Here is a 72,089-nt window from a genome sequence, read left to right as displayed (position 1 = left end):
GTACAGGTGTACACGCTGTATTTCTGTACGGTACAGGTGTACATCCTGTATTTCTGTACGGTACAGGTGTACATCCTGTATTTCTGTACGGTACAGGTGTACATGCTGTATTTCTGTACGGTACAGGTGTACATCCTGTATTTCTGTATCATACAGGTGTACATCCTGTATTTCTGTATGATACAGGTGTACATGCTGTATTTCTGTACGGGACATGTGTACATGCTGTATTGCTGTACGATACAGGTGTACATCATGTATTTCTGTACGATACAGGTGAACATGCTGTATTTCTGTACGGTACAGGTGTAAACGCTGCATTTCTGTATGATACAGGTGTACATGCTGTATTTCTGTATGATACAGGTGTACATCCTGTATTTCTGTATGATACAGGTGTACATCCTATATTTCTGTCCGGGACAGGTGTACCTCCTGTATTTCTGTACGGTACAGGTGTACATCCTGTAATTCTGTACGGTACAGGTGTACATCCTGTATTTCTGTACGGTACAGGTGTACATCCTGTATTTCTGTATGATACAGGTGCACATCCTGTAATTCTGTACGGTACAGGTGTACATCCTGTATTTCTGTACGATACAGGTGTACATCCTGTATTTCTGTACGATACAGGTGTACATCCTGTATTTCTGTACGATACAGGTGCACACGCTGTATTTCTGTATGATACAGGTGTACATGCTGTATTTCTGTACGATACAGGTGTACATCCTGTATTTCTGTATGATACAGGTGTACACGCTGTATTTCTGTACGATTCAGGTGCACACGCTTTATTTCTGTATGATACAGGTGTACATGCTGTATTTCTGTCCGGTACAGGTTTACATCCTGTATTTCTGTACGGGACAGGTGTACATCCTGTATTTCTGTATGATACAGGTGTACACGCTGTATTTCTGTACGGTAAAGGTGTACATGCTGTATTACTGTATGATACAGGTGTACATCCTGTATTTCTCTATGGTACAGGTGTACACGCTGTATTTCTGTACGGTACAGGTGTACATCCTGTATTTCTGTACGGTACAGGTGTACATTCTGTATTTCTGTACGAAACAGGTATACATGCTGTATTTCTGTACAGTACAGGTGTATATGCTGTATTTCTGTACGGTACAGGTGCACATCCTGTATTTCTGTACGGTACAGGTGTACATCCTGTATTTCTGTACGGTACAGGTGTACATCCTGTATTTCTGTATGATACAGGTGTACATCCTGTATTTCTGTACGATACAGGTGTACATCCTGTATTTCTGTATGATACAGGTGTACATGCTGTATTTCTGTACGGTACAGGTGTACATGCTGTATTTCTGTACGGTACAGGTGTACATCCTGTATTTCTGTACGGTACAGGTGTGCACACTGTATTTCTGTATGATACAGGTGTACACGCTGTATTTCTTTACGATACAGGTGTACATGCTGTATTTCTGTATGATACAGGTGTACATCCTGTATTTCTGTATGGTACAGGTGATCACGCTGTATTTCTGTACGGTACAGGTGTACATCCTGTATTTCTGTACGGTACAGGTGTACATCCTGTATTTCTGTACGATACAGGTGTACATGCTGTATTTCTGTACGGTACAGGTGACCACGCTGTATTTCAGTACGGTATAGGTGTACATCCTGTATTTCTGTGCGGTACAGGTGTACATCCTGTATTTCTGTACGATACAGGTGTACACGCTGTATTTCTGTATGATACAGGTGTACATGCTGTATTTCTGTATGATACAGGTGTGCACGCTGTATTTCTGTATGATAAAGGTGTACATCCTGTATTTCTGTATGATAAAGGTGTACATCCTGTATTTCTGTACGGAACAGGTGTACATGCTGTATTCTGTATGATACAGGTGTACATCCTGTATTTCTGTACGGTACAGGTGTACATGCTGTATTTCTGTATGAAACAGGTGTACACGCTGTATTTCTGTACGGTACAGGTGGATATCCTGTATTTCTGTATGATACAGGTGTACATCCTGTATTTCTGTATGATACAGGTGTACATCCTGTATTTCTGTACGATACAGGTGTACATGCTGTATTTCTGTATGATACAGGTGTACATGCTGTATTTCTCTATGATACAGGTGTACATCCTGTATTTCTGTACGGTACAGGTGTACATGCTGTATTTCTGTATGATACATGTGTGCATCCTGTATTTCTGTACGGTACAGGTGCACAAGCTGTATTTCTGTACGATACAGGTGGACATGCTGTATTTCTGTACGGTACAGGTGGATATCCTGTATTTCTGCACGGTACAGGTGTACATGCTGTATTTCTGTACGGTAGTTGTGTACATCCTGTATTTCTGTACGGTACAGGTGTACATCCTGTATTTCTGTACGGTACAGGTGTACATGCTGTATTTCTGTCCGGTAGTTGTGTACATCCTGTATTTCTGTACGGTACAGGTGTACATCCTGTATTTCTGTACGGTACAGGTGTACATGCTGTATTTCTGTAAGGTACAGTTGTACATCCTGTATTTCTGTACGATACAGGTGTACATCCTGTATTTCTGCACGGTACAGGTGTACATTCTGTATTTCTGTACGGTACAGTTGTACATCCTGTATTTCTCTACGATACAGGTGTACATGCTGTATTTCTGTACGATACAGGTGTACATCCTGTATTTCGGTATGATACATGTGTACACGCTGCATGTCTGTATGATACAGGTTTACATCCTGTATTTCTGTACGATACAGGTGTACATGCTGTATTTCTGTACGATACAGGTGCACATGCTGTATTTCTGTACGATACAGGTGTACATCCTGTATTTCTGTACGGTACAGGTGGATATCCTGTATTTCTGTACGATACAGGTGTACATTCTGTATTTCTGTACGACACAGGTGTAAATGCTATATTTCTGTACGGGACAGGTGTACATCCTGTATTTCTGTACGGTACAGGTGTACATGCTGTATTTCTGTACGGTAGTTGTGTACATCCTGTATTTCTGTACGATACAGGTGTACATCCTGTATTTCTGTACGGTACAGGTGTACATGCTGTATTTCTGTAAGGTACAGGTGTACATCCTGTATTTCTGTACGATACAGGTGCACTTGCTGTATTTCTGCACGGTACAGGTGTACATGCTGTATTTCTGTACGGTACAGGTGTACATCCTGTATTTCTGTACGATACAGGTGGACATGCTGTATTTCTGTACGATACAGGTGTACATCCTGTATTTCGGTATGATACATGTGTACATGCTGTATTTCGGTACGATACAGCTGTACACGCTGTATTTCTGTACGGGACAGGTGTACACGCTGTATTTCTGTACGATACAGGTGTACATCCTGTATTCCGGTACGATACAGGTGGACATCCTGTATTTCTGTACGGTACAGGTGTACAACCTGTATTTCTGTACGATACAGGTGTACATGCTGTATTTCTGTATGATACAGGTGTACAACCTTTATTTCTGTATGATACAGTTGTACATCCTGTATCTCTGTACGGTACAGGTGTACATGGTTTATTCTGTATGATACAGGTGTACATCCTGTATTTCTGTACGGTACAGGTGTACATCCTGTATTTCTGTATGATACAGGTGTACATCCTGTATTTCTGTACGGTACAGGTGTCCATGCTGTATTCTGTGTGATACAGGTGTACATGCTGTATTTCTGTATGGTACAGGTGCACATGCTGTATTTCTGTACGGTACAGGTGTACATCCTGTATTTCTGTACGATACAGGTTTGCATGCATTATTTCTGTACGATACAGGTGTACATGCTGTATTTCTGAATGATACAGGTGGACATGATGTATTTTTGGATGGTACAGGTGCACATCCTGTATTTCTGTACGGTACAGGTGCACATCCTGTATTTCTGTACGGTACAGGTGTACATGCTGTATTTCTGTACGGTACAAGTGTACATGCTGTATTTCTGTACGATACAGGTGTACATCATGTATTTCTGTACGATACAGGTGTACATCCTGTATTTATGTATGATACAGGTGTACATCCTGTATTTCTGTACGATACAGGTGTACACGCTGTATTTCTGTATGATACAGGTGTGCACGCTGTATTTCTGTACGGTACAGGTGTACATTCTGTATTTCTGTATGATACAGGTGTACATCCTGTATTTCTGTACGGTACAGGTGTGCATGCTGTATTTCTGTACGATACAGGTGTACATCATGTATTTCTGTACGATACAGGTGTACATCCTGTATTTCTGTATGATACAGGTGTACATCCTGTATTTCTGTACGATACAGGTGTACACGCTGTATTTCTGTATGATACAGGTGTACACGCTGTATTTCTGTACGGTACAGGTGTACATTCTGCATTTCTGTACGGTACAGGTGTACATCCTGTATTTCTGTATGATACAGGTGGACATGCTGTATTTCTGTACGGTACAGGTATACACGCTGTATTTCTGTATGATACAGGTGTACATGCTGTATTTCTGTATAATACAGGTGTACATCCTGTATTTCTGTACGATACTGGTGTACATCCTGTATTTCTGTACGGTACAGGTGTACATGCTGTATTTCTGTACGATACAGGTGTACATCCTGTATTTCTGTATGATACAGGTGTACATGCTGTATTTCTGTACGATACAGGTGTACATGCTGTATTTCTGTGTGATAAAGGTGTACATGCTGTATTTCTGTACGATACAGGTGTACATCCTGTATTTCTGTATGATACAGGTGTTCACGCTGTATTTCTGTAAGATACAGGTGTACACGCTGTATTTCTGTACTGTACAGGTGTATATGCTGTATTTCTGTACAGTACAGGTGTACATGCTGTATTTCAGTATGATACAGGTGTACATCCTGTATTTCTATAAGGTACAGGTGGACATGCTGTATTTCTGTCTGATACAGGTGTACATCCTGTATTTCTGTACGATACAGGTGTGCATGCTGTATTTCTGTACGATACAGGTGTTCATGCTGTATTTCTGTACGATACAGGTGTACATGCTGTATTTCTGTACGATACAGGTGTACATGCTGTATTTCTGTACGATACAGGTGTACATGCTGTATTTCTGTACGATACAGGTGTACACGCTGTATTTCTGTATGATACAGGTTTACATCCTGTATTTCTGTATGATACAGGTGTACATGCTGTATTTCTGTACGATACAGGTGAACACGCTGTATTTCTGTATGATACAGGTGTACATGCTGTATTTCTGTACGATACAGGTGTTCATGCTGTATTTCTGTACGATACAGGTGTTCATGCTGTATTTCTGTACGATACAGGTGTACATGCTGTATTTCTGTACGATACAGGTGTACATGCTGTATTTCTGTACGATACAGGTGTACACGCTGTATTTCTGTATGATACAGGTTTACATCCTGTATTTCTGTATGATACAGGTGTACATGCTGTATTTCTGTACGATACAGGTGAACACGCTGTATTTCTGTATGATACAGGTGTACATGCTGTATTTCTGTACGATACAGGTGTTCGTGCTGTATTTCTGTACGGTACAGGTGTGCACGCTGTATTTCTGTACGGTACAGGTTTACATGCTGTATTTCTGTATTATACAGTTGCACATCCTGTATTTCTGTACGATACAGGTGTTCATGCTGTATTTCTGTACGATACAGGTGTGCATGCTCTATTTCTGTACGATACAGGTGTACACGCTGTATTTCTGTATGATACAGGTGGACATCCTGTATTTCTGTACGATACAGGTGTACATCCTGTATTTCTGTACGATACAGGTGTGCATGCTGTATTTCTGTACGATACAGGTGTAAATCCTGTATTTCTGTACGATACAGGTGTTCATGCTGTATTTCTGTACGATACAGGTGTACATGCTGTATTTCTGTACGATACAGGTGTACATGCTGTATTTCTGTACGATACAGGTGTACACGCTGTATTTCTGTATGATACAGGTTTACATCCTGTATTTCTGTATGATACAGGTTTACATGCTGTATTTCTGTACGATACAGGTGAACACGCTGTATTTCTGTATGATACAGGTGTACATGCTGTATTTCTGTACGATACAGGTGTTCGTGCTGTATTTCTGTACGGTACAGGTGTGCACGCTGTATTTCTGTACGGTACAGGTTTACATGCTGTATTTCTGTATTATACAGGTGTACATCCTGTATTTCTGTACGATACAGGTGTTCATGCTGTATTTCTGTACGATACAGGTGTACACGCTGTATTTCTGTATGGTACAGGTGTACATGCTGTATTTCTGTACGATACAGCTGTACATCCTGTATTTCTGTGCGGTACATGTGTACATCCTGTATTTCTGTATGATACAGGTGTACATCCTGTATTTCTGTATGATACAGTTGTCCATGCTGTATTTCTGTACGATGCAGGTGTACACGCTGTATTTCTGTATGATACAGGTGTACATCCTGTATTTCTGTACGATACAGGTGTACATGCTGTATTTCTGTACGATACAGGTGTACATCCTGTATTTCTGTATGATACAGGTGTACATGCTGTATTTCTGTATGATACAGGTGTACACGCTGTATTTCTGTATGATTCAGGTGTACATCCTGTATTTCTGCACGATACAGGTGTACATGCTGTATTTCTGTATGATACAGGTGTACATCCTGTATTTCTGTATGATACAGGTGTACACGCTGTATTCTGTATGATACAGGTGTACATCCTGTATTTCTGTACGATACAGGTGTACATGCTGTATTTCTGTACAATACAGGTGTACATCCTGTATTTCTGTACGATACAGGTGTACATCCTGTATTTCTGTACAATACAGGTGTACATCCTGTATTTCTGTACGATACAGGTGTACATCCTGTATTTCTGTACGATACAGGTGTACATCCTGTATTTCTGTACGATACAGGTGTACATCCTGTATTTCTGTACGATACAGGTGTACATCCTGTATTTCTGTATGATACAGGTGTACACGCTGTATTTCTGTACGGTACAGGTGTACATACTGTATTTCTGTATGATACAGGTGTACATCCTGTATTTCTGTATGATACAGGTGTACACGCTGTATTTCTGTATGATACAGGTGTACACGCTGTATTTCTGTCTGATACAGGTGCACATCCTGTATTTCTGTACGATACAGGTATACACGCTGTATTTCTGTGTGATACAGGTGGACATCCTGTATTTCTGTATGATACAGGTGTACATGCTGTATTTCTGTACGATACAGGTGTCCACGCTGTATTTCTGTATGATACCGGTGTACATGCTGTATTTCTGTATGATTCAGGTGTACATCCTGTATTTCTGTACGATACAGGTGTACATGCTGTATTTCTGTATGATACAGGTGTACATCCTGTATTTCTGTATGATACAGGTGTACATCCTGTATTTCTGTACGATACAGGTGTACATCCTGTATTTCTGTATGATACAGGTGTACACGCTGTATTCTGTATGATACAGGTGTACATCCTGTATTTCTGTACGATACAGTTGTACATGCTGTGTTTCTGTACAATACAGGTGTACATCCTGTATTTCTGTACGATACAGGTGTACATCCTGTATTTCTGTATGATACAGGTGTACATCCTGTATTTCTGTATGATACAGGTGTACACGCTGTATTTCTGTACGGTACAGGTGTACATACTGTATTTCTGTATGATACAGGTGTACACGCTGTATTTCTGTACGGTACAGGTGTACATGCTGTATTTCTGTACGGTACAGGTGTGCATGCTGTATTTCTGTGCGTTACCGGTGTACATGCTGTATTTCTGTACGGTACAGGTGTACATCCTGTATTTCGGTATGATACAGTTGTACACGCTGTATTTCTGTACGGTACAGGTGTACATGCTGTATTTCTGTACAGTACAGGTGTATATGCTGTATTTCTGTACGGTACAGGTGCACATGCTGTATTTCTGTACGGTACAGGTGTACATCCTGTATTTCTGTACGGTACAGGTGTACATACTGTATTTCTGTATGATACAGGTGTACATCCTGTATTTCTGTACGATACAGGTGTACATCCTGTATTTCTGTATGATACAGGTGTACATGCTGTATTTCTGTACGGTACAGGTGTACATGCTGTATTTCTGTACGGTACAGGTGTACATCCTGTATTTCTGTACGGTACAGGTGTGCACGCTGTATTTCTGTATGATACAGGTGTACACGCTGTATTTCTTTACAATACAGGTGTGCATGCTGTATTTCTGTATGATACAGGTGTACATCCTGTATTTCTGTATGGTACAGGTGATCACGCTGTATTTCTGTACGGTACAGGTGTACATCCTGTATTTCTGTACGATACAGGTGTACATGCTGTATTTCTGTACGGTACAGGTGTACACGCTGTATTTCTGTACGGTACAGGTGTACATCCTGTATTTCTGTACGGTACAGGTGTACATCCTGTATTTCTGTATGATACAGGTGCACATCCTGTATTTCTGTACGATACAGGTGTACATCCTGTATTTCTGTACGATACAGGTGCACATCCTGTATTTCTGTACGGTACAGGTGTACATCCTGTATTTCTGTACGATACAGGTGTACATCCTGTATTTCTGTACGGTACAGGTGTCCATGCTGTATTTCTGTATGATACAGGTGCACATCCTGTATTTCTGTACGATACAGGTGTACATCCTGTATTTCTGTACGGTACAGGTGAGCATCCTGTATTTCAGGACGGTACAGGTGCACATCCTTTATTTCTGTGCGATACAGATGTACATCCTGTATTTCTGTACGATACAGGTGTACGCGCTGTCTTTCTGTATGATACAGGTGTACATCCTGTATTTCTGTATGATACAGGTGTACATCCTGTATTTCTGTACGGAACAGGTGTACATGCTGTATTCTGTATGATACAGGTGACATGCTGTATTTCTGTAAGGCACAGGTGTAATCCTGTATTTCTGTACTATACAGGTGTACATGCTGTATTTCTGCACGGTACAGGTGTACATGCTGTATTTCTGTACGATACAGGTGTACATGCTGTATTTCTGTACGGTACAGGTGTACATCCTGTATTTCTTTACGATACAGGTGTACATGCTGTATTTCTGTACGATACAGGTGTACATCCTGTATTTCGGTATGATACATGTGTACACGCTGTATGTCTGTATGATACAGCTGTACATCCTGTATTTCTGTACGGTACAGGGGTACATGCTGTATTTCTGTATGATACAGGTGTACATGCTGTATTTCGGTACGATACAGGTGTACATCCTGTATTTCTGTACGGTACAGGTGTGCATCCTGTATTTCTGCATGATACAGGTGTACATGCTGTATTTCTGTACGATACAGGTGTACACGCTGTATTTCTGTACGGGACAGATGTACACGCTGTATTTCTGTACGATACAGGTGTACATCCTGTATTTCTGTACGATACAGGTGTACATCCTGTATTTCTGTACGGTACAGGTGTACAACCTGTATTTCTGTACGATACAGGTGTACATGCTGTATTTCTGTATGATACAGGTGTACAACATTTATTTCTGTATGATACAGTTGTACACGCTGTATTTCTGTGCGGTACAGGTGTACATCCTGTATTTCTGTACGGTACAGGTGTACATGGTTTATTCTGTACGATACGGTTGTACATCCTGTATTTCTGTATGGTACAGGTGCACATGCTGTATTTCTCTACGATACAGGTGTGCATGCTGTATTTCTGAATGATACAGGTGGACATGATGTATTTCTGTACGATACAGGTGTACATCATGTATTTCTGTACGATACAGGTGTACATCCTGTATTTATGTATGATACAGGTGTACATCCTGTATTTCTGTACGATACAGGTGTACACGCTGTATTTCTGTATGATACAGGTGTACACGCTGTATTTCTGTACGGTACAGGTGTACATTCTGTATTTCTGTATGATACAGGTGTACATACTGTATTTCTGTACGGTACAGGTGTGCATGCTGTATTTCTGTACGGTACAGGTGTACATGCTGTAGTTCTGTATGATACAGGTGTACATCATGTATTTCTGTACGATACAGGTGTACATCCTGTATTTCTGTATGATACAGGTGTACATCCTGTATTTCTGTACGATACAGGTGTACACGCTGTATTTCTGTATGATACAGGTGTACACGCTGTATTTCTGTACGGTACAGGTGTACATTCTGCATTTCTGTACGATACAGGTGTACATCCTGTATTTCTGTATGATACAGGTGGACATGCTGTATTTCTGTACGGTACAGGTATACACGCTGTATTTCTGTATGATACAGGTGTACATGCTGTATTTCTGTATAATACAGGTGTCCATCCTGTATTTCTGTACGATACTGATGTACATCCTGTATTTCTGTACGGTACAGGTGTACATGCTGTATTTCTGTACGATACAGGTGTACATGCTGTATTTCAGTATGATACAGGTGTACATGCTGTATTTCTGTACGATACAGGTGTACATCCTGTATTTCTGTATGATACAGGTGTGCACGCTGTATTTCTGTAAGATACAGGTGTACACGCTGTATTTCTGTACTGTACAGGTGTACACGCTGTATTTCTGTACAGTACAGGTGTACATGCTGTATTTCAGTATGATACAGGTGTACATCCTGTATTTCTATACGGTACAGGTGTACATGCTGTATTTCTGTCTGATACAGGTGTCCACCCTGTATTTCTGTACGATACAGGTGTACATGCTGTATTTCTGTACGATACAGGTGTACATCCTGTATTTCTGTACGATAAAGGTGTTCATGCTGTATTTCTGTACGATACAGGTGTACATGCTGTATTTCTGTACGATACAGGTGTTCATGCTGTATTTCTGTATGATACAGGTGTACACGCTGTATTTCTGTCTGATACAGGTGTACATCCTGTATTTCTGTATGGTACAGGTGTACATGCTGTATTTCTGTACGATACAGGTGTACACGCTGTATTTCTGTACGATACAGCTGTACATCCTGTATTTCTGTGCGGTACATGTGTACATCCTGTATTTCTGTATGATACATGTGTACATCCTGTATTTATGTATGATACAGGTGTACACGCTGTATTTCTGTATGATGCAGGTGTACACGCTGTATTTCTGTATGATACAGGTGTACACGCTGTATTTCTGTAGGATACAGGTGTACATCCTGTATTTCTGTACGATACAGGTGTACATGCTGTATTTCTGTACGATACAGGTGTACATCCTGTATTTCTCTACGATACAGGTGTACATGCTGTATTTCTGTACGATACAGGTGTACACGCTGTATTTCTGTATGATACAGGTGTACATGCTGTATTTCTGTATGATACAGGTGTGCACGCTGTATTTCTGTAAGATACAGGAGTACACGCTGTATTTCTGTACTGTACAGGTGTACACGCTGTATTTCTGTACAGTACAGGTGTACATGCTGTATTTCAGTATGATACATGTGTACATGCTGTATTTCTGTACGATACAGGTGTACATCCTGTATTTCTGTATGATACAGGTGTACATGCTGTATTTCTGTACGATACAGGTGTACATGCTGTATTTCTGTATGATACAGGTGTACATGCTGTATTTCTGTACGATACAGGTGTACATCCTGTATTTCTGTATGATACAGGTGTGCACGCTGTATTTCTGTAAGATACAGGTGTACACGCTGTATTTCTGTACTGTACAGGTGTACACGCTGTATTTCTGTACAGTACAGGTGTACATGCTGTATTTCAGTATGATACAGGTGTACATCCTGTATTTCTATACGGTACAGGTGTACATGCTGTATTTCTGTCTGATACAGGTGTACATCCTGTATTTCTGTACGATACAGGTGCACATGCTGTATTTCTGTACGATACAGGTGTACATCCTGTATTTCTGTACGATAAAGGTGTTCATGCTGTATTTCTGTACGATACAGGTGTACATGCTGTATTTCTGTACGATACAGGTGTTCATGCTGTATTTCTGTACGATACAGGTGTACACGCTGTATTTCTGTATGATACAGGTTTACATCCTGTATTTCTGTATGATACAGGTGTACATGCTATTTTTCTGTACGATACAGGTTTACACACTGTATTTCTGTATGATACAGGTGTACATGCTGTATTTCTGTACGATACAGGTGTTCATGCTGTATTTCTGTACGGTACAGGTGTGCACGCTGTATTTCTGTACGGTACAGGTTTACATCCTGTATATCTGTATGATACAGGTGTACATTCTGTATTTCTGTACGATACAGGTGTTCATGCTGTATTTCTGTACGATACAGGTGTACATGCTGTATTTCTGTACGATACAGGTGTGCATGCTGTATTTCTGTACGATACAGGTGTGCACGCTGTATTTCTGTATGATACAGGTGTACATCCTGTATTTCTGTACGATACAGGTGTACACGCTGTATTTCTGTATGATACAGGTGTACATCCTGTTTTTCTGTATGGTACAGGTGTCCATGCTGTATTTCTGTACGATACAGGTGTACACGCTGTATTTCTGTACGATACAGCTGTACATCCTGTATTTCTGTGCGGTACATGTGTACATCCTGTATTTCTGTATGATACAGGTGTACATCCTGTATTTATGTATGATACAGGTGTCCATGCTGTATTTCTGTACGATGCAGGTGTACACGCTGTATTTCTGTATGATACAGGTGTACACGCTGTATTTCTGTAGGATACAGGTGTACATCCTGTATTTCTGTACGATACAGGTGTACATGCAGTATTTCTGCACGATACAGGTGTACATCCTGTATTTCTGTACGATACAGGTGTACATGCTGTATTTCTGTACGATACAGGTGTACATGCTGTATTTCTGTATGATACAGGTGTACATGCTGTATTTCTGTATGATACAGGTGTACACGCTGTATTTCTGTATGATACAGGTGTACATGCTGTATTTCTGTATGATACAGGTGTCCACGCTGTATTTCTGTATGATACAGGTGTACATGCTGTATTTCTGTATGATTCAGGTGTACATCCTGTATTTCTGTACGATACAGGTGTACATGCTGTATTTCTGTATGATACAGGTTTACATCCTGTATTTCTGTATGATACAGGTCTACATCCTGTATTTCTGTATGATACAGGTGTGCACGCTGTATTCTGTATGATACAGGTGTACATCCTGTATTTCTGTACGATACAGGTGTACATGCTGTATTTCTGTACGGTACAGGTGTACATCCTGTATTTCTGTACGGTACAGGTGTACATGCTGTATTTCTGTACAATACAGGTGCACATCCTGTATTTCTGTACGATACAGGTGTACATCCTGTATTTCTGTACGATACAGGTGTACATCCTGTATTTCTGTATGATACAGGTGTACATCCTGTATTTCTGTATGATACAGGTGTACATCCTGTATTTCTGTATGATACAGGTGTACATGCTGTATTTCTGTACGATACAGGTGTACATCCTGTATTTCTGTACGGTACAGGTGTACATGCTGTATTTCTGTACAATACAGGTGTACACGCTGTATTTCTGTACGGTACAGGTGTACATCCTGTATTTCTGTATGATACAGGTGTACATCCTGTATTTCTGTATGATACAGGTGTACACGCTGTATTTCTGTACGGTACAGGTGTACATGCTGTATTTCTGTACGGTACAGGTGTGCATGCTGTATTTCTGTACGTTACCGGTGTACATGCTGTATTTCTGTACGGTACAGGTGTACATCCTGTATTTCGGTATGATACAGTTGTACACGCTGTATTTCTGTATGATACAGGTGGACATGCTGTATTTCTGTACGGTACAGGTGTACATCCTGTATTTCTGTACGGTACAGGTGTACACGCTGTATTTCTGTACGATACAGGTGTACATCCTGTATTTCTCTACGGTACAGGTGTACATCCTGTATTTCTGTACGATACAGGTGTACATGCTGTATTTCTGTATGATACAGGTGTACATGCTGTATTTCTGTACGATACAGGTGTACACACTGTATTTCTGTATGATACAGGTGTACATCCTGTATTTCTGTACGATACAGGTATACACGCTGTATTTCTGTATGATACAGGTGTACATCCTGTATTTCTGTATGATACAGGTGTACATGCTGTATTTCCGTACGGTACAGGTGTACATCCTATATTTCTGTATGATACAGGTGTACATGCTGTATTTCTGTATGATACAGGTGTACATCCTGTATTTCTGTATGATACAGGTCTGCATCCTGTATTTCTGTATGATACAGGTGTACACACTGTATTCTGTATGATACAGGTGTACATCCTGTATTTCTGTACGATACAGGTGTACATGCTGTATTTCTGTACGATACAGGTGTACATGCTGTATTTCTGTACGATACAGGTGTACATGCTGTATTTCTGTACGATACAGGTGTACATCCTGTATTTCTGTATGATACAGGTGTACATCCTGTATTTCTGTACGATACAGGTGTCCATCCTGTATTTCTGTATGATACAGGTGTACACGCTGTATTTCTGTACGATACAGGTGTACATCCTGTATTTCTGTATGATACAGGTGTACACGCTGTATTTCTGTACGGTACAGGTGTACATGCTGTATTTCTGTATGATACAGGTGTACAAGCTGCATTTCTGTATGATACAGTTGTACACGCTGTATTTCTGTACGGTACAGGTGTACATGCTGTATTTCTGTATGATACAGTTGTACACGCTGTATTTCTGTACGGTACAGGTGTACATGCTGTATTTCTGTATGATACAGTTGTACACGCTGTATTTCTGTACGGTACAGGTGTACATGCTGTATTTCTGTATGATACAGTTGTACACGCTGTATTTCTGTACGGTACAGGTGTACATGCTGTATTTCTGTATGATACAGTTGTACACGCTGTATTTCTGTACGGTACAGGTGTACATGCTGTATTTCTTTACGGTACAGGTGTACATCCTGTATTTCTGTACGGTACAGGTGTACATCCTGTATTTCTGTACGGTACAGGTGTACACGCTGTATTTCTGTACGATACAGGTGTACATCCTGTATTTCTGTACGATACAGGTGTACATCCTGTATTTCTGTACGGTACAGGTGTACATCCTGTATTTCTGTCCGGTACAGGTGTGCACGCTGTATTTCTGTACGATACAGGTGTACATCCTGTATTTCTGTACTGTACAGGTGTACATCCTGTATTTCTGTAAGATACAGGTGTACATGCTGTATTTCTGTATGATACAGGTGTACATCCTGTATTTCTGTATGATACAGGTGTACATCCTGTATTTCTGTACGGTACAGGTGTACATGCTGTATTTCTGTACGGTACAGGTGTACATCCTGTATTTCTGTACTGTACAGGTGTACATGCTGTATTTCTGTATAGTACAGGTGTAGATGCTGTATTTCTGTACGGTACAGGTGTACACGCTGTATTTCTGTACGGTACAGGTGTACATGCTGTATTTCTGTACGATACAGGTGTACATCCTGTTGTTCTGTGCGGTGCAGGTGTACACGCTGTATTTCTGTACAGTACAGGTGTACATGCTGTATTTCTGTACGGTACAGGTGTACATCCTGTAGTTCTGTACGGTACAGGTGTACATGCTGTATTTCTGTACAGTACAGGTGTACACGCTGTATTTCTGTACGGTACAGGTGTGCACGCTGTATTTCTGTACGGTACAGGTGTACACGCTGTATTTCTGTACGGTACAGGTGTACATCCTGTAGTTCTGTACGGTACAGGTGTACATCCTGTATTTCTGTACGGTACAGGTGTACATCCTGTATTTCTGTCCGGTACAGGTGTGCACGCTGTATTTCTGTACGATACAGGTGTACATCCTGTATTTCTGTACTGTACAGGTGTACATCCTGTATTTCTGTAAGATACAGGTGTACATGCTGTATTTCTGTATGATACAGGTGTACATCCTGTATTTCTGTATGATACAGGTGTACATCCTGTATTTCTGTACGGTACAGGTGTACATGCTGTATTTCTGTACGGTACAGGTGTACATCCTGTATTTCTGTACTGTACAGGTGTACATGCTGTATTTCTGTATAGTACAGGTGTAGATGCTGTATTTCTGTACGGTACAGGTGTACACGCTGTATTTCTGTACGGTACAGGTGTACATGCTGTATTTCTGTACGATACAGGTGTACATCCTGTTGTTCTGTACGGTACAGGTGTACATGCTGTATTTCTGTACAGTACAGGTGTACACGCTGTATTTCTGTACGGTACAGGTGTACACGCTGTATTTCTGTACGGTACAGGTGTACACGCTGTATTTCTGTACGGTACAGGTGTACACGCTGTAGTTCTGTACGGTACAGGTGTGCACGCTGTATTTCTGTACAGTACAGGTATACATGCTGTATTTCTGTACGGTACAGGTGTACATGCTGTATTTCTGTATGGTACAGGTGTACATCTTGTAGTTCTGTACTGTACCAGGTGTACATACTAGAGCCCTGCACTCCTTCCACTGACCATTCCAGACCAGTATCGATGTCGGCCAGCGTATTGAGGATACACACTTCCCCGACATTGTGTGTGTCTGGATTGCAACCTGCAGTGTAACTTCCAGCAACAAATCTTTCGTACTTTAGGAAGTCCCGCAGATGAAAAATCCCGCGTACTTGCCTTTGAGCAGAGTTTGAAGCTCGGAATGCCTCAGAATCAAGTAACCCACAGTGAAAATTCCCCGGCCTGTGTGTTATCTCGATGCGTCAATGGAACTGAGATGCATGCTGCACTTTTGCCTGTATAGCCCGGAATATTCCTGAATTCCCAGAGTGGGACTGCCGGGGAGGATTGGCAGGTCTGGATCATCCATCGGCACCAAGTACAGCTTATGGAATTAAACCTCAGCTCCTAATCAGGAACAGAAGAAACAGGAGCAGGAGTCGGCCATTCGGCCCCTCGAGCCTGCTCCGCCGTTCAATCAGATTGCGGCCGATCTTCGACCTCTCCCGCCCGATCCCCATAATCCCTTGATTCCCCTATCGTCCGAAAATCCATCCATCTCAGCCTTGAATACACTCAACGACTGAGCGTCCACAGGGATAGAGAATTCCAAAGATTCACCACCCTCTGAGTGAAGAAATTCCTCCTCATCTCAGTCTTGGATGGCCGACCCCTCATCCTGAGACTATGCCCCCCTCGTTCTCGTCTCGCAGCATCAACCCTGTGAAGCCCCCTCAGAATCTTCAATGAGATCACCTCTCATTCTTCCAAACTCCAGAGAGTCTCGGCCCATTCTGCTCAATCTCTCCTCATAGGACGACCCTCTCATCCCAGGAATCAATCTGGTGAACCTTCGTTGCACCGCCTCGAAGGCAAGTATATCCTTCCTTCGAGAAGGAGACCAAAACTGTACACCAGACGGGGTCTCAGCAATGGCTTCTGCTGAGGTGGCCGATGGGATATCTGACCTTTGCCCTACTGGGCAGTGGGATGGATGAGGCAAATGTGTTTCTCAGCCTTGAGGCCCTGGTCAGGATGGAACTTTCTCATCCACCCAGTAAACACCTGACCAACACCCAATCTGATCCATCAAGAGACAATCAGTTGGCCTGTTCAGCCCCTCCTGAAGGATTTACATCCTTTCTGCCTGCACTGCCCGACTCAAAGAAACATAGAAAATAGGAGCAGGAAGGAGTAGGCCATTCGGCCCTTCGGGCCTGCTCCGCCATTCAAGATGATCACGGCCGATCGTCTAACTCAGTCCCCTGTTCCCGCTTTTTCCCCATATCCCTTGATCCCTTTTAGCATTAAGAAATATATCGATCTCCTTCTTGAATACATCGAATGACTCGTCCTCCACTGCCTTCTGTGGTAGAGAATTCCACAGGTTCACCACCCTCTGAGTGAAGAGATTTCTCCTCATCTCGGTTCTAAATGGCGCACCCCCGTATCCTGAGACTGTGACCCCTGGTTCTGGACTCCCCAGCCATCGGGAACATCCTCCCTGCATCTAGTCTGTCTCGTCCTGTTATATGTTTCGATGAGATCCCCTCTCATTCTTCGAAACTCTCGTGAATATAGGCCTAGTCGACCCAATCTCTCCTCGTACGTCAGTCCTGCCATCCCAGGAATCAACCTTCGTTGCACTCCCTCCATGGCAAGGACATCCCTCCTCAGATAAGGAGAGCAAAACAAGACTCAGAAGGACATTCAATCATTGAGGTAAACAATTGTGTAGATTGGTACAGGTGTATCTACGGAAGGATATTGAGAGGTGCAGAGGAAGTGAGGGACCTTGGAGTGCATGTCCACAGATCCCTGAAGGTAGCAGGACAGGTAGATAAGGTGGTTGAGAAGGCATATGGGATACTTTCCTTTATTAGCCGAGGCATCGAATACAAGAGCAGGGAGGTTATGCTGGAACTGTATAAAACACTAGTTAGGCCACAGCTTGAGTACTGAGTACAGTTCTGGTCACCACATTGCAGGAAGGATGTGATTGCACTGGAGAGGGTGCAGAGGAGATTTACGAGGATGTTGCCAGGGCTGGAGAATTTTAGCGATGAGGAAAGATTGGACGGGCTGGGGTTGTTCTCTCGGGAACAGAGGAGGCTGAGGGGAGGTTTAATTGAGGTGTATAAAATTATGAGGGGCCGAGATAGAGTGGAGAGGGAGGATCCATCCCCCTTAGCGGAGAGGTCAATAACCAGGGGGGCATAGATTTATAGTGATTGGGAGAAGGATTGGAGGGGAGCTGAGGAGATATTTTTCACCCAGAGGGTGGTGGGGGTCTGGAACTCACTGCCTGAGAGGGTGGGAGAGGCAGAAACCCTCAACTCATTTCGAAATTACTCGGACGTGCGCCTGAGATGCCGTAAACCTACAGGGCTGCAGAGCAAGAGCTGGAAGGCGGGGTTAAGCCCGGTGGCACGGACAGGGAAGGGGCCGAGTGGCCTCCCTCTGTGCTCTATTGACTACGAGACACCGGTAATCTGGGCCCAGCGGGACTCAGATCAGTAAACACTCAAATCACTGGAAAAATTCTGGAAGTGACTGACTGGACTCGTCGTAAGCTAACGCAGATATCGATCTGCCTTCGAATCGACCGCGATAGCGCACAGGCCGACTAAAACAACCGATGTATTTATTCACAACGCAAGTCACGTGAATTGAATTATCAAATTCGACATTCAACGCCTGACTCAAAAAATCCCCGATCCCTGCCCTTCAAGTGCCAGGCGCACTTGACCAATGGTCGAAAGGCAGAGGTCCCAACGTACCGAACAAATTCACACTGCTGCCGCCTCCCCTCCAACTCCCCGACCCACCCCGCCCCTCCAGAGAATAATCCGCCGTTTCTTTCACATTCAGACGAGAGTGTAACAAAACTCGCCCATTTGATCTCTTGACCGGAGAACACCGTCTGATCTTTAAATCCAACGATCGGAACAGAACGAGAATAATCTTACAGCTCTGCGTGGTAACTGCTCAAAAGGTTTTCAGACTGAAGACGGGAGGTGGGGGGGTTATTAACCCCTCTCTGTTTCTCCGGTACAGTCCCCTGCTGCCCCCACCCCGGTCAAATATCACCGCGGCTCACTCGGGAGGCCAGTTTGACCCCCTCATAAAGCCTTCATCTTCCTATCAGCCCACTCCAAGTGTGGAGGGTGGATGGAAACACACAAGGGGCCGTCCGAGATTACGTGGTGACAGCACACCCCTCGGAGATTAGAGGCGGTCGCACGAACGAACCAAACTTTGCATGCGAGCCGTCCAGTGCAAATGACAATCGCGCGGATTCTATACATGAGGCGGGGGGGCGCCCCCTACCCCGAAGTCGGAGGGAGGAGGAGAGCTCCACATCTACCCGGCTTGTCAAAGAAATAATCTACGACATGGTTTGCATCAGTCCACTGACAGGTTTTAATATGTACATCACCGCGAGGACAGGATGAATTTATAGGGAGAGGAAGAGGCCATTGTTCAGGGGCTGCGGCCTTTTTTGATAGATTGGCACCACCCACCGACTCCCAATATCCCTCAATCCCACCTTCTCTCAATATCCCTCAATCCCACCGACTCCCAATATCCCTCAATCCCACCTACTCCCAATATCCCTCAATCCCCACCTACTCCCAATATCCCTCAATCCCACCTACTCCCAATATCCCTCAATCCCCACCTACTCCCAATATCCCTCAATCCTCACCTACTCCCAATATTCCTCAATCCTCACCTACTCCCAATATCCCTCAATCCTCACCTACTCCCAATATCCCTCAATCCTCACCTACTCCCAATATCCCTCAATCCCCACCTACTCCCAATATCCCTCAATCCTCACCTACTCCCAATATCCCTCAATCCTCACCTACTCCCAATATCCCTCAATCCTCACCTACTCCCAATATCCCTCAATCCTCACCTACTCCCAATATCCCTCAATCCCCACCTACTCCCAATATCCCTCAATCCCACCTACTCCACATATCCCTCAATCCCACCTTCTCCCCATATCCCTCAATCCCCACCTACTCCCCATATCCCTCAATCCCACCTTCTCCCCATATCCCTCAATCCCCACCTACTCCCAATATCCCTCAATCCCACCTTCTCCCCATATCCCTCAATCCCACCTTCTCCCCATATCCCTCAATCCCCACCTACTCCCAATATCCCTCAATCCCACCTTCTCCCCATATCCCTCAATCCCCACCTACCCCTCAATCCCACCTACCCACCTTCTCCCCATATCCCTCAACCCCATCTACCCAACTTCTCTCCATATCCCTCAATCCCCACCTACTCCCCATATCCCTCCTACTTCCTTATCCCTCAATCCCACCTACCCACCTACTCCCCATATCCCTCAATCCCACCTTCTCCCCCTATCCCTCAATCCCACCTTCTCCCCATATCCCTCAATCCCCACCTACTCCCAATATCCCTCAATCCCACCTTCTCCCCATATCCCTCAATCCCCACCTACCCACCTTCTCCCCATATCCCTCAACCCCATCTACCCACCTTCTCCCCGTATCCCTCAATCCCCACCTACTCCCCATATCCCTCCTACTTCCTTATCCCTCAATCCCACCTACCCACCTACTTCCCTTATCTCTCAATCCCACCTCCCCACATCCCCCAATCCCACCTTCTCCCCATAACCCCCAATCCCACCTACCCACCTTCTCCCTCAATCCCACCTTCTCCCCATATCCCTCAACCCCACCTGGACATGCTAACGCAAGCTGAGGTGCAGGTATAGGAACAGGAGGGGGGGGCCATTCAGCCCCTTGAGCCTGTTCCGCCATTCAATCAGACAGTGTCTGATCTGGACCTTAACTCCTGCCATCTTCCTGCCTTTGCTCCATGTCTCTCGATACCCCAGTATCTCCGGGCGGGGGTCCTGACCGGAGTTTTAAGGACGTAAGAACACTAGAAATAGGAGCAGGAGTAGGCCATTCGGCCCCTCGAGCCTGCTCATGGCCGATCTTCGACCTCAACTCCACTTTCCCGCCCATCTCAGCCTTGAATACACTCAACGACTGAGCATCCTCTGGGGTGGAGAATTCCAAAGATTCACCACCCTCTGAGTGAAGAAATTCCTCCTCATCTCAGTCTTGAATGGCCGACCCCTTATCCTGAGACTATGCCCCCCTCGTTCTAGACTCTCCAGACAGGGGAAACAGCCTCTCAGCATCTACCCTGTGAAGCCCCCTCAGAATCTTATATGTTTCAATGAGATCACCCCTCATTCCTCGAAACTCCAGAGAGTATAGGTCTCTATATATAACCGCAGGGTAACTTGGACCCCTTTGGGCTCCAAACCCTGTGATAAAGGCCAACATCCCATGAATCTTTTCTGAACAACCAACCACTTCTCAAGACACCTCATGCAAAGCAGTCATTTTCAAATGTGAGTCTCAGGGGATACAGAACAGGGATGTGGAATTGTCTGTTGGTTTTCTTCTCATTGTGCTCAGGATGTGACTCTAGCTGATCGCCCGTCCCCAGTTGCACCTTGAGAAGGTGGTGGTGAGCCGCCTTCTTGAACCGCTGCAGTCCGTGTGGTGAAGGTTCTCCCACAGTGCTGTTAGGAAGGGAGTTCCAGGATTTGGACCCAGCGACGATGAAGGAACGGCCGATATATTTCCAAGTCGGGATGGTGTGCGACTCGGAGGGGAACGTGCAGGTGGTGTTGTCCCCATGTGCCTGCTGCCCTTGTCCTTCTAGGTGGTAGAGGTCGCGGGTCTGGGAGGTGCTGTCGAAGAAGCCTTGGCGAGTTGCTGCAGTGCATCCTGTGGATGGTCCACACTGCAGCCACGGTGCGCCGGTGGTGAAGGGAGTGAATGTTTAGGGTGGTGGATGGGGTGCCAATCAAGCGGGCTGCTCTGTCCTGGATGGTGTCGAGCTTCTTGAGTGTTGTTGGAGCTGCACTCATCCAGGCAAGTGGAGAGTATTCCATCACACTCCTGACTTGTGCCTTGGAGATGGCGGAAAGGCTTTGGGGAGTCAGGAGGTGAGTCACTCGCTGCAAAACACCCAGCCTCTGACCTGCTCTCGTAGCCTTGGTGATGATAGGGCTGGTTCAGTGCAGCCTCTGTCCAGCGATGACCCCAGGATGTTAATGGTGAGGGACTCGCCAATGGTGGCATCAGAACACCAACTCCCATTAATATAGCGTCTTTAACGTAGTAAAACAGCCCCAATGTGCTTCACAGCAGACGAAATCAGACCCAAGCCACATGAGGAGATATTCGGACAGGTGACCAAAAGCTCGGTCAAAGAGGGAGGTTTTGAGGAGCGTCTTAAAGGAGGGGAGAGAGAGGGAGAGGTTTAGGGAGGGAATTCCAGAGCTCAGGGCCCAGGCAGCTGAAGGCACGGCCGCCAATGGTGGAGCGATGGAAATCGGGGAGATGGACAAGAGGCCGGAATCGGAGGAGGGCAGAGATCTCGGAGGGTCGTAGGGGGTTACACAGGTAGGGAGGGGAGCGAGGGGCCAGGAAGGGAGCATTTTAAAATCGAGGCGTTCCCGGGCCGGGAGCCAACGTAGGTCAGCGAGCGCAGCGGGGGGGAGGAGGTGAAGGGTGAACGGGAGTTCGGATACGGCGGGGGGGAGCATGCAGGAGTTTCAGATGAGTTGACGGCTACGGAGGGAGGTTGCGACGGGGGGGGGTGGGGGATGATGGGCACGACACTTGCGAACGAACGCACAGCGCCCCCTCCCTCCCACCCCGCGTCTCCCGGAAGCCGTCGCCGCTCACGCGGCCTCGGTCTTGTGCGCCCGGCGGTGCCGGGAGAGGCTGGACGAGTACTTGAAGTCCTTGCCGCAGCGGGCGCACTTGTACCGCCGCTCCTCTTCGTGCAGCCGCTGGTGGGAGGCCAGGTTGCAGGACTTGTTGAAGGCCCGGCCGCACAGGCCGCAGCGGTAGGGCCGCTCCCCGGTGTGGACGCGGCGGTGGAGGGACAGGTCACGGGGCTTGAGGAAGCCCTTGCCGCACAGGGCGCAGCGGAACGGCCGCTCCCCGGTGTGCGAGCGCTGGTGGACCACCAGGTCGCTGGAGTTGACGTAGCCCTTGCCGCAAAGGGCGCAGCGGAACGGGCGCTCCCCGGTGTGGGTGCGCCGGTGGGCGGCCAGCTTGGAGGCGGTGGTGAAGCCGCGGTCGCAGGCCTGGCACCGAAACGGGCGCTCCCCGGTGTGCACCCGCTGGTGCTTGGCCAAGTGTGACGGGTAGTGGAAGCCTTTGTGGCAGTAGCCGCAGCGGTAACGCTGCTCGGTGGCGTGTACCCGCCTGTGGTCGGTCAAGCGGCTGGCATTGATGTAGCCCTTGCCGCAGACCGGGCACTCGAAGGGCCGCTCTCCGGTGTGGATGCGCCGGTGGTCAGCCAGGCTGCTGGAGTAGCCAAACCCCTGGCCGCAGACGCCACAGCGGTAAGGGCGCTCTCCGGTGTGGACGCGCTGGTGCTTGACCAGGGCGTAGGAGCGCTTGAAGCCGCGGCCGCAGACGGTGCACGAGTAGGGCCTCTCGCCCGCCGGCGGGCACCGGTGCCGGGCCAGCTGCGCCGAGCTCCGGCAGTCCTTGCCGCAGCCGGGGCAGAGGCCCAGCTCGTCCCCGTCGCCGTGCAGGCGCTGGTGCCGCTTCTGGTGGCACAGCTGGCTGAAACGCTTGCCGCAGACCGGGCACTCGAAGGGCCTCTCGCCCGTGTGCACCCGCTGGTGGGTCTCCAGCAGCGAGGGTGAGCCGAAGGCCTTGGGGCACAGCGTGCAGCGGTAAGGGTTGGGGCCCGGTGTCCTTTTCCTGGCCTCCGCCTCCGCCAGGCAATCCTGCTCCGCGGGCGAGGCCGCCTCCATTGGCGGGCGTCTCTCCTCCTCCTCCTCCGTCTCTCTCTCGAGCTCCGTCGCGGTTCCGACACACCTGCAACGGGAAAGGCTTTATTTTAGCACCTTCCAAAACCCTGTACAATTGTAGTAAGACTTCCTTACTCTTGTACTCCAACCCCCTTGTAATAAAGGCCAACATACCATTTCCCTTCCTAATTGCTTGCTGTACCTCCATGTTAACTTTCTGTGTTTCTTGTACGAGGACATCCAAATCTCTCTGAACACCAACATTTAAGAGTTCCTCATCATTTAAAAAATATTCTGTTTTTCTATTCTTCCTACCAAAGTGAATAACTTCACATTTCACTCCATCTGACACCTTCTCACCCACTCACTTAACCTGTCGATATCCCTTTGCAGACTCTTTGTGTCCTCCTCACAGCTTACTCTCCCACCTCGCTTTGTATCGTCAGCAAACTTGGATACATTACACTCGGTCCCTTCATCTCAGTCATTAATATAGATTGTAAATAGCTGAGGCCCGAGCACTGATCCCTGCGACACCCCACTAGTTACAGCCTGCCAACCTGAGAATGACCCGTTTATTCCTACTCTCTGTTTTCTGTCCGTTAACCAATCCTCTATCCATGCTAATATATTACCCCCAATCCCATGAGCCCTTATCTTGTGTAACAAACTTTTATGTGGCACCTTATCGAATGCCTTTTGTAAATCCAAATATATTACATCTACTGGTTCCCCTTTATCTACCCTGCTGGTTACATCCTCAAAAAACTCCAATAAATTTGTCAAACACGATTTCTCATTCATAAAACCATGCTGACTCTGCCTAATCATATTATGATTTTCTAAGTGCCCTGTTACCACTTCCTTAATAATGGATTCCAGCATTTTCCCGATGACTGATGTCAGGCTAACTGGCCTGTCGTTCCCTGTTTTCTCTCTCCCTCCTTTCTTGAATGGCGGGGTTACATTTGCCACCTTCCAATCCACGGGGAACGTTCCAGAAACGAGGGAATTCTGGAAGATCACAACCAATGCGTCCACTATCTCTGCAGCCGCCTCTTTTCGAACCCTCGGATGTCGGCCATCAGGTCCAGGGGATTTGTCGGCTTTTAGTCCCATTAATTTCTCCAGTACTTTTTCTCTACTGATATTAATTACATTAAGTTCCTCCCTCTTGGTTCCCCACTATTTTTGCTATGTTTTTTGTGTCTTCTACTGTGAAGACAGATACAAAATATTTATTTAAATTCTCTGCCATTTCCTTATTCCCCATTATAATTTCTCCTGTCTCAGCCTCTTTGGGACCAACGTTTACTTTCATTAATCTCTTCATTTTTGCATACTTGTCGAAGCTCTTACAATCTGTTTTTATATTTCTTGCTAGTTTACTCTCATATTCTATTTTCTCCCTCTGTATCAATTTTTTGCTCATCCTTTGCTAGTTTCTAAAACCCTCCCAATCCTCAGGCTTACTGCTCTTCTTGGCAATATTATTAGCCTCTTCTTTTAATCTATTACCATCCTTAACTTCTCTTGTTAGCCCCGGTTGGATAATTTTTCCCCGTGGAGTTTTTGTTCCTCAAGGGAATGTATAATTCATTGAGAATTATGAATTATTTCTTTAAATGTTCACCATTGGTTATTTCCCGTCGTTTCTTTTAATTGAATTTCCCAATCTACCTTAGCCAACTCGCCCCTATGTAATTGGCCTTGTTTAAATTGAAGACCCTAGTTTCGGACTTAACTACATCACTCTCAAAACTCAATATGAAATTCGACCATATTATGATCACTCTTCCCCAGAGGATCGTCAACCGTAAGATAAGTTAAAATAATGGTGATGGAGAAAATACAAGACTAAAAATTGACAAATCTCCAGGACCCGATGGTTTCCACCAAGGTACTAAAAGAAGTCAGTGAGGAAATTGTTGATGAGTTAGTCATGGCCTTCCAAAACTTTGATTCAGGAATTGTCTCCTTGGTTTGGAAAATTGCCAATGTTACTCCATTATTTAAGAAGGGTGGGAGAGATTAACCTATTATGGGCCTATCAGTCTACCGTCTGTTGTGGGGAAGTTACATAGAAACATAGAAAATAGGAGCAGGAGTAGGCCATTCGGCCCTTCGAGCCTGCTCCGCCATTCAATATGATCATGGTTGATCCTCCATCTCAATACCATATTCCCGCTCTCTCCCCATACCCCTTGATGCCTTTTGTGTCTAGATAATCTATCCAGCTCCTTCTTAAATATATTGAGTGACTCGGCCTCCACTGTGGTAGAGAATTCCACAGGTTCACCACCCTCTGAGTGAAGAAATTTCTCCTCATCTCTGTCCTAAATGTCCTATCCCGTATCCTGAGACTGTGACCCCTCGTTCTGGACCCCCCAGCCAGGGGAAACATCCTCCCTGCATCCAGTCTGTCTCGCCCTGTCAGAATTTTATGTTTCAATGAGATCCCCTCTCATTCTTCTAAACTCGAGTGAATACAGGCCGAGTCGACCCACTCTCTCCTCATACAGTCCTGCCATCCCAGGAATCAGTCTGGTGAACTTTCGCTGCACTCCCTCTGTGGCAAGGACATCCTTTCTTAGGTAAGGAGACCAAAACTGCACACAATACTCCAGGTGTGGTCTCACCAAGGCCCTGTACAACTGCAGTAAGGCATCCCTGCTCCTGTACTCAAATCCTCTTGCAATGAAGGCCAACATACCATTCGCCTTCCGAACTGCTTGTTGCACCTGCATGGTAGCTTTCAGTGACTGGTGTACAAGGACACCCAGGTCTCGTTGTACATCAACATTTCCCAATCTATCACCGTTTAAATACTCTGCCTTTCTGTTTTTCCTTCCAAAGTGGATAGCCTCACATTTACCCACGTTATACTGCATCCGCCATGGATTTGCCCACTCACTCAACTTGTCTAAATCACCTTGAAGCCTCTTTGCATCCTCCTCACAACTCCACCTAATTTTTGTGTCGTCAGCAAACTTGGAAATGTTACATTCAGTTCCCTCATCCGAATCATCGATATATATTGTGAATATCTGGGGCCCAAGCACTGATCCCTGTGGTACCCCACTAGTCACTGCCTGCCACCCGGAAAAAGACCCATTTATTCCCACTCTCTGTTTCCTGTCTGTTAACCAATTCTCAATCCATGCCAGTATATTCCCCCCAATCCCATGTGCTTTAATTTTGCACTCCAACCTCTTATGTGGGACCTTCTCAAAAGGCCTTTTCGAAAATCCAAACACACCACATCCACTGGTTCTCCCTTATCTATTCTACCAGTTACGTCCTCAAAAAACTCCAGTCGGTTTGCCAAACGCGATTTCCCTTTCATAAACCCATGCTGGCTTTCTCGAATCCCGTTGGTATTTTCTAAATGTCATTCGGGGCAGAGCGTGACGTAGCACTCGGACAAAGATGTTGTCCACGTGGACGTGCAGAAGGCATTTGGTAAGGTTCCACACGAGAGATCATTAGCAAAATGGAAGTGCTCGGAATTGGAGGGAACATCAGGCGCACGTCCGAGTAGTTTTGAAATGAGTTGAGGGTTTCTGCCTCTCCCACCCTCTCAGGCAGTGAGTTCCAGACCCCCGCCACCCTCTGGGCGGAAAACATTTCTCCTCGGCTCCCCTCCAATCCTTCTACCAATCACTATAAATCTATGCCCCCCCTGGTTATTGACCTCTCTGCAAAGGGGAATAGGTCATAGAGTCATAGAGTTATACAGCATGGATAGAGGCCCTTCGGCCCATCACGTCCGCGCCGGCCATCAAGCCCTGTCTACTCTAATCCCATATTCCAGCATTTGGTCCGTAGCCTTGTATGCTATGGCATTTCAAGTGCTCATCCAAATGCTTCTTGAATGTTGTGAGGGTTCCTGCCTCCACAACCCTTTCAGGCAGTGAGTTCCAGACTCCAACCACCCTCTGGGTGAAAAAGTTCTTTCTCAAATCCCCTCTAAACCTCCCGCCTTTTACCTTGAATCTATGTCCCCTTGTTATAGAACCCTCAACGAAGGGAAAAAGCTCCTTAGTATCCATCCTATCTGTGCCCCTCATAATTTTGTACACCTCAATCATGTCCTCCCTATCCACTCTATCTCGGCCCCTCGTAATTTTATACACCTCAGTTAAATCTCCCCTCAGCCTCCTCTGTTCCAAAGAGAACAAACCCAGCCCGTCCAATCTTTCCTCACAGCTAAAATTCTCCAGCCCTGGCAACGTCCTCGTCAATCTCCTCTCTGGTGCAATCACACCCTACCTGTAATGTGGTGACCAGAACTGTACACAGTGCTCGAGGTTGGGAGCAGGGAGGGATGGATTCAGCGAGTGGGCAGATGGAGAGCAAGGCGGGGAGATGTGAGGTCACCCACTGTGAGAGGCAAGACATGGAAGGGCGAAGAGATTTGGGTGTCCAGGTACGCCAATCGTTAAAAGCCAGCGGACAGCACTGTGGGAGAACCGTCACCACACGGACTGCAGCGGTTCAAGAAGGCGGCTCACCACCACCTTCTCAAGGGGCAATCAGGGATGGGCAATAAATGCCGGCCTCGCCAGCGACGCCCACATCCCGTGAACGAATAAAACAAAAAGGTGATCAGAAAGGCTAATGGGATGTTGGCCCTCATCTCAAGGGAACTGGAGTACAAAGGGGAGGGAGGTATGTTACAGCTGTCCTGAGCTCTGCTCAGACCCCCACCTGGAGATACCGCATTCAGTTCTGGGCACCGCACCTCAGGATGGCCGCCATTGCAGCATTAAGGAGGAGGTAATAGAGATATTGGAGAGGATAATGATAGATCATAGAAAATAGGAACAAGAGTAGGCCACTCGGCCTTTCGGGCCTGCTCCGCCATTCAAAATGATCATGGCCGATCGTCTAACTCAGTCCCCTGTTCCCGCTTTTTCCCCATATCCCTTGATCGCTTTAGCATTAAGAAATATATCGATCTCCTTCTTGAATACATCGAATGACTCGTCCTCCACTGCCTTCTGTGGTAGAGAATTCCACAGGTTCACCACCCTCTGAGTGAAGAAATTTCTCCTCATCTCGGTTCTAAATGGCACACCCCCGTATCCTGAGACTGTGACCCCTGGTTCTGGACTCCCCAGCCATCGGGAACATCCTCCCTGCATCTAGTCTGTCTAGTCCTGTTAGAATTTTATATGTTGCGATGAGATTCTTCTAAACTCTAGTGAATATAGGCCAAGTCGACCCAATCTCTCCTCGTACGTCAGTCCTGCCATCCCAGGAATCAACCTTCGTTGCACTCCCTCCATGGCAAGGACATCCCTCCTCAGATAAGGAGACCAAAACTGCGCACAATACTCCAGATGTGGTCTCACCAAGGCCCTGTATAACTGCAGCAAGACATCCCTGCTCCTGTACTCAAATCCTCTCAAGTCCAACGTACCATTTGCCTTCCTAACTGCTTGCTGCACCCGAATGCTCACCTCCAGCGACTGGTGTCCAAGGACACCCAGGTCTCGTTGCACCTCCCCTTTTCCCAATCTATCACCATTCAGATAATAATCTGCCTTTCTGTTCTTACAACCAAAGTGGATAACCTCACATTTATCCACGTTATACTGCATCTGCCATGCTCTTGCCCAGGTACTTAAAAGATTGGCAGGACTCAAGAGTGGGAAAGTCACTCGGTCCGGATGGGATGCATCCTCGGTTATTGAGGGAAGTAAGGGTGGAAATTGCGGAGGCTCTGGCCACAATCTTCCAATCCTCCTTCAATATGAGGACTGGAGGATTGCAAATGTTACACCCCTGTTCAAAAAAAGGGGAGAGGGGTAAACCCGGCAATTGCAGGCCAGTCAGTCTAGGGTCGGTGATGGGGAAACTTTCAGAGACAAGAATCAGGGACAAAATTAATTGGCGCTTGGAAAAGTCTGGGCTAATAAATGAAAGTCAGCATGGATTTGTTAAAGGCAAATCGTGTTTGACTAACCTCATCGAGTTCTCTGATGAAGTAACGGAGAGGGTCGATAAGGGCAGTGCGGTAGATGTTGTATATGTAGACTTTCAAAAGGCGTTTGATAAAGTCCCACCTAATAGACTTGTTAGCAAAATTTAAGCCCGTGGGATTAAAGGGACAGTGGGCAGCATGGATACAAAATTGGCTAAGGGACAGAAAGCAGAGAGTAGTGGTGAACGGTTGTTTTTCAGACTGGAGGGAGGTGTACAGCGGTGTGTCCCCCAGGGGTCAGCATTGGGACCACTGCTCTTTTTGAGATATATTAATGAACTGGACTTGGGCATAATTTCAAAGTTTGCAGATGACACGAAACTCGGAAATGTAGTAAACAGCGAGGAGGTTAGTAACAGACTCCAGGAGGGCAGAGACAGACTGGTGGAATGGGCGGACACATGGCAGATTAAATTTAACGCAGAGAAGGGTGAAGTGATGCATTTCGGTAGGAAGAATGAGGAGAGGCAATATAAACTAAAGGGTACAATTTTAAAGGGGGTGCAGGAACAGAGAGACCTGGGGGTGTACGTACACCAATCTTTGAAGGTGGCAGGACAAGTTGAGAAGGCTGTTAAAGCATACGGGATCCTGGACTTTTTTAATAGAGGCATAGAGTACAAAAGCAAGGGAGTTACGCTAAACCTTTATAAAACACTGGTTAGGCCTCAGCTGTGTCCAATTCTGGGCACCGCACTTTAGGAAGGATGTCAAGGCCTTGGAGAGGGTGCGGAGGAGATTTACCAGAATGGTTCCAGGGATGAGGGACCTCGGTTTATGTGGAGAGACTGGAGAAGCTGGGACTGTTCTCCTCAGAGCAGAGAAGGTTAAGGGGAGATTTGATCGAGGCGTTCACAATCATGAGGGGTTTTGAGAGAGTTAATAAGGAGAAACTGTTTCCAGTGGGCAGGAGGGTCGGGAACCAGAGGACCCAGATTTAAGATAATCGGGGAAAGAGCCAGAGGGGGAGATGAGATTTTTTTTGACGCAGATGATCTGGAATTCACTGCCTGAAAGGGCGGTGGAAGCAGATTCAATGACAACTTTCAAAAGGGGGAATTGGAGAAATACATGAAGGGGAAAAAATTTACAGGGGTACGGGGGAAAGAGCAGGGCGGGAATGGGACTAATAGGAGAGCTCTCGCAAAGGGCCGGCACAGGCATGATGGGCAGACTGGCCTCTTCCTGTGCTTGCACCCAATATGGTATCTTAAAATCAGAGCGAGGCGGTGAGGTCGGGGGAGCATTTCTTCACGCAAAGGGGAGCGGAAATTAGGAATTCTCCCCCACCCCCGCCCGCAAAAAAGGCTGTGGATACAGGAGGGGGGGTTCAATTGGAGATTTCAAGAGAGAGATGGATTGAATTTTTGAAGCAGAGGCAGGAAAGCAGGTTTGGGAACCTGGGATGCTTTCGAAATGGTAAAAAGTTAAAAACAGTGGATGTCCAAAGGGACTTAGGGGTTCAGGGACATCGATCATTGAAGTGTCATGATCAGGTGCAGAAAATAATCAATAAGGCTAATGGATCGCTGGCCTTTATATCTGGAGGACTGGAGTACAAGGGGGCAGAAGTTATGCTGCAGCTATACAAAACCCTGGTTAGACCGCACCTGGAGTACTGTGAGCAGTTCTGGGCACCGCACCTTCGGAAGGACATATTGGCCTTGGAGGGAGTGCAGCGTAGGTTTACTAGAATGATACCCGGACTTCAAGGGTTAAGTTACGAGGAGAGATTACACAAATTGGGGTTGTATTCTCTGGAGTTTCGAAGGTTAAGGGGTGATCTGATCGAAGTTTATAAGATATTAAGGGGAACGGATAGGGTGGATAGAGAGAAACTATTTCCGCTGGTTGGGGATTCCAGGAGCAGGGGGCACAGTCTAAAAATTAGAGCCAGACCTTTCAGGAGCGAGATTAGAAAACATTTCTACACACAAAGGGTGGTGGAAGTTTGGAACTCTCTTCCGCAAACGGCAATTGATACTAGCTCAATTGCTAAATTTAAATCGGAGATCGATAGGCTTTTTGGCAACCAAAGGGATTAAGGGATATGGGCCAAAGGCAGGTATATGGAGTTAGATCGCAGATCAGCCATGATCTTATCAAATGGCGGAGCAGGCACGAGGGGCTGAATGGCCTCCCCTCCTGTTCCTATGTTCCACTGAAGGTCGACAGTGCAGTTGGCTGGGGCTGCACAGACCCCCCGCCTTGTGGGTGAGGAGACCCCCCCACCAAGCCCCTTTTGGGTTTCCTCCATTCAACTACTGGGGCTGCACCCTTACCTGGACCTTGCAACTCCTCTGGATTAGGATTCTGCCTTGTGTGGCCTACTCAGTCCTTCCATGTCCCAATGCACTGATCCCAGATTACCGCAGCGATCCTGATTTATTGCATTGGATCTGACTAATGCAATAAATCCCCTTGGAACACCGATCCCGGTTTGAATGCACCGATCCCGGTTTGAATGCACCAATCCCGGTTTGAATGCACCATTCCCGGATTGAATGCACCGTTCCCGGATTGAATGCACCGATCCCGGATTGAATGCACCGATGCCAGTTTTAATGCACCGATCCCGGTTTGAATGCACAGATCCCGGATTGAATGCACCGTTCCCGGTTTTAATGCACAGATCCCGGATTGAATGCACCGTTCCCGGATTGAATGCACTGATCCCGGATTGAATGCACCGATCCCGGATTGAATGCACCGATCCCGGTTTGAATGCACCGTTCCCGGTTTGAATGCACCGATCCCGGATTGAATGCACCGATCCCGGTTTGAATGCACCGATCCCGGATTGAATGCACCGATCCCGGATTGAATGCACCGTTCCCGGTTTGAATGCACCGTTCCCGGTTTTAATGCACCGATCCCGGATTGAATGCACAATCTCGGTTTCAATGCACTGTTCCCGGTTTGAATGCACCAATCCCGGTTTCAACGGACCGATCCCGGATTGAATGCACCGATCCCGGTTTCAATGCTCCGATCCCGGATTGAATGCACCGATCCCGGATTGAATGCACCGATCCCGGTTTCAATGCACGTTCCCGGTTTCAATGCTCCGATCCCGGTTTCAATGCACCGATCCCGGTTTGAATGCACCGATCCCGGATTCAATGCACCGATCCTGGTTTGAATGCACCGATCCCGGATTCAATGCACCGATCCCAGTTTGAATGCAACGATCCCGGTTTCAATGCACGTTCCCGGTTTGAATGCACCGATCCCGGTTTGAATGCACCGATCCCGGATTCAATGCACCGATCCACGTTTCAATGCACCGATCCCGGATTGAATGCACCGTTCCCGGTTTCAATGCACCGATCCCGGTTTGAATGCACCGATCCCGGTTTCAATGCACCGTTCCCGGTTTCAATGCTCCGATCCCGGTTTGGATGCACTGATCCCGGTTTCGATGCACCGTTCCCGGTTTCAATGCACCGATCCCGGATTGAATGCACCGATCCCGGTTTCAATGCACGTTCCCGGATTCAATGCACCGATCCATATTTCAATGCTCCGATCCCGGTTTCAATGCACCGATCCATATTTCAATGCTCCGATCCCGGTTTCAATGCACCGATCCCGGTTTCAATGCACCGATCCCGGTTTCAATGCTCTGATCCCGGTTTGGATGCACCGATCCCGGTTTCAATGCACGTTCCCGGATTCAATGCACCGATCCATATTTCAATGCTCCGATCCCGGTTTCAATGCACCGATCCCGGATTGAATGCACAATCTCGGTTTCAATGCACTGTTCCCGGTTTGAATGCACCAATCCCGGTTTCAACGGACCGATCCCGGTTTGAATGCACAATCTCGGTTTCAATGCACTGTTCCCGGTTTGAATGCACCAATCCCGGTTTCAACGGACCGATCCCGGATTGAATGCACCGATCCCGGTTTCAATGCTCCGATCCCGGATTGAATGCACCGATCCCGGATTGAATGCACCGATCCCGGTTTCAATGCACGTTCCCGGTTTCAATGCTCCGATCCCGGTTTCAATGCACCGATCCCGGTTTGAATGCACCGATCCCGGATTCAATGCACCGATCCTGGTTTGAATGCACCGATCCCGGATTCAATGCACCGATCCCAGTTTGAATGCAACGATCCCGGTTTCAATGCACGTTCCCGGTTTGAATGCACCGATCCCGGTTTGAATGCACCGATCCCGGATTCAATGCACCGTTCCCGGTTTCAATGCACCGATCCCGGTTTGAATGCACCGATCCCGGTTTCAATGCACCGTTCCCGGTTTCAATGCACCGATCCCGGATTGAATGCACCGATCCCGGTTTCAATGCACGTTCCCGGATTCAATGCACCGATCCATATTTCAATGCTCCGATCCCGGTTTCAATGCACCGATCCCGGTTTCAATGCACCGTTCCCGGTTTCAATGCTCCGATCCCGGTTTGGATGCACCGATCCCGGTTTCGATGCACCGTTCCCGGTTTCAATGCACCGATCCCGGATTGAATGCACCGATCCCGGTTTCAATGCACGTTCCCGGATTCAATGCACCGATCCATATTTCAATGCTCCGATCCCGGTTTCAATGCTCCGATCCCGGTTTCAATGCATCGATCCCGGATTCAATGCACCGTTCCCGGTTTGAATGCACCGATCCCGGATTCAATGCACTGATCCCGGTTTCAATGCACCGATCCCGGTTTGAATGCACGTTCCCTGTTTCAATGCACCGATCCCGGATTGAATGCACCAATCCCTGTTTCAATGCACCGATCCCGGTTTCAATGCAACGATCCCGGTTTCAATGCACCGATCCCGGTTTCAATGCAACGATCCCGGTTTTAATGCACAGTTCCCGGTTTGAATGCACCGATCCCGGTTTCAATGCATGTTCCCTGTTTCAATGCACCGTTCCCGGTTTGAATGCACCGATCCCGGATTGAATGCACCGATCCCGGTTTCAATGCTCCGTTCCCGGTTTCAATGCACCGTTCCCGGTTTCAATGCACTGATCCCTGTTTCAATGCACCGATCCCTGTTTCAATGCACCGATCCCGGTTTTATTGCACCGATCCCAGATAGAATGCACAGTTCCCGGTTTCAATGCACCGTTCCCGGTTCCAATGCACCGATCCCGGTTTCAATGCACCGTTCCCGGATAGAATGCACCGATCCCAGTTTCAATACACCGTTCCCGGTTTGAATGCACCGTTCCCGGTTTGAATGCACCGATCCCGGTTTGAATGCACCGATCCCGGTTTGAATGCACTGTTCCCGGTTTCGATGCACCGATCCCGGTTTGAATGCACCGTTCCCGGTTTTAATGCACCGATCCCGGTTTGAATGCACCGTTCCCGGTTTGAATGCACCGTTCCCGGTTTTAATGCACCGATCCTGGTTTGAATGCACCAATCCCGGTTTCAACGGACCGGTCCCGGATTGAATGCACCGATCCCGGTTTCAATGCTCCGATCCCGGATTGAATGCACCGATCCCGGATTGAATGCACCGATCCCGGTTTCAATGCACGTTCCCGGTTTCAATGCTCCGATCCCGGTTTCAATGCACCGATCCCGGTTTGAATGCACCGATCCCGGATTCAATGCACCGATCCCGGTTTGAATGCACCGATCCCGGATTCAATGCACCGATCCCGGTTTGAATGCAACGATCCCGGTTTCAATGCACGTTCCCGGTTTGAATGCACCGATCCTGGTTTGAATGCACCGATCCCGGATTCAATGCACCGATCCCGGTTTCAATGCACCGATCCCGGTTTCAATGCACCGATCCCGGATTGAATGCACCGTTCCCGGTTTCAATGCACCGATCCCGGTTTGAATGCACCGATCCCGGTTTCAATGCACCGTTCCGGGTTTCAATGCTCCAATCCCGGTTTGGATGCACCGATCCCGGTTTTGATGCACCGATCCCGGTTTCAATGCATCGATCCCGGATTGAATGCACCGATCCCGGTTTCAATGCACCGTTCCCGGTTTCAATGCACCGATCCCGGTTTCAATGCAACGATCCCGGTTTCAATGCACAGTTCCCGGTTTGAATGCACCAATCCCGGTTTCAATGCACGTTCCCTGTTTCAATGCACCGTTCCCGGTTTGAATGCACCGATCCCGGATTGAATGCACCGATCCCGGTTTCAATGCTCCGTTCCCGGTTTCAATGCACCGTTCCCAGTTTCAATGCACTGATCCCTGTTTCAATGCACCGATCCCGGTTTTATTGCACCGATCCCAGATAGAATGCACCGTTCCCGGTTTCAATGCACCGTTCCCGGTTCCAATGCACCGATCCCGGTTTCAATGCACCGTTCCCGGATAGAATGCACCGATCCCGGTTTCAATGCACCGTTCCCGGTTTGAATGCACCGTTCCCGGTTTGAATGCACCGATCCCGGTTTTAATGCACTGTTCCCGGTTTCGATGCACCGATCCCGGTTTCAATGCACCGTTCCCGGATAGAATGCACCGATCCCGGTTTCAATGCACCGTTCCCGGTTTGAATGCACCGTTCCCGGTTTGAATGCACCGATCCCGGTTTGGATGCACTGTTCCCGGTTTCGATGCACCGATCCCGGTTTCGATGCACCGATCCCGGTTTCGATGCACCGATCCCGGTTTGAATGCACCGTTCCCGGATTGAATGCACCGATCCCGGTTTCAATGCACCGATCCCGGATTGAATGCACCGATCCCAGTTTCAATGCACCGATCCCAGATAGAATGCACCGTTCCCGGTTCCAATTCACCGATCCCGGTTTCAATGCACCGATCCCGGTTTCAATGCACGTTCCCGGTTTCAATGCACCGTTCCCGGTTTCAATGCTCCGATCCCGGTTTCAATGCTCCGATCCCGGTTTCAATGCACCGTTCCCGGTTTCAATGCACCGATCCCGGTTTCAATGCTCCGAGCCCAGTTTGAATGCACCGATCCCGGTTTCAATGCACCGTTCCCGGTTTCAATGCTCCGATCCCGGTTTCAATGCACTGATCCCGGTTTCAATGCTCCGATCCCGGTTTCAATGCACCGTTCCCGGTTTCAATGCACCGATCCCGGATTGAATGCACCGATCCCGGATTGAATGCACCGATCCCTGTTTCAATGCACCGTTCCCGGTTTCAATGCTCCGATCCCGGATTGAATGCACCGATCCGGGATTGAATGCACCGATCCCTGTTTCAATGCACCGTTTCCGGTTTCAATGCTCCGATCCCAGTTTCAATGCACCGATCCCGGATTGAATGCACCGATCCCTGTTTCAATGCACCGTTCCCGGTTTCAATGCACCGATCCCGGTTTCAATGCACCGTTCCCGGTTTGAATGCACCGTTCCCGGTTCCAATGCACCGATCCCGGTTTGAATGCACCGTTCCCGGTTTCATTGCACCGTTCCCGGTTTCAATGCACCGATCCCGGTTTGAATGCACCGTTCTCGGTTTGAATGCACCGTTCCCGGTTTCATTGCACCGTTCCCAGATAGAATGCACCGATCCTGGTTTCAATGCACCGATCCCGGATTGAATGCACCGATCCTGGTTTCAATGCACCGTTCCCGGTTTGAATGCACTGTTCCCGGTTCCAATGCACCGATCCCGGATTGAATGCACCGATCCTGGTTTGAATGCACCGATCCCGGTTTCAATGCACCGATCCCGGATTGAATGCACCGATCCCGGATTGAATGCACCTATCCTGGTTTCAATGCACCGTTCCCGGTTTCAATGCACCGATCCCGGTTTCAATGCACCAATCCCGGTTTGGATGCACCGTTCCCGGATTGAATGCACCGTTCCCGGTTTGGACGCACCGATCCCGGTTTCAATGCACCGTTCCCGGTTTCAATGCACCGTTCCCGGTTTCAATGCACCGATCCCGGTTTGGATGCACCGATCCCGGTTTCAATGCACCGTTCCCGGTTTCAATGCACCGTTCCCGGATTGAATGCACCGATCCCGGTTTCAATGCACCGTTCCCGGTTTCAATGCACCGTTCCCGGTTTCAATGCACCGATCCCTGTTTGAATGCACCGTTCCCGGTTTCAATGCACCGATCCCGGTTTCAATGCACCGATCCCGGATTGAATGCACCGATCCCGGTTTCAATTCACCGATCCCGGTTTCAATGCTCCGATCCCGGATTGAATGCTCCGATCCCGGATTGAATGCACCGATCCCGGTTTCAATGCACCGATCCCTGTTTCAATGCACCGATCCCGGATTGAATGCACCGATCCCTGTTTCAATGCTCCGATCCTGGTTTGAATGCACCGATCCCGGTTTCAATGCTCCGATCCCGGATTGAATGCACCGATCCCGGTTTCAATTCACCGATCCCGGTTTCAATGCTCCGATCCCGGATTGAATGCACCGATCCCGGTTTCATTGCACCGTTCCCGGTTTCAATGCTCCGATCCCGGATTGAATGCACCGATCCCGGTTTCAATGCACCGATCCCGGATTGAATGCACCGATCCCTGTTTCAATGCTCCGATCCCGGTTTGAATGCACCGATCCCGGTTTCAATGCTCCGATCCCGGTTTCAATGCACCGATCCCCGTTTCAATGCACCGATCCCGGTTTCAATGCACCGATCACGGATTGAATGCACCGATCCCGGTTTCAATGCACCGATCCCTGTTTCAATGCACCGATCCCTGTTTGAATGCACCGTTCCCGGTTTCAATGCACTGATCCCGGTTTCAATGCACCGATCCCTGTTTCGATGCACCGATCCCGGTTTGGATGCACCGTTCCCGGTTTCAATGCACCGATCCCGGTTTCAATGCACCGATCCCGGATTGAATGCACCGATCCCGGATTGAATGCACCGATCCCGGTTTCAATGCACCGATCCGTGTTTCAATGCACCGATCCCTGTTTGAATGCACCGTTCCCGGTTTCAATGCACTGATCCCGGTTTCAATGCACCGATCCTGGATTGAATGCACCGATCCCGGTTTCAATGCACCGATCCCGGAATGAATGCACCAATCCCGGTTTCAATGCATGTTCCCTGTTTCAATGCACCGTTCCCATTTTGAATGCACCGTTCCCTGTTTCAATGCACCGATCCCGGATTGAATGCACCCATCCCGGTATCAATGCACGTTCCCTGTTTCAATGCACCGTTCCCGGTTTGAATGCACCGTTCCCTGTTTCAATGCACCGTTCCCGGTTTGAATGCACCGTTCCCGGTTTCAATGCACGTTCCCTGTTTCAATGCACCGTTCCCGGTTTGAATGCACCGTTCCCGGTTTCAATGCACGTTCCCTGTTTCAATGCACCGATCCCGGATTGAATGCACCTATCCCGGTTTCAATGCACGTTCCCTGTTTCAATGCACCGATCCCGGATTGAATGCACCTATCCCGGTTTCAATGCACGTTCCCTGTTTCAATGCACCGTTCCCGGTTTGAATGCACCGTTCCCTGTTTCAATGCACCGATCCCGGATTGAATGCACCTATCCCGGATTGAATGCACCGACCCCTGTTTCAATGCACCGTTCCCGGATTGAATGCACCGATCCCGGTATCATGCACCGTTCCCGGTTTGAATGCACCGATCCCGGATTGAATGCACCGATCCCGGATTGAATGCACCGATCCCAGATTGAATGCACCGATCCCGGTTTCAATGCACCGATCCCGGATTGAATGCACCGTTCCCGGTTTCAATGCTCCGATCCCGGTTTCAATGCTCCGATCCCGGTTTGAATGCACCGATCCCGGTTTCAATGCTCCGATCCCGGATTCAATGCACCGATCCCGGTAACAATGCACCGTTCCCGGATTGAATGCAACGATCCCGGATTGAATGCACCGATCCCGGTTTCAATGCACTGATCCCGGTTTCAATGCACCGTTCCCGGTTTCAATGCACCATTCCCAGTTTCAATGCACCGATCCCGGTTTCAATGCACCGATCCCTGTTTGAATGCACCGATCCCGGATTGAATGCACCGATCCTGGTTTCAATGCACCGTTCCCGGTTTCAATGCACCGATCCCGGTTCCAATGCACCGTTCCCGGTTTCAATGCACCGATCCCGGTTTGAATGCACCGATCCCGGTTTCAATGCACCGATCCCGGTTTGAATGCACCGATCCCTGTTTCAATGCACCGTTCCTGGTTTCAATGCACCGATCCCGGTTTCAATGCACCGATCCCTGTTTCAATGCCCCGTTCCCGTTTTCAATGCACCGATCCCGGATTGAATGCCCCGATCCCGGTCTAAATTCACCGATCCCGGATTGAATGCCCCGATCCCGGTCTAAATTCACCGATCCCGGATTGAATGCACCGATCCCGGATTGAATGCCCCGATCCCAGATTGAATGCACCGATCCCAGATTGAATGCACCAATCCCGGATTGAATGCACGATCCCGGATTGAATGCCCTGATCCCGGATTGAATGCACCGATCCCGGATTGAATGCCCCGATCCCGGATTGAATGCTCTGATCCCGGATTGAATGCCCCGATTCCGGATTGAATGCACCGATCCCGGATTGAATGCCCTGATCCCGGATTGAATGCCCCGATCCCGGATTGAATGCCCCGATCCCGGATTGAATGCACCGATCCCGGATTGAATGCCCCGATCCCGGATTGAATGCACCGATCCCGGATTGAATGCCCCGATCCCGGATTGAATGCCCCGATCCCGGATTGAATGCACCGATTCCGGATTGAATGTCCTGATCCCGGATTGAATGCACTGTTACCGTTTTGAATGCACTGATCCCAGATTCAATGCACTGTTACCGTTTTGAATGCACCGATCCCGGATTGAATGCACCGTTACCGGTTTAAATGCACTGTTACCGGTTTGAATGCCCCGATCCCGGATTGAATGCCCCGATCCCGGATTGAATGCCCCGATCCCGGATTGAATGCCCCGATCCCGGATTGAATGCACCGATTCCGGATTGAATGTCCTGATCCCGGATTGAATGCACTGTTACCGGTTTCAATGCCCCGATCCTGGATTGAATGCCCCGATCCCGGATTGAATGCACCGATTCCGGATTGAATGTCCTGATCCCAGATTGAGTGCACTGTTACCGGTTTCAATGCCCCGATCCCGGTTTCAATGCACCGATCCCGGTTTCAATGCACTGTTACCGGTTTAAATGCACTGATCCCGGATTCAATGCACTGTTCCCGGTTTGAATGCACCGATCCCGGATTGAATGCACCGTTACCGGTTTAAATGCACCGATCCCGGATTGAATGCACCGTTACCGGTTTAAATGCACCGATCCCGGATTGAATGCACCGATCCTGGATTGAATGCACCGATCCCGGATTGAATGCCCCGATCCCGGATTGAATGCCCCGATCCCGGATTGAATGCACCGATTCCGGATTGAATGCACCGATCCCGGATTGAATGCACCGATCCTGGATTGAATGCACCGATCCCGGATTGAATGCCCCGATCCCGGATTGAATGCCCCGATCCCGGATTGAATGCACCGATTCCGGATTGAATGTCCTGATCCCGGATTGAATGCACTGTTACCGGTTTCAATGCCCCGATCCCGGTTTCAATGCACCGATCCCGGTTTAAATGCACCGATCCCGGTTTAAATGCACCGTTACCGGTTTAAATGCACTGATCCCGGATTCAATGCACTGTTACCGTTTTGAATGCACCGATCCCGGATTGAATGCACCGTTACCGGTTTAAATGCACTGTTACCGGTTTGAATGCACCGATCCCGGATTGAATGCACCGTTACCGGTTTAAATGCACCGATCCTGGATTGAATGCACCGATCCCGGTTTAAATGCACCGATCCCGGTTAAAATGCACTGTTACCGGTTTCAATGCACCGATCCCGGATTGAATGCACCGTTATTGGTTTAAATGCACCGATCCCAGATTGAATGCACCGATCCCGGTTTAAATGCACTCTTACCAGTTTAAATGCACTGATCCCGGTTTAAATGCACCGTTACCGGTTTCAATGCACCGATCCTGGATTGAATGCAGCGATCCAGGTTTAAATGCACTGTTACCAGTTTAAATGCACCGTTACCGGTTTCAATTCACCGATCCCGGATTGAATGCACCGATCCAGGTTTAAATGCACTGTTACCAGTTTAAATGTACCGATCCCGGTTTGAATGCACCGATCCCGGTTTAAATGCACCGTTTCCGGTTTAAATCCACCGATCCCGGTTTAAATGCACTGATCCCGGATTGAATGCACCGTTACCGGTTTAAATGCACTGATCCCGGTTTAAATCCACCGATCCCGGTTTAAGTGTAACGATCCCGGATTGAATGCACCGATCCCGGTTTAAATGCACTGTTACCAGTTTAAATGCACAGATCCCGGATTGAATGCACCGATCCGGGTTTAAATGCACTGATCCCGGTTTAAATGCACCGATCCCGGTTTAAATGCACTGTTACCGGTTTGAATGCACCGATCCCGGTTTAAATGCACTGTTACCAGTTTAAATGCACTGATCCCGGTTTAAATGCACCGATCCGGGTTTAAATGCACTGATCCCGGTTTAAATGCACCGATCCCGGTTTAAATGCACCGATCCCGGTTTAAATGCACTGTTACCGGTTTGAATGCACCATTCCCGGATCTTTCCCAGATTGAATGCACCATTCCCGGATTGAATGCACCGGTTTAAATGCACCGATCCCGGATTGAATGCACCGTTACCGGCTAAAATGCACCGATCCCGGTTTGAATGCACCGTTACCGGAGTGAATGCACCGATTCCCCCTCTGCTAAACAGTCCGCTCACGGTTCAATGCGCCGCTCCCTCCGCTCCGGGCCGCACCAGCAATGGCGGCCGCGCGCTCACCCGGGCACAAAGGAGCCGGGCTCAGAATAGACCGCTTTCACTGCCGCGAGGGATTGTGGGAGAGAGCAGCCTCCATTACTGCAACACCCAGAGGGAGAGGGAGAGGCCAGACTCCATTACTGCAACACCCAGAGGGCCAGGGAGAGGCCAGACTCCATTACTGCAACACCCAGAGGGAGAGGGAGAGGGAGAGGCCAGACTCCATTAATGCAACACCCAGAGGACCAGGGATAGGGAGAGGCCAGACTCCATTACTGCAACACCCAGAGGGCCAGGGAGAGGCCAGACTCCATTACTGCAACACCCAGAGGGCCAGGGAGAGGCCAGACTCCATTACTGCAACACCCAGAGGGCCAGGGAGAGGGAGAGGCCAGACTCCATTACTGCAACACCCAGAGGGACAGGGAGAGGGAGAGGCCAGACTCCATTAATGCAACACCCAGAGGACCAGGGAGAGGCCAGACTCCATTAATGCAACACCCAGAGGGCCAGGGAGAGGCCAGACTCCATTACTGCAACACCCAGAGGGCCAGGGAGAGGGAGAGGCCAGACTCCATTAATGCAACACCCAGAGGGAGAGGGAGAGGCCAGACTCCATTACTACAACACCCAGAGGACCAGGGAGAGGGAGAGGCCAGACTCCATTAATGCAACACCCAGAGGACCAGGGAGAGGGAGAGGCCAGACTCCATTACTGCAACACCCAGAGGGAGAGGGAGAGGCCCGACTCCATTACTGCAACACCCAGAGGACCAGGGAGAGGGAGAGGCCAGACTCCATTACTGCAACACCCACAGGGAGAGGGAGAGGAGGGAGAGGGAGAGGAGGGAGGGAGAGGGAGAGGAGGGAGGAAGAGGGGGACAGGGAGCGGGAGAGGGTCTGAGAGAGAGAGAGAGAGGCAGAGGCAGTGGGACAGGGAGGGGGAGAGGGTCTGAGAGAGAGAGAGAGAGAGAGAGAGAGGCAGAGGCAGTGGGACAGGGAGGGGGAGAGGAACAATGAGAGGAGGACGGGGAGAGGAACAATGAGAGGGAGGGGAGAGGGACAGTGAGAGGAATAGGGTGAAGGAGAGGGACAGGGTCCGGGAGGGGGAGAGCGTCAGGGAGGGGGAGACGGAGAGAGTCAGGGAGGGGGAGAGGGACAGGGTCAGGGAGAGGGTCAGCAAGGGGGAGGGGGAGACGGAGAGAGTCAGGGAGGGGGAGACGGAGAGAGTCAGGGAGGGGGAGAGGGAGAGGGTCAGGGAGAGGGTCAGCAAGGGGGAGAGGGAGAGGGTCAGGGACAGTGAGACGGACAGGGTGAGGGAGGCGGTCAGGGAGAAGGACCGGGTCAGGCACAGGGGAGAGGGTCAGGCTGATGGTCAGGGACAGGGTGAGGGAGACGGACAGGGTGAGAGAGAGGGAGAAGGAGAGGGGGACAGGGAGAGGGAAGTGGTTCAGGGAGAGGGAAAGTGAAAGCGAAAGAAAAAGTAGACAATTCCACAAATATTAGTGGCAGCACAGAAGCTTTGACAGAATATAAAAATAGAGTGGAGCGAGAGAGAGGAATGTACAATAGACCCAGAGTTAGTAGAGTGGAGAGAGAGAGGGGAATGTACAATAGACCCAGAGTTAGTAGAGTGGAGAGAGAGAGGGGAATGTACAATAGACCCAGAGTTAGTAGAGTGGAGAGAGAGAGGGGAATGTACAATAGACCCAGAGTTAGTAGAGTGGAGAGAGAGAGAGGAATGTACAATAGACCCAGAGTTAGTGGAGTGGAGAGAGAGAGAGGAATGTACAATAGACCCAGAGTTAGTAGAGTGGAGAGAGAGAGAGAGGAATGTACAATAGACCCAGAGTTAGGAGAGTGGAGAGAGAGAGGGGAATGTACAATAGACCCAGAGTTAGTAGAGTGGAGAGAGAGAGAGGGGAATGTACAATAGACCCAGAGTTAGTAGAGTGGAGAGAGAGAGGGGAATGTACAATAGACCCAGAGTTAGTAGAGTGGAGAGAGAGAGAGGAATGTACAATAGACCCAGAGTTAGTAGAATGGAGAGAGAGAGAGGAATGTACAATAGACCCAGAGTTAGTAGAGTGGAGAGAGAGAGAGGGGAATGTACAATAGACCCAGAGTTAGTAGAGTGGAGAGAGAGAGAGGAATGTACAATAGACCCAGAGTTAGCAGAGTGGAGAGAGAGAGAGAGGAATGTACAATAGACCCAGAGTTCGTCGAGTGGAGAGAGAGAGAGAGGAATGTACAATAGACCCAGAGTTAGTAGAGTGGAGAGAGAGAGAGGGGAATGTACAATAGACCCAGAGTTAGTAGAGTGGAGAGAGAGAGAGTGGAATGTACAATAGACCCAGAGTTAGTAGAGTGGAGAGAGAGAGAGGAATGTACAATAGACCCAGAGTTAGTAGAGTGGAGAGAGAGAGAGGGGAATGTACAATAGACCCAGAGTTAGTAGAGTGGAGAGAGAGAGAGAGGAATGTACAATAGACCCAGAGTTAGTAGAGTGGAGAGAGAGAGAGGGGAATGTACAATAGACCCAGAGTTAGTAGAGTGGAGAGAGAGAGAGAGGAATGTACAATAGACCCAGAGTTAGTAGAGTGGAGAGAGAGAGAGGAATGTACAATAGACCCAGAGTTAGTAGAGTGGAGAGAGAGAGAGGAATGTACAATAGACCCAGAGTTAGTAGAGTGGAGAGAGAGAGAGGAATGTACAATAGACCCAGAGTTAGTAGAGTGGAGAGAGAGAGAGTGGAATGTACAATAGACCCAGAGTTAGTAGAGTGGAGAGAGAGAGAGAGGAATGTACAATAGACCCAGAGTTAGTAGAGTGGAGAGAGAGAGAGGGGAATGTACAATAGACCCAGAGTTAGTAGAGTGGAGCGAGAGAGGGGAATGTACAATAGACCCAGAGTTAGTAGAGTGGAGAGAGAGAGAGGGGAATGTACAATAGACCCAGAGTTAGTAGAGTGGAGAGAGAGAGAGGGGAATGTACAATAGACCCAGAGTTAGTAGAGTGGAGAGAGAGAGAGGGGAATGTACAATAGACCCAGAGTTAGTAGAGTGGAGAGAGAGAGGGGAATGTACAATAGACCCAGAGTTAGTAGAGTGGAGCGAGAGAGGGGAATGTACAATAGACCCAGAGTTAGTAGAGTGGAGAGAGAGAGAGAGGAATGTACAATAGACCCAGAGTTAGTAGAGTGGAGAGAGAGAGAGAGAGGAATGTACAACAGACCCAGAGTTAGTAGAGTGGAGAGAGAGAGAGGAATGTACAATAGACCCAGAGTTAGTAGAGTGGAGAGAGAGAGGGGAATGTACAATAGACCCAGAGTTAGTAGAGTGGAGAGAGAGAGAGGGGAATGTACAATAGACCCAGAGTTAGTAAAGTGGAGAGAGAGAGAGAGGAATGTACAATAGACCCAGAGTTAGTAGAGTGGAGAGAGAGAGGGGAATGTACAATAGACCCAGAGTTAGTAGAGTGGAGAGAGAGAGAGGAATGTACAATAGACACAGAGTTAGTAGAGTGGAGAGAGAGAGAGGAATGTACAATAGACCCAGAGTTAGTAGAGTGGAGAGAGAGAGAGGGGAATGTACAATAGACCCAGAGTTAGTAGAGTGGAGAGAGAGAGAGGAATGTACAATAGACCCAGAGTTAGTAGAGTGGAGAGGGAGAGGGGAATGTACAATAGACCCAGAGTTAGTAGAGTGGAGAGAGAGAGAGGGGAATGTACAATAGACCCAGAGTTAGTTGAGTGGAGAGAGAGAGAGGGGAATGTACAATAGACCCAGAGTTAGTAGAGTGGAGAGAGAGAGAGGGGAATGTACAATAGACCCAGAGTTAGTAGAGTGGAGAGAGAGAGAGGGGAATGTACAATAGACCCAGAGTTAGTTGAGTGGAGAGAGAGAGAGGAATGTACATTAGACCCAGAGTTAGTAGAGTGGAGAGAGAGAGAGGAATGTACAATAGACCCAGAGTTAGTAGAGTGGAGAGAGAGAGAGGGGAATGTACAATAGACCCAGAGTTAGTAGAGTGGAGAGAGAGAGAGGGGAATGTACAATAGACCCAGAGTTAGTAGAGTGGAGAGAGAGAGAGGAATGTACAATAGACCCAGAGTTAGTAGAGTGGAGAGAGAGAGAGGGGAATGTACAATAGACCCAGAGTTAGTAGAGTGGAGAGAGAGAGGGGAATGTACAATAGACCCAGAGTTAGTAGAGTGGAGAGAGAGAGAGGAATGTACAATAGACCCAGAGTTAGTAGAGTGGAGAGAGAGAGAGGGGAATGTACAATAGACCCAGAGTTAGTAGAGTGGAGAGAGAGAGAGAGAGGAATGTACAATAGACCCAGAGTTTGTAGAGTGGAGAGAGAGAGGGGAATGTACAATAGACCCAGAGTTAGTAGAGTGGAGAGAGAGAGAGGGGAATGCACAATAGACCCAGAGTATTTTTGATGAAGCGGTTTAAGATTTGCTTTCATTGTGGAGTCAGTCAGTCAGCCTGTCTGCTCGTCCAGTTATTTCCTGACATTAGTTGAAACCCCAAGCCTTGTTTGGAACAAAACTTGCTTGCAGAAATCGGGGACCACAATCAGGCGTCAAGGTCGGTGAGGCGGAGAAAGCTCGTTTGATGTTACAAATGTGGCAGTCCTTATCTGGGTGGATGTCAGCGTCTTTGTTTGAGAGAGACTGCGGAGTGAGGGCGATCGTCTGTCTGCCTTTCAGTGGAGGGGGACTGACGCCTGGTTCACCCAATGTGACAGGGACGAGGGTCGTCTGGTGGTTTGAGTTGATTGACTGAACCGAGGCAGATTCTCTCTGACAATCAGGGGTGTTTGGAGTCCATTGTCACGGAGAGGGGGAGCTCGCTGGAGATTGCACAGGTTGGAGGTGTGTGATTGCTCGAAGTGTGAGTGAGATTGAGGGAGCGGAGATTGAAGGTAGTCCAGGTACAGTTAGTCCGGGTACAGTTAGTCCCTGTACAGCTAGTCCGTGTACAGCTCGTCCGGGTACAGTTAGTCCGGGTACAGTTAGTCCGTGTACAGTTAGTCCGGGTACAGTTAGTCCGGGTACAGTTAGTCCGTGTACAGTTAGTCCGGGTCCAGTTAGTCCGGGTCCAGTTAGTCCGTGTACAGTTAGTCCGGGTACAGTTAGTCCGGGTGCAGTTAGTCCGTGTCCAGTTAGTCCGGGTCCAGTTAGTCCGGGTCCAGTTAGTCCGTGTACAGTTAGTCCGGGTACAGTTAGTCCGGGTGCAGTTAGTCCGTGTACAGTTAGTCCGGGTACAGTTAGTCCGGGTACAGTTAGTCCGGGTCCAGTTAGTCCGGGTACAGTTAGTCCGGGTCCAGTTAGTCCCTGTACAGTTAGTCCGTGTACAGTTAGTCCGGGTACAGTTAGTCCGGGTACAGTTAGTCCGGGTACAGTTAGTCCGTGTACAGTTAGTCCGGGTACAGCTAGTCCGTGTACAGCTAGTCCGGGTACAGCGAGTCCGTGTACAGTTAGTCCGGGTACAGTTAGTCCGTGTACAGTTAGTCCGGGTACAGTTAGTCCGTGCACAGTTAGTCCGGGTACAGCGAGTCCGTGTACAGTTAGTCCGTGTACAGTTAGTCCGTGCACAGTTCGTCCGTGTACAGTTAGTCCGTGTACAGTTAGTCCGGGTACAGTTAGTCCGTGTACAGTTAGTCCGGGTACAGTTAGTCCGTGTACAGTTAGTCCGGGTACAGCTAGTCCGTGTACAGTTAGTCCGTGTACAGTTAGTCCGGGTACAGCTAGTCCGTGTACAGTTAGTCCGTGTACAGCTAGTCCGTGTACAGTTAGTCCGTGTACAGTTAGTCCGTGCACAGCTAGTCCGTGCACAGTTAGTCCGTGTACAGCTAGTCCGTGTACAGCTGGTCCGGGTACAGTTAGTCCGGGTACAGTTAGTCCGGGTACAGCTAGTCCGTGTACAGTTAGTCCGGGGACAGTTAGTCCGGGTACAGCTAGTCCGGGTACAGCTCGTCCGGGTACAGTTAGTCCGGGTACAGTTAGTCCGTGTGCAGCTAGTCGGCGTGCAGCTAGTGCGCGTACAGCTAGTCCGGGTACAGCTAGTCCGGGTACAGTTAGTCCGGGTACAGCTAGTCCGTGTACAGTTAGTCCGTGTACAGCCAGTCCGTGTACAGCTAGTCCGTGTACAGCTAGTCCGGGTACAGTTAGTCCGGGTACAGCTAGTCCGTGTACAGCTAGTCCGGGTACAGCTAGTCCGTGTACAGCTAGTCCGTGTACAGCTAGTCCCTGTACAGCTAGTCCCTGTACAGCTAGTCCGGGTACAGTTAGTCCGGGTACAGTTAGTCCGGGTACAGCTCGTCCGGGTACAGTTAGTCCGTGTACAGTTAGTCCGGGTACAGGTAGTCCGGGTACAGGTAGTCCGGGTACAGCAAGTCCGGGTACAGCTCGTCCGGTTACAGTTAGTCCCTGTACAGCTAGTCCGTGTACAGTTAGTCCGGGTACAGCTAGTCCGGGTACAGTTAGTCCGGGTACAGTTAGTCCGCGTACAGTTAGTCCGGGTACAGCTAGTCCGTGTACAGTTAGTCCGTGTACAGCTAGTCCGTGTACAGTTAGTCCGGGTACAGCTAGTCCGGGTACAGCTAGTCCCTGTACAGCGAGTCCGGGTACAGTTAGTTCGTGTACAGCTAGTCCGGGTACAGTTAGTCCGGGTACAGCTCGTCCGGGTACAGCTAGTCCCTGTACAGCTAGTCCGTGTACAGTTAGTCCGGGTACAGCTAGTCCGGGTACAGTTAGTCCGGGTACAGTTAGTCCGCGTACAGTTAGTCCGGGTACAGCTAGTCCGTGTACAGTTAGTCCGTGTACAGCTAGTCCGTGTACAGTTAGTCCGGGTACAGCTAGTCCGGGTACAGCTAGTCCCTGTACAGCTAGTCCGGGTACAGTTAGTTCGTGTACAGCTAGTCCGGGTACAGTTAGTCCGGGTACAGCTCGTCCGGGTACAGCTAGTCCGTGTACAGCTAGTCCGGGTACAGTTAGTTCGTGTACAGCTAGACCGGGTACAGTTAGTCCGGGTACAGCTAGTCCGGGTACAGCTAGTCCGGGTACAGCTCGTCCGGGTACAGCTCGTCCGGGTGCAGCTAGTCCCTGTACAGCTAGTCCGGGTACAGTTAGTTCGTGTACAGCTAGTCCGGGTACAGTTAGTCCGGGTACAGCTCGTCCGGGTACAGCTAGTCCGGGTACAGCTAGTCCCTGTACAGCTAGTCCGGGTACAGCTAGTCCGGGTACAGCTAGTCCGGGTACAGCTAGTCCCTGTACAGCTAGTCCGGGTACAGCTAGTCCGGGTACAGTTAGTCCGGGTACAGCAAGTCCGTGTACAGTTAGTCCTTGTACAGCTAGTCCGGGTACAGTTAGTCCCTGTACAGCTAGTCCGGGTACAGTTAGTCCGTGTACAGCTAGTCCGGGTACAGCTAGTCCGGGTACAGTTAGTCCCTGTACAGCTAGTCCGGGTACAGCTCGTCCCTGCACAGCTAGTCCGGGTACAGCTAGTCCGTGTACAGTTAGTCCGTGTACAGCTAGTCCCTGTACAGCTAGTCCGGGTACAGTTAGTCCCTGTACAGCTAGTCCGTGTACAGCTAGTCCGTGTACAGCTAGTCCGGGTAGAGTTAGTCCCTGTACAGCAAGTCCGTGTACAGCTAGTCCGTGTACAGCTAGTCCGGGTACAGCTCGTCCGGGTACAGTTAGTCCGTGTACAGCTAGTCCGTGTACAGCTAGTCCGGGTACAGTTAGTCCCTGTACAGCTAGTCCGTGTACAGCCATTCCGTGTACAGCTAGTCCGTGTACAGCTAGTCCGTGTACAGCTAGTCCGTGTACAGTTAGTCCGTGTACAGCTAGTCCGTGTACAGTTAGTCCGGGTACAGCTAGTCCGGGTACAGCTCGTCCGGGTACAGTTAGTCCCTGTACAGCTAGTCCCTGTACAGCTAGTCCGTGTACAGCTAGTCCGTGTACAGTTAGTCCGTGTACAGCTAGTCCGTGTACAGCTAGTCCGTGTACAGCTAGTCCGTGTACAGCTAGTCCGTGTACAGCTAGTCCGGGTACAGCTAGTCCGGGTACAGCTCGTCCGGGTACAGTTAGTCCCTGTACAGCTAGTCCGTGTACAGCTAGTCCGTGTACAGCTAGTCCGTGTACAGCTAGTCCGGGTACAGTTAGTCCGTGTACAGTTAGTCTGTGTACAGCTAGTCCGTGTACAGCTAGTCCGTGTACAGTTAGTCCGGGTACAGTTAGTCCGGGTACAGTTAGTCCGGGTACAGCTAGTCCCTGTTCAGTTAGTCACTGTACAGCGAGTCCGGGTACAGCTCGTCCCTGTACAGTTAGTCCGGGTACAGCTAGTCCCTGTACAGTTAGTCCGGGTACAGTTAGTCCCTGTACAGCTAGTCCGGGTACAGCTAGTCCGTGTCCAGTTAGTCCGTGTACAGCTAGTCCCTGTACAGTTAGTCCCTGTACAGTTAGTCCCTGTACAGTTAGTCCGTGTACAGCTAGTCCGGGTACAGCTAGTCCGTGTACAGCTAGTCCGTGTACAGTTAGTCCGTGTACAGCTAGTCCGGGTACAGCTAGTCCGGGTACAGTTAGTCCCTGTACAGCTAGTCCGGGTACAGTTAGTCCGGGTACAGTTAGTCCGTGTACAGCTAGTCCGGGTACAGCTAGTCCGTGTACAGCTAGTCCGGGTACAGTTAGTCCCTGTACAGCTAGTCCGGGTACAGTTAGTCCGGGTACAGTTAGTCCGTGTACAGCTAGTCCGGGTACAGCTAGTCCGTGTACAGCTAGTCCGTGTACAGTTAGTCCGTGCACAGCTAGTCCGGGTACAGCTAGTCCGGGTACAGTTAGTCCCTGTACAGTTAGTCCGGGTACAGTTAGTCCCTGCACAGTTAGTCCGTGTACAGCTAGTCCGTGTACAGCTAGTCCGGGTACAGCTAGTCCGGGTACAGCTAGTCCGGGTACAGCTCGTCCCTGTACAGCTAGTCCGGGTACAGTTAGTCCGGGTACAGTTTGTCCGGGTACAGTTAGTCCGGGTACAGCTAGTCCGGGTACAGTTTGTCCGGGTACAGTTAGTCCGTGTACAGCTAGTCCGGGTACAGCTAGTCCGGGTACAGCTAGTCCGTGTGCAGCCAGTCCGTGTACAGCTAGTCTGGGTACAGCTAGTCCGGGTACAGTTAGTGTGTGTGCAGCCAGTCCGTGTACAGTTAGTCTGGGTACAGCTTGTCCGTGTACAGTTAGTCCGGGTACAGTTAGTCCGGGTACAGTTAGTCCGTGTACAGTTAGTCCGGGTACAGTTAGTCCGGTTACAGCTAGTCCGTGTACAGTTAGTCCGGGTACAGTTAGTCCGTGTACAGCTAGTCCGTGTACAGTTAGTCCGTGTACAGCTAGTCCGGGTACAGTTAGTCCGTGTACAGTTAGTCCGTGTAGAGCTCGTCCGGGTACAGTTAGTCCGGGTACAGCTAGTCCGGGTACAGCTAGTCCGGGTACAGCTAGTCCGTGTACAGTTAGTCCGTGTACAGTTAGTCCGTGTACAGTTAGTCCGTGTACAGCTAGTCCGGGGACAGTTAGTCCGGGGACAGTTAGTCCGGGTACAGTTAGTCCGGGTACAGCTAGTCCCTGTACAGTTAGTCACTGTACAGCTAGTCCGGGTACAGCTAGTCCCTGTACAGTTAGTCCGGGTACAGCTAGTCCCTGTACAGCTAGTCCGGGTACAGTTAGTCCCTGTACAGCTAGTCCGGGTACAGCTAGTCCGTGTCCAGTTAGTCCGTGTACAGCTAGTCCCTGTACAGTTAGTCCCTGTACAGTTAGTCCGTGTACAGCTAGTCCGGGTACAGCTAGTCCGTGTACAGCTAGTCCGTGTACAGCTAGTCCGTGTACAGCTAGTCCGTGTACAGTTAGTCCGTGTACAGCTAGTTCGGGTACAGCTAGTCCGTGTACAGTTAGTCCCTGTACAGCTAGTCCGTGTACAGTTAGTCCGTGTACAGCTAGTCCGTGTACAGTTAGTCCGTGTACAGTTAGTCCGGGTACAGCTAGTCCCTGTACAGTTAGTCCGGGTACAGTTAGTCCGGGTACAGTTAGTCCGGGTACAGCTAGTCCCTGTACAGTTAGTCCGGGTACAGTTAGTCCGGGTACAGTTAGTCCGGGTACAGCTAGTCCCTGTACAGCTAGTCCGGGTACAGTTAGTCCGGGTACAGTTAGTCCGTGTACAGCCAGTCCGGGTACAGTTAGTCCGGGTACAATTAGTCCGGGTACAGTTAGTCCGTGTACAGTTAGTCCCTGTACAGTTAGTCCCTGTACAGTTAGTCCGTGTACAGTTAGTCCGTGTACAGCTAGTCCGTGTACAGTTAGTCCGGGTACAGTTAGTCCGGGTACAGTTAGACCGTGTACAGTTAGACCGTGTACTTTTAGTCCGTGTACAGCCAGTCCGTGTAAAGTTAGTCCGTGTACAGCCAGTCCGTGTACAGCCAGTCCGTGTACAGTTAGTCCGTGTACAGTTAGTCCGTGTACAGTTAGTCCGGGTACAGCTAGTCCGTGTACAGTTAGTCCGTGTAAAGTTAGTCCGTGTACAGCTTGTCCATGTACAGTTCGTCCGTGTACAGCCGGTCCGTGTACAGCCGGTCCGTGTACAGTTAGTCCGTGTACAGTTAGTCCGTGTACAGTTAGTCCGTGTACAGCCAGTCCGTGTACAGCCAGTCCGTGTACAGTTAGTCCGGGTACAGTTAGTCCGGGTACAGCTCGTCCGGGTCCAGCTAGTCCGGGTACAGCTAGTCCGTGTACAGTTAGTCCGTGTACAGCCAGTCCGTGTACAGCCAGTCCGTGTACAGCCAGTCCGGGTACAGTTAGTCCGGGTACAGCTCGTCCGGGTCCAGCTAGTCCGGGTACAGCTAGTCCGTGTACAGTTAGTCCGTGTACAGCCAGTCCGTGTACAGCCAGTCCGTGTACAGCCAGTCCGTGTACAGCCAGTCCGTGTACAGTTAGTCCGGGTACAGTTAGTCCGGGTACAGTTAGTCCCTGTACAGTTAGTCCCTGTACAGCAAGTCCGGGTACAGCTCGTCCGGGTACAGCTAGTCCGGGTACAGCTGGTCCCTGTACAGCTAGTCCGTGTAGTTAGTCCGGGTACAGCTAGTCCGTGTACAGTTAGTCCGGGTACAGCTAGTCCGTGTACAGTTAGTCCGGGTACAGCTAGTCCCTGTACAGTTAGTCCGGGTACAGCTAGTCCGGGTACAGCTAGTCCGTGTACAGCTAGTCCCCGTACAGCTAGTCCCCGTACAGCTAGTCCCCGTACAGCTAGTCCGTGTACAGCCAGTCTGGGTACAGCTCGTCCGTGTGCAGTTAGTCCGGGTACAGCTAGTCCGTGTACAGTTAGTCCGGGTACAGCTAGTCCGGGTACAGCTAGTCCGGGTACAGCTAGTCCCTGTACAGTTAGTCCGGGTACAGCTCGTCCGGGTACAGCTCGTCTGGGTACAGTTAGTCCGTGTACAGCTAGTCCGGGTACAGTTAGTCCCTGTACAGTTAGTCCCTGTACAGTTAGTCCCTGCACAGCTAGTCCGTGTACAGTTAGTCCGTGTACAGCCAGTCCGTGTACAGCCAGTCCGTGTACAGCCAGTCCGGGTACAGTTAGTCCGGGTACAGTTAGTCCGGGTACAGTTAGTCCGGGTACAGTTAGTCCGGGTACAGTTAGTCCGGGTACAGTTAGTCCGGGTACAGTTAGTCCGGGTACAGTTAGTCCGGGTACAGCTCGTCCGGGTACAGCTAGTCCGGGTACAGCTAGTCCGTGTACAGTTAGTCCGTGTACAGCCAGTCCGTGTACAGCCAGTCCGTGTACAGTTAGTCCGTGTACAGTTAGTCCCTGTACAGCCAGTCCGTGTACAGTTAGTCCCTGTACAGCTAGTCCGGGTACAGCTCGTCCGGGTGCAGCTAGTCCGGGTACAGCTAGTCCCTGTACAGCTAGTCCGTGTACAGTTAGTCCGGGTACAGCTAGTCCGTGTACAGCTAGTCCGTGTACAGTTAGTCCGGGTACAGCTAGTCCCTGTACAGTTAGTCCGGGTACAGCTAGTCCGGGTACAGCTCGTCCGGGTACAGCAAGTCCGGGTACAGTTAGTCCGGGTACAGCTAGTCCGTGTACAGCTGGTCCATGTACAGCTAGTCCGTGTACAGTTAGTCCTTGTACAGCCAGTCCGTGTACAGCTAGTCCGTGTACAGTTAGTCCGGGTACAGTTAGTCCCTGTACAGCCAGTCCGTGTACAGCTAGTCCGTGTACAGTTAGTCCGGGTACAGTTAGTCCCTGTACAGCCAGTCCGTGTACAGCCAGTCCGGGTACAGCTAGTCCGTGTGCAGTTAGTCCGGGTACAGCTAGTCCGTGTACAGCTAGTCCGTGTACCGCTCGTCCGGGTGCAGCTAGTCCGGGTACAGCTAGTCCCTGTACAGCTAGTCGGTGTACAGTTCGTCCGGGTACAGCTAGTCCGTGTACAGTTAGTCCGGGTACAGCGAGTCCGTGTACAGCTAGTCCGTGTACAGTTAGTCCGGGTACAGCTAGTCCCTGTACAGTTAGTCCGGGTACAGCTAGTCCGGGTACAGCTAGTCCGTGTACAGCAAGTCCCTGTACAGCTAGTCCGGGTACAGCAAGTCCGTGTACAGCTAGTCCAGGTGCAGCTCGTCCGTGTGCAGTTAGTCCGGGTACAGCTAGTCTGGGTACAGCTAGTCCGGGTACAGCTAGTCCGGGTACAGCTAGTCCGGGTACAGCTAGTCCGTGTACAGCTAGTCCGTGTACAGTTAGTCCGGGTACAGTTAGTCCGGGTACAGTTAGACCGTGTACAGTTAGACCGTGTACATTTAGTCCGTGTACAGCCAGTCCGTGTAAAGTTAGTCCGTGTACAGCCAGTCCGTGTACAGTTAGTCCGTGTACAGTTAGTCCGTGTACAGTTAGTCCGGGTACAGCTAGTCCGTGTACAGTTAGTCCGTCTACATTTAGTCCGTGTACAGCCAGTCCGTGTAAAGTTAGTCCGTGTACAGCTTGTCCATGTACAGTTCGTCCGTGTACAGCCGGTCCGTGTACAGCCGGTCCGTGTACAGTTAGTCCGTGTACAGTTAGTCCGTGTACAGTTAGTCCGTGTACAGCCAGTCCGTGTACAGCCAGTCCGTGTACAGTTAGTCCGGGTACAGTTAGTCCGGGTACAGCTCGTCCGGGTCCAGCTAGTCCGGGTACAGCTAGTCCGTGTACAGTTAGTCCGTGCACAGCCAGTCCGTGTACAGCCAGTCCGTGTACAGCCAGTCCGGGTACAGTTAGTCCGGGTACAGCTCGTCCGGGTCCAGCTAGTCCGGGTACAGCTAGTCCGTGTACAGCCAGTCCGTGTACAGCCAGTCCGTGTACAGCCAGTCCGTGTACAGCCAGTCCGGGTACAGTTAGTCCGGGTACAGTTAGTCCGGGTACAGTTAGTCCCTGTACAGTTAGTCCCTGTACAGCAAGTCCGGGTACAGCTCGTCCGGGTACAGCTAGTCCGGGTACAGCTGGTCCCTGTACAGCTAGTCCGTGTAGTTAGTCCGGGTACAGCTAGTCCGTGTACAGTTAGTCCGGGTACAGCTAGTCCGTGTACAGTTAGTCCGGGTACAGCTAGTCCCTGTACAGTTAGTCCGGGTACAGCTAGTCCGGGTACAGCTAGTCCGTGTACAGCTAGTCCCCGTACAGCTAGTCCCCGTACAGCTAGTCCGTGTACAGCTAGTCCGTGTACAGCCAGTCTGGGTACAGCTCGTCCGTGTGCAGTTAGTCCGGGTACAGCTAGTCCGTGTACAGTTAGTCCGGGTACAGCTAATCCGGGTACAGCTAATCCGGGTACAGCTAGTCCCTGTACAGTTAGTCCGGGTACAGCTCGTCCGGGTACAGCTCGTCTGGGTACAGTTAGTCCGTGTACAGCTAGTCCGGGTACAGTTAGTCCCTGTACAGTTAGTCCCTGCACAGCTAGTCCGTGTACAGCTAGTCCGTGTACAGCCAGTCCGTGTACAGCCAGTCCGTGTACAGCCAGTCCGGGTACAGTTAGTCCGGGTACAGTTAGTCCGGGTACAGTTAGTCCGGGTACAGTTAGTCCGGGTACAGTTAGTCCAGGTACAGCTCGTCCGGGTACAGCTAGTCCGTGTACAGTTAGTCCGTGTACAGCCAGTCCGTGTACAGCCAGTCCGTGTACAGTTAGTCCGTGTACAGTTAGTCCCTGTACAGCCAGTCCGTGTACAGTTAGTCCCTGTACAGCTAGTCCGGGTACAGCTCGTCCGGGTGCAGCTAGTCCGGGTACAGCTAGTCCCTGTACAGCTAGTCCGTGTACAGTTAGTCCGGGTACAGCTAGTCCGTGTACAGCTAGTCCGTGTACATTTAGTCCGTGTACAGCCAGTCCGTGTAAAGTTAGTCCGTGTACAGCCAGTCCGTGTACAGTTAGTCCGTGTACAGTTAGTCCGTGTACAGTTAGTCCGGGTACAGCTAGTCCGTGTACAGTTAGTCCGTGTAAAGTTAGTCCGTGTACAGCTTGTCCATGTACAGTTCGTCCGTGTACAGCCGGTCCGTGTACAGCCGGTCCGTGTACAGTTAGTCCGTGTACAGTTAGTCCGTGTACAGTTAGTCCGTGTACAGCCAGTCCGTGTACAGCCAGTCCGTGTACAGTTAGTCCGGGTACAGTTAGTCCGGGTACAGCTCGTCCGGGTCCAGCTAGTCCGGGTACAGCTAGTCCGTGTACAGTTAGTCCGTGTACAGCCAGTCCGTGTACAGCCAGTCCGTGTACAGCCAGTCCGGGTACAGTTAGTCCGGGTACAGCTCGTCCGGGTCCAGCTAGTCCGGGTACAGCTAGTCCGTGTACAGTTAGTCCGTGTACAGCCAGTCCGTGTACAGCCAGTCCGTGTACAGCCAGTCCGTGTACAGTTAGTCCGGGTACAGTTAGTCCGGGTACAGTTAGTCCGGGTACAGTTAGTCCCTGTACAGTTAGTCCCTGTACAGCAAGTCCGGGTACAGCTCGTCCGGGTACAGCTAGTCCGGGTACAGCTGGTCCCTGTACAGCTAGTCCGTGTAGTTAGTCCGGGTACAGCTAGTCCGTGTACAGTTAGTCCGGGTACAGCTAGTCCGTGTACAGTTAGTCCGGGTACAGCTAGTCCCTGTACAGTTAGTCCGGGTACAGCTAGTCCGGGTACAGCTAGTCCGGGTACAGCTAGTCCGTGTACAGCTAGTCCCCGTACAGCTAGTCCCCGTACAGCTAGTCCGTGTACAGCTAGTCCGTGTACAGCCAGTCTGGGTACAGCTCGTCCGTGTGCAGTTAGTCCGGGTACAGCTAGTCCGTGTACAGTTAGTCCGGGTACAGCTAGTCCGGGTACAGCTAGTCCGGGTACAGCTAGTCCCTGTACAGTTAGTCCGGGTACAGCTCGTCCGGGTACAGCTCGTCTGGGTACAGTTAGTCCGTGTACAGCTAGTCCGGGTACAGTTAGTCCCTGTACAGTTAGTCCCTGCACAGCTAGTCCGTGTACAGTTAGTCCGTGTACAGCCAGTCCGTGTACAGCCAGTCCGTGTACAGCCAGTCCGGGTACAGTTAGTCCGGGTACAGTTAGTCCGGGTACAGTTAGTCCGGGTACAGTTAGTCCGGGTACAGTTAGTCCGGGTACAGTTAGTCCGGGTACAGTTAGTCCGGGTACAGCTCGTCCGGGTACAGCTAGTCCGGGTACAGCTAGTCCGTGTACAGCCAGTCCGTGTACAGCCAGTCCGTGTACAGCCAGTCCGTGTACAGTTAGTCCGTGTACAGTTAGTCCCTGTACAGCCAGTCCGTGTACAGTTAGTCCCTGTACAGCTAGTCCGGGTACAGCTCGTCCGGGTGCAGCTAGTCCGGGTACAGCTAGTCCCTGTACAGCTAGTCCGTGTACAGTTAGTCCGGGTACAGCTAGTCCGTGTACAGCTAGTCCGTGTACAGTTAGTCCGGGTACAGCTAGTCCCTGTACAGTTAGTCCGGGTACAGCTAGTCCGGGTACAGCAAGTCCGTGTACAGCTAGTCCGGGTACAGCTAGTCCGGGTACAGCTAGTCCGTGTACAGCTCGTCCGGGTACAGCTAGTCCGGGTACAGTTAGTCCGGGTACAGCTAGTCCGTGTACAGCTAGTCCGTGTACAGCTAGTCCGTGTACAGTTAGTCCTTGTACAGCCAGTCCGTGTACAGCTAGTCCGTGTACAGTTAGTCCGGGTACAGTTAGTCCCTGTACAGCCAGTCCGTGTACAGCTAGTCCGTGTACAGTTAGTCCGGGTACAGTTAGTCCCTGTACAGCCAGTCCGTGTACAGCCAGTCCGGGTACAGCTAGTCCGTGTGCAGTTAGTCCGGGTACAGCTAGTCCGTGTACAGCTAGTCCGTGTACAGCTCGTCCGGGTGCAGCTAGTCCGGGTACAGCTAGTCCCTGTACAGCTAGTCGGTGTACAGTTCGTCCGGGTACAGCTAGTCCGTGTACAGTTAGTCCGGGTACAGCGAGTCCGTGTACAGCTAGTCCGTGTACAGTTAGTCCGGGTACAGCTAGTCCCTGTACAGTTAGTCCGGGTACAGCTAGTCCGGGTACAGCTAGTCCGTGTACAGCAAGTCCCTGTACAGCTAGTCCGGGTACAGCTAGTCCGTGTACAGCTAGTCCAGGTGCAGCTCGTCCGTGTGCAGTTAGTCCGGGTACAGCTAGTCCGGGTACAGCTAGTCCGGGTACAGCTAGTCCGGGTACAGCTAGTCCGTGTACAGCTGGTCCGTGTACAGTTAGTCCGGGTACAGTTAGTCCGGGTACAGTTAGACCGTGTACAGTTAGACCGTGTACATTTAGTCCGTGTACAGCCAGTCCGTGTAAAGTTAGTCCGTGTACAGCCAGTCCGTGTACAGTTAGTCCGTGTACAGTTAGTCCGTGTACAGTTAGTCCGTGTACAGTTAGTCCGTGTACAGTTAGTCCGTGTACAGTTAGTCCGGGTACAGCTAGTCCGTGTACAGTTAGTCCGTCTACATTTAGTCCGTGTACAGCCAGTCCGTGTAAAGTTAGTCCGTGTACAGCTTGTCCGTGTACAGTTCGTCCGTGTACAGCCGGTCCGTGTACAGCCGGTCCGTGTACAGTTAGTCCGTGTACAGTTAGTCCGTGTACAGTTAGTCCGTGTACAGCCAGTCCGTGTACAGTTAGTCCGGGTACAGTTAGTCCGGGTACAGCTCGTCCGGGTCCAGCTAGTCCGGGTACAGCTAGTCCGTGTACAGTTAGTCCGTGCACAGCCAGTCCGTGTACAGCCAGTCCGTGTACAGCCAGTCCGGGTACAGTTAGTCCGGGTACAGCTCGTCCGGGTCCAGCTAGTCCGGGTACAGCTAGTCCGTGTACAGTTAGTCCGTGTACAGCCAGTCCGTGTACAGCCAGTCCGTGTACAGCCAGTCCGTGTACAGTTAGTCCGGGTACAGTTAGTCCGGGTACAGTTAGTCCGGGTACAGTTAGTCCGGGTACAGTTAGTCCCTGTACAGTTAGTCCCTGTACAGCAAGTCCGGGTACAGCTCGTCCGGGTACAGCTAGTCCGGGTACAGCTGGTCCCTGTACAGCTAGTCCGTGTAGTTAGTCCGGGTACAGCTAGTCCGTGTACAGTTAGTCCGGGTACAGCTAGTCCGTGTACAGTTAGTCCGGGTACAGCTAGTCCCTGTACAGTTAGTCCGGGTACAGCTAGTCCGGGTACAGCTAGTCCGTGTACAGCTAGTCCCCGTACAGCTAGTCCCCGTACAGCTAGTCCGTGTACAGCTAGTCCGTGTACAGCCAGTCTGGGTACAGCTCGTCCGTGTGCAGTTAGTCCGGGTACAGCTAGTCCGTGTACAGTTAGTCCGGGTACAGCTAGTCCGGGTACAGCTAGTCCGGGTACAGCTAGTCCCTGTACAGTTAGTCCGGGTACAGCTCGTCCGGGTACAGCTCGTCTGGGTACAGTTAGTCCGTGTACAGCTAGTCCGGGTACAGTTAGTCCCTGTACAGTTAGTCCCTGCACAGCTAGTCCGTGTACAGCTAGTCCGTGTACAGCCAGTCCGTGTACAGCCAGTCCGTGTACAGCCAGTCCGGGTACAGTTCGTCCGGGTACAGTTAGTCCGGGTACAGTTAGTCCGGGTACAGTTAGTCCGGGTACAGTTAGTCCGGGTACAGTTAGTCCGGGTACAGTTAGTCCGGGTACAGCTCGTCCGGGTACAGCTAGTCCGGGTACAGCTAGTCCGTGTACAGTTAGTCCGTGTACAGCCAGTCCGTGTACAGCCAGTCCGTGTACAGTTAGTCCGTGTACAGTTAGTCCCTGTACAGCCAGTCCGTGTACAGTTAGTCCCTGTACAGCTAGTCCGGGTACAGCTCGTCCGGGTGCAGCTAGTCCGGGTACAGCTAGTCCCTGTACAGCTAGTCCGTGTGCAGTTAGTCCGGGTACAGCTAGTCCGTGTACAGCTAGTCCGTGTACAGTTAGTCCGGGTACAGCTAGTCCCTGTACAGTTAGTCCGGGTACAGCTAGTCCGGGTACAGCAAGTCCGTGTACAGCTAGTCCGGGTACAGCTAGTCCGGGTACAGCTAGTCCGTGTACAGCTCGTCCGGGTACAGCTAGTCCGTGTACAGTTAGTCCTTGTACAGCCAGTCCTTGTACAGCCAGTCCGTGTACAGCTAGTCCGTGTACAGTTAGTCCGGGTACAGTTAGTCCCTGTACAGCCAGTCCGTGTACAGCTAGTCCGTGTACAGTTAGTCCGGGTACAGTTAGTCCCTGTACAGCCAGTCCGTGTACAGCCAGTCCGGGTACATTTAGTCCGTGTGCAGTTAGTCCGTGTACAGCTAGTCCGTGTACAGCTAGTCCGTGTACAGCTCGTCCGGGTGCAGCTAGTCCGGGTACAGCTAGTCCCTGTACAGCTAGTCGGTGTACAGTTCGTCCGGGTACAGCTAGTCCGTGTACAGTTAGTCCGGGTACAGCGAGTCCGTGTACAGCTAGTCCGTGTACAGTTAGTCCGGGTACAGCTAGTCCCTGTACAGTTAGTCCGGGTACAGCTAGTCCGGGTACAGCTAGTCCGTGTACAGCAAGTCCCTGTACAGCTAGTCCGGGTACAGCTAGTCCGTGTACAGCTAGTCCAGGTGCAGCTCGTCCGTGTGCAGTTAGTCCGGGTACAGCTAGTCTGGGTACAGCTAGTCCGGGTACAGCTAGTCCGGGTACAGCTAGTCCGTGTACAGCTAGTCCCTGTACAGTTAGTCCGGGTACAGTTAGTCCGGGTACAGTTAGTCCGGGTACAGCTAGTCCGGGTACAGTTAGTCCGTGTACAGCTAGTCCGGGTACAGCTAATCCGTGTACAGCTAGTCCGGGTACAGCTAGTCCGGGTACAGCTAGTCCGGGTGCAGCTAGTCCGTGTACAGCTAGTCCGGGTGCAGCTAGTCCGTGTACAGCTAGTCCGTGTACAGCTAGTCCGTGTACAGCTAGTCCGGGTACAGCTAATCCGTTTACAGCTGGTCCGGGTACAGCTAATCCGTGTACAGCTAGTCCGGGTACAGCTAGTCCGGGTACAGCTAGTCCGTGTACAGCTAGTCCGGGTACAGTTAGTCGGGGTACAGCTGGTCCGTGTACAGTTAGTCCGGGTACAGCTAGTCCGGGTACAGTTAGTCCGTGTACAGCCAGTCCGTGTACAGCCAGTCCGGGTACAGTTAGTCCGTGTACAGTTAGTCCGTGTACAGTTAGTCCGGGTACAGTTAGTCCGTGTACAGTTAGTCCGTGTACAGCTAGTCCGGGTACAGTTAGTCCGTGTACAGCTAGTCCGGGTACAGTTAGTCCGTGTACAGCTAGTCCCTGTACAGTTAGTCCATGTACAGCTAGTCCGTGTACAGCTAGTCCGTGTACAGCTAGTCCGTGTACAGCTAGTCCCTGTACAGCTAGTCCGTGTACAGTTAGTCCGGGTACAGTTCGTCCGGGTACATTTAGTCCGTGTACAGTTAGTCCGTGTACAGTTAGTCCGTGTACAGTTAGTCCGGGTACAGTTAGTCCGTGTACAGCCAGTCCGGGTACAGTTAGTCCGGGTACAGTTCGTCCGGGTACATTTAGCCCGGGTACAGCTCGTCCGGGTACAGCTAGTCCGGGTACAGCTCGTCCGGGTACAGCTAGTCCGGGTACAGCTAGTCCGGGTACAGCTAGTCCGTGTACAGCTAGTCCGTGTACAGCTAGTCCGGGTACAGTTAGTCCGTGTACAGCTAGTCCGTGTACAGCTAGTCCGGGTACAGCTAGTCCGGGTACAGTTAGTCCGTGTACAGCTCGTCCGGGTACAGCTAGTCCGGGTACAGCTAGTCCGGGTACAGTTAGTCCGTGTACAGCTGGTCCGTGTACAGCTAGTCCGTGTACAGCTAGTCCGGGTACGGTTAGTCGGGGTACAGCTAGTCCGGGTACAGCTAGTCCATGTACAGCCAGTCCGTGTACAGCCAGTCCGTGTACAGCCAGTCCGGGTACAGTTAGTCCGGGTACAGTTAGTCCGGGTACAGTTAGTCCGGGTGCAGCTCGTCCGGGTACAGCTAGTCCGTGTACAGCTAGTCCGTGTACAGTTCGTCCGGGTACAGCTAGTCCGGGTGCAGCGAGTCCGTGTGCAGTTAGTCCGGGTACAGCTAGTCCGTGTACAGTTAGTCCCTGTACAGCTAGTCCGTGTACAGTTTGTCCGTGTACAGACAGTCCGTGTACAGCCAGTCCGTGTACAGCCAGTCCGTGTACAGCCAGTCCGGGTACAGTTAGTCCGGGTACAGTTAGTCCGGGTACAGCTCGTCCGGGTACAGCTAGTCCGGGTACAGCTAGTCCGTGTACAGTTAGTCCGTGTGCAGCCAGTCCGTGTACAGCCAGTCCGGGTACAGCTAGTCCGTGTACAGTTAGTCCCTGTACAGCCAGTCCGTGTACAGCTCGTCCGGGTACAGCTAGTCCGTGTACAGCCAGTCCGTGTACAGCCAGTCCGTGTACAGTTAGTCCGGGTACAGTTAGTCCGGGTACAGCTCGTCCGGGTACAGTTAGTCCGGGTACAGCTAGTCCGTGTACAGTTAGTCCGTGTGCAGCCAGTCCGTGTACAGCCAGTCCGTGTGCAGTTAGTCCGGGTACATTTCGTCCGTGTACAGCTAGTCCGGGTACAGCTAGTCCGTGTACAGCTAGTCCGTGTACAGTTAGTCCGTGTACAGCTAGTCCGGGTACAGCTAGTCCGTGTGCAGTTAGTCCGGGTACAGCTAGTCCGTGTACAGCTAGTCCGTGTACATCTAGTCCGTGTACAGCTAGTCCGTGTACAGTTAGTCCGGGTAAAGCCAGTCCGTGTACAGCCAGTCCGTGTACAGTTAGTCCGGGTACAGTTAGTCCCTGTACAGCTAGTCCGTGTACAGCCAGTCCGGGTACAGCTCGTCCGTGTGCAGTTAGTCCGTGTGCAGTTAGTCCGTGTGCAGTTAGTCCGGGTACAGCTAGTCCGGGTACAGCTAGTCCGGGTACAGCTAGTCCGTGTACAGCTAGTCCGGGTGCAGCTAGTCCGTGTGCAGTTAGTCCGTGTACAGCTAGTCCGTGTACAGCTAGTCCGTGTACAGCTAGTACGTGGACAGCTAGTCCGTGTTCAGCCAGTCCGTGTACAGCCAGTCCGGGTACATTTAGTCCGTGTGCAGTTAGTCCGTGTACAGCTAGTCCGTGTACAGCTAGTCCGTGTACAGCTCGTCCGGGTGCAGCTAGTCCGGGTACAGCTAGTCCCTGTACAGCTAGTCGGTGTACAGTTCGTCCGGGTACAGCTAGTCCGTGTACAGTTAGTCCGGGTACAGCGAGTCCGTGTACAGCTAGTCCGTGTACAGTTAGTCCGGGTACAGCTAGTCCCTGTACAGTTAGTCCGGGTACAGCTAGTCCGGGTACAGCTAGTCCGTGTACAGCAAGTCCCTGTACAGCTAGTCCGGGTACAGCTAGTCCGTGTACAGCTAGTCCAGGTGCAGCTCGTCCGTGTGCAGTTAGTCCGGGTACAGCTAGTCTGGGTACAGCTAGTCCGGGTACAGCTAGTCCGGGTACAGCTAGTCCGGGTACAGCTAGTCCGTGTACAGCTAGTCCCTGTACAGTTAGTCCGGGTACAGTTAGTCCGGGTACAGTTAGTCCGGGTACAGCTAGTCCGGGTACAGTTAGTCCGTGTACAGCTAGTCCGGGTACAGCTAATCCGTGTACAGCTAGTCCGGGTACAGCTAGTCCGGGTACAGCTAGTCCGGGTGCAGCTAGTCCGTGTACAGCTAGTCCGGGTGCAGCTAGTCCGTGTACAGCTAGTCCGTGTACAGCTAGTCCGTGTACAGCTAGTCCGGGTACAGCTAATCCGTTTACAGCTGGTCCGGGTACAGCTAATCCGTGTACAGCTAGTCCGGGTACAGCTAGTCCGGGTACAGCTAGTCCGTGTACAGCTAGTCCGGGTACAGTTAGTCGGGGTACAGCTGGTCCGTGTACAGTTAGTCCGGGTACAGCTAGTCCGGGTACAGTTAGTCCGTGTACAGCCAGTCCGTGTACAGCCAGTCCGGGTACAGTTAGTCCATGTACAGTTAGTCCGTGTACAGTTAGTCCGGGTACAGTTTGTCCGTGTACAGTTAGTCCGTGTACAGCTAGTCCGGGTACAGTTAGTCCGTGTACAGCTAGTCCGGGTACAGTTAGTCCGTGTACAGCTAGTCCCTGTACAGTTAGTCCATGTACAGCTAGTCCGTGTACAGCTAGTCCGTGTACAGCTAGTCCCTGTACAGCTAGTCCGTGTACAGTTAGTCCGGGTACAGTTCGTCCGGGTACATTTAGTCCGTGTACAGTTAGTCCGTGTACAGTTAGTCCGGGTACAGTTCGTCCGGGTACAGTTAGTCCGTGTACAGCCAGTCCGGGTACAGTTAGTCCGGGTACAGTTCGTCCGGGTACATTTAGCCCGGGTACAGCTCGTCCGGGTACAGCTAGTCCGGGTACAGCTAGTCCGGGTACAGCTAGTCCGTGTACAGCTAGTCCGTGTACAGCTAGTCCGGGTACAGTTAGTCCGTGTACAGCTAGTCCGTGTACAGCTAGTCCGGGTACAGCTAGTCCGGGTACAGTTAGTCCGTGTACAGCTTGTCCGGGTACAGCTAGTCCGGGTACAGCTAGTCCGGGTACAGTTAGTCCGTGTACAGCTAGTCCGTGTACAGCTAGTCCGTGTACAGTTAGTCCGGGTACAGTTAGTCCGGGTACAGTTAGTCCGGGTGCAGCTCGTCCGGGTACAGCTAGTCCGTGTACAGCTAGTCCGTGTCCAGTTCGTCCGGGTACAGCTAGTCCGGGTGCAGCGAGTCCGTGTGCAGTTAGTCCGGGTACAGCTAGTCCGTGTACAGTTAGTCCCTGTACAGCTAGTCCGTGTACAGTTTGTCCGTGTACAGCCAGTCCGTGTACAGCCAGTCCGTGTACAGCCAGTCCGTGTACAGCCAGTCCGGGTACAGTTAGTCCGGGTACAGTTAGTCCGGGTACAGCTCGTCCGGGTACAGCTAGTCCGGGTACAGCTAGTCCGTGTACAGTTAGTCCGTGTGCAGCCAGTCCGTGTACAGCCAGTCCGGGTACAGCTAGTCCGTGTACAGTTAGTCCCTGTACAGCCAGTCCGTGTACAGCTAGTCCGGGTACAGCTAGTCCGTGTACAGCCAGTCCGTGTACAGCCAGTCCGTGTACAGTTAGTCCGGGTACAGTTAGTCCGGTTCAGCTCGTCCGGGTACAGCTAGTCCGTGTACAGTTAGTCCCTGTACAGCTAGTCTGGGTACAGCTAGTCCGGGTACGGTTAGTCGGGGTACAGCTAGTCCGGGTACAGCTAGTCCATGTACAGCCAGTCCGTGTACAGCGAGTCCGTGTGCAGTTAGTCCGGGTACAGCTAGTCCGTGTACAGTTAGTCCCTGTACAGCTAGTCCGTGTACAGTTTGTCCGTGTACAGACAGTCCGTGTACAGCCAGTCCGGGTACAGCCAGTCCGTGTACAGCCAGTCCGGGTACAGTTAGTCCGGGTACAGTTAGTCCGGGTACAGCTCGTCCGTGTTCAGCCAGTCCGTGTACAGCCAGTCCGGGTACATTTAGTCCGTGTGCAGTTAGTCCGTGTACAGCTAGTCCGTGTACAGCTAGTCCGTGTACAGCTCGTCCGGGTGCAGCTAGTCCGGGTACAGCTAGTCCCTGTACAGCTAGTCGGTGTACAGTTCGTCCGGGTACAGCTAGTCCGTGTACAGTTAGTCCGGGTACAGCGAGTCCGTGTACAGCTAGTCCGTGTACAGTTAGTCCGGGTACAGCTAGTCCCTGTACAGTTAGTCCGGGTACAGCTAGTCCGGGTACAGCTAGTCCGTGTACAGCAAGTCCCTGTACAGCTAGTCCGGATACAGCTAGTCCGTGTACAGCTAGTCCAGGTGCAGCTCGTCCGTGTGCAGTTAGTCCGGGTACAGCTAGTCTGGGTACAGCTAGTCCGGGTACAGCTAGTCCGGGTACAGCTAGTCCGGGTACAGCTAGTCCGTGTACAGCTAGTCCCTGTACAGTTAGTCCGGGTACAGTTAGTCCGGGTACAGTTAGTCCGGGTACAGCTAGTCCGGGTACAGTTAGTCCGTGTACAGCTAGTCCGGGTACAGCTTATCCGTGTACAGCTAGTCCGGGTACAGCTAGTCCGGGTACAGCTAGTCCGGGTGCAGCTAGTCCGTGTACAGCTAGTCCGGGTGCAGCTAGTCCGTGTACAGCTAGTCCGTGTACAGCTAGTCCGTGTACAGCTAGTCCGGGTACAGCTAATCCGTTTACAGCTGGTCCGGGTACAGCTAATCCGTGTACAGCTAGTCCGGGTACAGCTAGTCCGGGTACAGCTAGTCCGTGTACAGCTAGTCCGGGTACAGTTAGTCGGGGTACAGCTGGTCCGTGTACAGTTAGTCCGGGTACAGCTAGTCCGGGTACAGTTAGTCCGTGTACAGCCAGTCCGTGTACAGCCAGTCCGGGTACAGTTAGTCCGTGTACAGTTAGTCCGTGTACAGTTAGTCCGGGTACAGTTAGTCCGTGTACAGTTAGTCCGTGTACAGCTAGTCCGGGTACAGTTAGTCCGTGTACAGCTAGTCCGGGTACAGTTAGTCCGTGTACAGCTAGTCCCTGTACAGTTAGTCCATGTACAGCTAGTCCGTGTACAGCTAGTCCGTGTACAGCTAGTCCCTGTACAGCTAGTCCGTGTACAGTTAGTCCGGGTACAGTTCGTCCGGGTACATTTAGTCCGTGTACAGTTAGTCCGTGTACAGTTAGTCCGGGTACAGTTCGTCCGGGTACAGTTAGTCCGTGTACAGCCAGTCCGGGTACAGTTCGTCCGGGTACATTTAGCCCGGGTACAGCTCGTCCGGGTACAGCTAGTCCGGGTACAGCTCGTCCGGGTACAGCTAGTCCGGGTACAGCTAGTCCGGGTACAGCTAGTCCGTGTACAGCTAGTCCGTGTACAGCTAGTCCGGGTACAGTTAGTCCGTGTACAGCTAGTCCGTGTACAGCTAGTCCGGGTACAGCTAGTCCGGGTACAGTTAGTCCGTGTACAGCTAGTCCGGGTACAGCTAGTCCGGGTACAGCTAGTCCGGGTACAGTTAGTCCGTGTACAGCTAGTCCGTGTACAGCTAGTCCGTGTACAGCTAGTCCGGGTACGGTTAGTCGGGGTACAGCTAGTCCGGGTACAGCTAGTCCATGTACAGCCAGTCCGTGTACAGCCAGTCCGGGTACAGTTAGTCCGGGTACAGTTAGTCCGGGTACAGTTAGTCCGGGTGCAGCTCGTCCGGGTACAGCTAGTCCGTGTACAGCTAGTCCGTGTCCAGTTCGTCCGGGTACAGCTAGTCCGGGTGCAGCGAGTCCGTGTGCAGTTAGTCCGGGTACAGCTAGTCCGTGTACAGTTAGTCCCTGTACAGCTAGTCCGTGTACAGTTTGTCCGTGTACAGCCAGTCCGTGTACAGCCAGTCCGTGTACAGCCAGTCCGGGTACAGTTAGTCCGGGTACAGTTAGTCCGGGTACAGCTCGTCCGGGTACAGCTAGTCCGGGTACAGCTAGTCCGTGTACAGTTAGTCCGTGTGCAGCCAGTCCGTGTACAGCCAGTCCGGGTACAGCTAGTCCGTGTACAGTTAGTCCCTGTACAGCCAGTCCGTGTACAGCTAGTCCGGGTACAGCTAGTCCGTGTACAGCCAGTCCGTGTACAGCCAGTCCGTGTACAGTTAGTCCGGGTACAGTTAGTCCGGTTCAGCTCGTCCGGGTACAGCTAGTCCGGGTACAGCTCGTCCGTGTACAGTTAGTCCGTGTGCAGCCAGTCCGTGTACAGCCAGTCCGTGTGCAGTTAGTCCGGGTACATTTCGTCCGTGTACAGCTAGTCCGGGTACAGCTAGTCCGTGTACAGTTAGTCCGTGTACAGCTAGTCCGGGTACAGCTAGTCCGTGTGCAGTTAGTCCGGGTACAGCTAGTCCGTGTACAGCTAGTCCGTGTACATCTAGTCCGTGTACAGCTAGTCCGTGTACAGTTAGTCCGGGTAAAGCCAGTCCGTGTACAGCCAGTCCGTGTACAGTTAGTCCGGGTACAGTTAGTCCCTGTACAGCTAGTCCGTGTACAGCCAGTCCGGGTACAGCTCGTCCGTGTGCAGTTAGTCCGTGTGCAGTTAGTCCGTGTGCAGTTAGTCCGGGTACAGCTCGTCCGGGTACAGCTAGTCCGGGTACAGCTAGTCCGTGTACAGCTAGTCCGGGTACAGCTAGTCCGTGTGCAGTTAGTCCGTGTACAGCTAGTCCGTGTACAGCTAGTCCGTGTACAGCTAGTACGTGGACAGCTAGTCCGTGTTCAGCCAGTCCGTGTACAGCCAGTCCGTGTACAGTTAGTCCGGGTACAGTTAGTCCCTGTACAGCCAGTCCGTGTACAGCCAGTCCGGGTACAGCTAGTCCGTGTGCAGTTAGTCCGGGTACAGCTAGTCCGTGTACAGCTAGTCCGTGTACAGCTCGTCCAGGAGCAGCAAGTCCGGGTACAGCTAGTCCCTGTACAGCTAGTCCGTGTACAGTTAGTCCCTGTACAGCTAGTCCGTGTACAGTTTGTCCGTGTACAGCTAGTCCGGGTACAGTTAGTCCGTGTACAGCCAGTCCGGGTACAGTTAGTCCGGGTACAGTTAGTCCGGGTACAGTTAGTCCGGGTACAGTTAGTCCGGGTACAGCTCGTCCGGGTACAGCTAGTCCGGGTGCAGCGAGTCCGTGTGCAGTTAGTCCGGGTACAGCTAGTCCGTGTACAGTTAGTCCCTGTACAGCTAGTCCGTGTACAGTTTGTCCGTGTACAGACAGTCCGTGTACAGCCAGTCCGTGTACAGCCAGTCCGTGTACAGCCAGTCCGGGTACAGTTAGTCCGGGTACAGTTAGTCCGGGTACAGCTCGTCCGGGTACAGCTAGTCCGGGTACAGCTAGTCCGTGTACAGTTAGTCCGTGTGCAGCCAGTCCGTGTACAGCCAGTCCGGGTACAGCTAGTCCGTGTACAGTTAGTCCCTGTACAGCCAGTCCGTGTACAGCTAGTCCGGGTACAGCTAGTCCGTGTACAGCCAGTCCGTGTACAGCCAGTCCGTGTACAGTTAGTCCGGGTACAGTTAGTCCGGTTCAGCTCGTCCGGGTACAGCTAGTCCGGGTACAGCTAGTCCGTGTACAGTTAGTCCGTGTGCAGCCAGTCCGTGTACAGCCAGTCCGTGTGCAGTTAGTCCGGGTACATTTCGTCCGTGTACAGCTAGTCCGGGTACAGCTAGTCCGTGTACAGTTAGTCCGTGTACAGCTAGTCCGGGTACAGCTAGTCCGTGTGCAGTTAGTCCGGGTACAGCTAGTCCGTGTACAGCTAGTCCGTGTACATCTAGTCCGTGTACAGCTAGTCCGTGTACAGTTAGTCCGGGTAAAGCCAGTCCGTGTACAGCCAGTCCGTGTACAGTTAGTCCGGGTACAGTTAGTCCCTGTACAGCTAGTCCGTGTACAGCCAGTCCGGGTACAGCTCGTCCGTGTGCAGTTAGTCCGTGTGCAGTTAGTCCGTGTGCAGTTAGTCCGGGTACAGCTCGTCCGGGTACAGCTAGTCCGGGTACAGCTAGTCCGTGTACAGCTAGTCCGGGTACAGCTAGTCCGTGTGCAGTTAGTCCGTGTACAGCTAGTCCGTGTACAGCTAGTCCGTGTACAGCTAGTACGTGGACAGCTAGTCCGTGTTCAGCCAGTCCGTGTACAGCCAGTCCGTGTACAGTTAGTCCGGGTACAGTTAGTCCCTGTACAGCCAGTCCGTGTACAGCCAGTCCGGGTACAGCTAGTCCGTGTGCAGTTAGTCCGGGTACAGCTAGTCCGTGTACAGCTAGTCCGTGTACAGCTCGTCCAGGAGCAGCAAGTCCGGGTACAGCTAGTCCGTGTTCAGCCAGTCCGTGTACAGCCAGTCCGTGTACAGTTAGTCCGGGTACAGTTAGTCCCTGTACAGCCAGTCCGTGTACAGCCAGTCCGGGTACAGTTAGTCCGGGTACAGCTAGTCCGTGTACAGCTACTCCGTGTACAGCTAGTCCGTGTACAGCTAGTCCGTGTACACTTAGTCCGGGTAGAGCTAGTCCCTGTACAGTTAGTCCGGGTACAGCTAGTCCGGGTACAGCTAGTCCGTGTACAGCTAGTCCAGGTACAGCTAGTCCGTGTGCAGTTAGTCCGGGTACAGCTAGTCCGGGTACAGCTAGTCCGGGTACAGCTAGTCCGGGTACAGCTAGTCCGTGTACAGTTCGTCCGGGTACAGTTAGTCCGTGTACAGCTAGTCCGGGTACAGTTAGTCCGTGTACAGCAAGTCCGTGTACAGCTAGTCCGTGTACAGTTAGTCCGGGTACAGCTAGTCCGGGTACAGCTAGTCCGGGTACA

At 50.3% G+C, this 72,089-nt stretch overlaps 1 protein-coding gene across 2 annotated transcripts; it reads right to left on the bottom strand.

The window, feature by feature from the left end:
* Positions 1 to 21,281: 21,281 nt before the first annotated feature.
* LOC137311975 (zinc finger protein 345-like) lies at positions 21,282 to 43,288 on the bottom strand. Of its 2 annotated transcripts, none has more exons than XM_067978784.1 (2): positions 43,176 to 43,288; positions 21,282 to 24,517 (listed from the first exon to the last, which is right to left on the bottom strand). In XM_067978784.1, exon 2 carries the CDS (start codon positions 24,451 to 24,453, stop codon positions 23,362 to 23,364), a length of 1,092 nt encoding a protein of 363 aa, XP_067834885.1. In that variant the 5' UTR covers positions 24,454 to 24,517; positions 43,176 to 43,288; the 3' UTR covers positions 21,282 to 23,361. The 2 variants fall into 2 exon arrangements, with proteins under 2 accessions (XP_067834885.1, XP_067834886.1); XM_067978785.1 differs by having other exon boundaries at positions 43,221 to 43,283.
* Between the last annotated feature and the right edge of the window lie 28,801 nt (positions 43,289 to 72,089).

Source organism: Heptranchias perlo, unplaced genomic scaffold, assembly GCF_035084215.1.
Source record: "Heptranchias perlo isolate sHepPer1 unplaced genomic scaffold, sHepPer1.hap1 HAP1_SCAFFOLD_387, whole genome shotgun sequence".
NCBI lineage: Eukaryota > Metazoa > Chordata > Chondrichthyes > Hexanchiformes > Hexanchidae > Heptranchias > Heptranchias perlo.
Note: the sequence above shows the minus strand (reverse complement) of the source record. Positions and strands in the feature narration are given on the sequence as shown.

What these genes read in the sequence shown, in the direction of transcription:
- LOC137311975 (XM_067978784.1), bottom strand. Translation starts at nt 24,453, where the DNA reads ATGGAGGCGGCCTCGCCCGCGGAGCAGGATTGCCTGGCGGAGGCGGAG.